Below are 72,089 nucleotides of genomic sequence, written 5' to 3' on the forward strand. Positions count from 1 at the left end.
TGTTCCTATTCCCTTTCTTGAACAGGGGCACAACATTTGCCACCCTCCAATCACCTGGTACCACCCCCGTCAGCAGAGAAGATGAAAAGATCATTGCCAGCGGCTCTGCAATTTCATCCCTTGCTTCCCATAACATCCTTGGATATACCCCGTCAGGCCCGGGAGACTTGTCTATCTTCAAGTTATTCAAAAACCCCAACACATCTTCCCTCCTAACGAGCACTTCCTCGAGCTTACCAGTCTGCTTCCCACCGTCCTCTTCAGTAATACACCCCTTCTCATTCGTAAATACCGAAGAGAAGTACTCATTCAAAACCTCACTTATCTCTTCCGGCTCAACACACAGTCTCCCGCTATTGTCCTTGACCGGACCTATGGTCCCCCTAGTCATCCTCATATTTCTGACATACGCGTAAAAGGCCTTGGGGTTTTCTTTTATCCTACCCGCCAAGCATTTTTCATGCCCTCTCTTAGCTCTCCTAATCCCTTTCTTCAGATCCTTCCTGGCCAACTTGTATCCCTCCAGAGCTATGCCTGTGCCCTTTTTCCTCAACTTTATATACGCATCCTTCTTCTTCCTAACAAGACTCTCAACCTCTCTTGTCAACCACGGTTCCCTCACATGACCATCCAAGGAATGGAATACCAGGCCAGTAATAGCATGGATATGTAGAGTATAGCCCCTTCTACTTTGCCTGTAATAATGCCTCTACACCGACCTCAAGTACCCACTACTGTTTCGTTGTGACATGTTTTCTAGTCTTCACAGCAGCCATCTGTGTTCTTTGAGTAAGATTACCAACTTAGTGCAAATTAATCTTCAAATTAGAAGTGGTTTTGTACTGTGGCCATGCCCATTGAAAAGTTATGTGAGATCTGTCTATGAAATGTTTTATATATATAATTAAAATTTAAATGCTAATAGTTAAGTGTCTATTTTAATTTTGAATAACAACTAAATTGATGTAGAGATTGTGAACTGGTTCAGATGATCAGTAAGAAATATTTTTTTCTTCAAACTGCTATTTACCAGTGTGTAGCATCATTATGAATATGAAAATCTATTTTAAGAAAATAGTGCCATTATGTATAACGTTTAACTGATTTGCCCTAATAATCACTTTGGAATAATTTCATTACTCAGGTTTGATGCATTGCTCAAAGACTTATAATCACTTACTTAAAAACATACAGCTTGCTTTATGCCTTTGAGCTACAGTTCTGAGCAGTAAATTAACAGAACTACATCTTAAATAATCAATAAGTAATGTTTCTTAGGATCATAAATCTTTGTGACAGGATGTGCCCCAAACTTGTTCTGGTATAATAAATAGAACATTTGTATTGTTTTCACAGGTACAGTTAGTGGAATAATAAAAATAAGTTCAGAATTTAATTTAAGTATTGGAGGATGATCATGGCAACTTCTTTTACATGTTTCTGAGTTCGGAGATGCCTTTCATAGATAATTTCTGCACTGTACAACAATACAAATGCATTTCTCTTAACCTGTAAATTTATAAATGCAGTTGAAGTATCTTATTAAGATAGTATCTACTTGGGATTGTCATCCGTACTATTGACATGCAGTTCTACAGTACAGTTCTCCAGTGCACAGGTTACGATCAAATGATCACACTATCTTAAAGGTAAGAGAGTCAACTGCATGTTTAAGCTTTTAGAAGACAGTTATTTTCTATCTTTTTAAAGGACATGTCATAGGAAGCACATTGAGTCATCTGCCGCAAAATACGATGTAATACCTGTATTTGGTGCTACTAGTGGCCTTGGAGTTCCAAAATGGCATCTGCAGCTTATGCACACACTTCTGGTGTGAGTCACACTAAATGCCATATGAGTGAGGGTGTGAGCGCATGCACACTGAGCGTCCACAGGAAGTATGCAGAGTAGGGAGATCATAATGCTTTGTGATGCTGATTTGACACCAGAGCTGCCGTTTTGGAGCTCAACGCTCCTGCTAATACCATCTCTTACTTGCCTACAGATGAACAGGAAGGGCCCTAGCGAAGGGATCATCAGCTACTTTCAGCTTAGTTGCTGATTGATTTCTACTGCTGTTGCTATGCTTGTCTAAATGCCTGGTGCTTTTTAAAGTTCTGTAAAGTTGCTAAAGTCTACAGGGACTGGTGTAGCAGCTGCTGAAGGACTTGGTCCTGACTTCATGGCTTCTGCACACTGTAGTTGCTCCCAGACATTGGTGTAGCAGTAAGCATTCCCCTTGGAATATAGCATGACTGGGAGAATGAGCACAGGCGACACAGAGCAGGGCAAACTGCTGAAGGTGGAAGAGGAGGAGAAGGGTTCTTAGCAGGAGGCCATATCCTCCGAGGACGTTAAGGGAGCAATTTTCCTACTTGAACCTGAGGGAGGAATGGTGTGGCAGATGTCTACGCTTCAGTAAGGACATTTGCAGTGAAGTCTGCCATCTGTTGCAGCCACAGCAGCAATTTCTGATCAGAACAGGGTGAAGATCGCATTGCTAGTAGATGTGTTAAAGTTGACTGTGGTCATGAAATTTTATACATCGGCTTCTTCCAGGCTGGGGCTGGAGATATTAGCAACATCCTGCAGTTTGCCATCTACTGTTGCATAAGGGAGATCACTGATGCTCTCAATTCAAAGAGAGCTGACTACATTTTACGATATCTTGCCAGAGAGCAGCAGGCAGAGTAAGAAAGCTTCATGAGAATTACGGGCTTCCCATGGTGCTTGGTTCCATTGACTGCATGCACAGTGTCGCACACCGCATGTCAACTCTGAGATGTAGAGCAACTAAAAGGGATTCCATTCCCTCAACATCGAGCTACTATGCGAATCATGCCGGTCAACATTTGGTATCTGGACAAGGACATGATGTCTTCATTCTGCGGCTGTTGCCTGCTGTACCTTTTGAATTTGAGCCAGCATGACAAACCAAAGGGTGTCTACTGGGCGGTAGTTGTAAGCCCCCTTGGTCAACATCAATCAATAAATTCCAACAGCAAATACCTTCACTCAACAACTTCATCCAGCAACATATCAACAATACAAAAAAACCTCAGAACTAATCAGCCTTTTGCGTCCCCTTAGTGTCTGTTTTGTTGGTGCCCTTGCCTGCCTGTTCTCCTATGCAGTACCATCCCAGTGGCTACAGTATGGTTGGTGGAAGTGTTCTGGCACGACCGCTCAAGACAAAGCCCACAATCAAAATATATGGTTCTGACTGCAGTGGGAGCAACGCACTGTCAATTCAGTCCCGCAGCTCCACAGGTCGCATCATTACATAACTGTAAGCTTTCCAAATCAAAAAAAGCAGCAGCCGAATTGAAACAATCTCATAACCTGCTGAATGAGGCAAACCAAACCAACTGGTTACTAAAAAAAACTAAAAAATCTTAAACACTACTAAGATAAACCAATATCTAAAGACCTTATAACGTATTTAAAAATTTAACTCCCACATACGCTTACACATACTCAAACTAATGGTATTTTTTGTTGTTTAATTAGCTGCCTGAAAAAATAGTAATAACAATAAAGTCTTTGCAGATTTATGTTCCTGACGAAATGGAATCTTCAATGTAGAAACAGTCCAAGGTTGCTTGAAGTCTTTGCAGTTGTCCGTGGGAAAAAAAAAGCTCTTCAACAATAGGAAATTCAGCAGTCCACTTCAGCAGTTGAAGTGTTACTCTTCTTTTTCCAGCGATGAATACAGCAGATCAACAATTTGCTATTATTTTTAAAGGAATTAATCTGGCTTGACTTTTCAGAATTTTGAGAGATAAATAAATAAACTAACTTCTCTTCCTTCAGTTTAAATTTGTCTGAGAGCCCTCCTTTCTCCCTTCTGGTGCTAACACACAGCTGTGTCTCTCTCTGTCTCTGAAAAAAGCAGTTTTTTGCCAGCCAGTTTCAAAGTCAAACAGCAACATTGTATGTCCTGTTCTCCCTTTCTGTATGGTTGTATCCAGGCAACCAAGATGTAGTTTTACTCGGTAACTTCTGAAGCTGACTGCCTTAAAGAAGTACTGATCTTTTGCTGCCTTAAAGTCGCACTGCAATATTTCCTGAGGGAAAAAAAAGGATCATGACAGAAGGCTACTAACTTTCACTGGGGGAGATTGCAAATGGTTCTGCAGGATGCCCTAGACTATTTCTGCACTCTGAGGGGCTGGTTTCAGACATCGCCACCTTGGCATGAGCAACAGCAATCTGGGCTGGCTGGCTGAGAGGCAACAGCAAGGGCACTGGTGAAGTGGCAGTGGTGGGAGGATGAATACTATCATCCTGAGATTGGACAGCAGGTTCATGATCGACCCTGCCACTGCCCTTGCCTGGGATGGCACGTCAACAATCTTAATCCTTTGGAGACAAATTGCTGGGCCACTGTGCCACCCTGCAAGCCGATGCACCAAACATTTAATTGTGCATACCTATCTGCCTTCTTCTGTAGTGTTTCCTACTGAAGTCCTCATTTGAGTCCTCTGCAGCGCACAATGGCGCAGTGGTTAGCACCGCAGCCTCACAGCTCCAGCGACCCAGGTTGAGTTCTGGGTACTGCCTGTGCGGAGTTTGCAAGTTCTCCCTGTGACTGTGTGGGTTTCTGCCGCGTACTTCGGTTTCTTCCCACAGCCAAAGACTTGCAGGTTGATAGGTAAATTGGCCATTGTAAATTGCTCCTAGTGTAGGTAGGTGGTAGGAGAATTGAGGGAAGGTGGGGATCTGGCAGGGAATATGGGATTAAAATGTAGGATTAGTATAAATGGGTGGTTGTTGGTCGACACAGACTCGGTGGGCCGAAAGGCCTGTTTCAGTGCTGTATCTCTCTCTATGACTGTAACTCATGTGTGATCTCATCCTCCAGGGAGCTGGTACCTGTGCTTCCCTTTCCCCCTGCCCTGACTGCAGGCTATTTATGCCTGGTGTCTCACCATGTGCATATCCTGCCACTCAGCTATCCTTTAAAGTATGTGCAGTGTCCATATTTGAGCTGGTGGTTGCGAATGTGATAGTGAAAGTGTTTCTTCACAATCACTGTCTTCATTCTCTTCCATTTCTGCCTAGCCAGGTTGCAGTTCTTGGGTATCTGAAGGGAGAAAAGCACATGGTCGGGTTGTGATGTGGAGGGTGGAAAATAAGAGGTGCATGCTTACACCATCTGCAGCTTCTAAATTAGAAGAGATTGTGGGATATGAGAAGAATTAGGTATGAGGATATCATAATCTTCTATAGTTTCAGCCCTGCTGCTCACCACAGCCTCAGCAATGGGCACTCCAATGATGGTGAGCCCCACCTGCTCTGTAGGGGTAAGGACATGCACTCACCAATTAGCATCTGCTGCTTCCAGCTGTGCGCCACCTTGCTCTACGAGAGAGAGAGAGCGAGGTGTGTTAGTGAGTGTGGTCCAATCTTTTTTGGGTGAAGTGGCAGTCATGGTTGAACAGCTGGCAGTGTGTGCAAGCTGAGAGATGTGGGTGTGAGGCTTGAAGCGATTCTAAGTATTGAGGGTGATGTGAAGCTATTAGTGTTAGGTATGAGTCCTGATTGATAAAGATTGTTGAGGGTTGAGTGATGGGGGTGTGGTGCATTGAGCAGTGTCTGAAGTTGATGGTGTAGTTGGTTGGCTACAGCATTTAGAGATGCATTCATTGACCTTGACCACTCGTGAGGTCATTGAGATTTTTGCAGCACTGCATCAAGACCCTCGTAGTTTTTAGCCTTTACTGCCGTTGACAATCTGCTCCCACTACCTTCAGAGAGTTTGTCTGGAAGGCCTTCAGGCCCCCTGTGGCTAAAGCACATCTCTCTGCCTCTGTACCTCCCCAACCAATGCCTCAAATGCAGCACTGTAAAATCTTGGACCCTGCTGTCTGCTATGTTGTGCCATTCTTGTGTCTTTCTAAAGTCAGTATCAGTTGAAGAATTATTCCCAAAACCTGCTCCAGCCAGAATGCATCTCCCCGATTAGCAATGCAGGCTGGCTTTAACTTAAGCCTCTCATGATTTTGCCTCTGTATTGGAGAGGGTGCAGAAAAGATTTACAAGAATTGTTCTGGGGATGAGAGACTTTCAGTTTTGAGGATAGATTGGTGAAGCTGGGGCTGTTTTCTTTAGCGAAGAGAAGGCTGAGAGGACCTTTGATAGAGGTATTCAAAATTATGAGGGATCTGAACAGACTAGATAGGGAGAAATTGTTCTCATTGGCGGAAGGGTCAAGAAACAGAGGACACCGATTTAAGATGATTGACAAATGAACCACAGGTGACATGAGGAAAAACATTTTTATGCAGAGTGGTTAGGATCTGGACTGCACTGCCTGAGAGTGTGGTGGAGGCCAATTTCAATTGTAACTTAGAAAAGTGAATTGGATAATTATCTTATGCTAGGCCCCCACCTGCCAAGAATTTATTTAGAGATATAGCACTGAAACAGGCCCTTCGAATCTGTGCCGACCAAGAACCACCCATTTATACTAACCCTATAGTAAGCCTATATTCCCTACCACCTACCTACACTACAGGCAATTTACAATGGCCAATCTACCTATCACCTGCAAGTCTTTGGCGGTGGGAGGAAACCGGAGCACTTGGCGAAAACCCACACGGTCACTCTGCACAGGCAGTACCCAGAATTGAACCCAGGTCCCTGGAGCTGTGAGGCTGTGATACTAACCACTGCGCCACTGTGCCGCCCGACTGCGACACATTAATTTGAAACTATTAGTGGAGTGAAGAAAGGAACGAAGAACGAAGAACAGTACAGCACAGGCCCAGGCCATTCGGCCCTCCAAGCCTGCGCCGATCTTGATGCCTGCCTAAACTAAAACCTTCTGCACTTCCGGGGACCGTATCCCTCTATTCCTATCCTATTCATGTATTTGTCAAGATGCCTCTTAAACGTCGCTTTCGTACCTGCTTCCACCACCTCCCCCGGCAGCAAGTTCCAGGCACTCACCACCCTCTGTGTAAAGAACTTGCCTCACACATCCCCTCTAAACTTTGCCCCTCTCACCTTAAACCTATGTCCCCTAGTAACTGACTCTTCCACCCTGGGAAAAAGCTTCTGACTATCCACTCTGTCCATGCCACTCATAACTTTGTAAACCTCTATCATGTCGCCCCTCCACCTCCGTCGTTCCAGTGAAAATAATCCGAGTTTATCCAATCTCTCCTCATAGCTAATGCCCTCCAGACCAGGCAATATCCTGGTAAACCTCTTCTGTACCCTCTCCATAGCCTCCACGTCCTTCTGGTAGTGTGGCGACCAGAATTGCACGCAATATTCTAAGTGTGGCCTAACTAAAGTTCTGTACAGCTGCAGCATGGCTTGCCAATTTTTATACTCTATGCCCCGACCGATGAAGGCAAGCATGCCGTATGCCTTCTTGACTACCTTATCCACCTGCGTTGCCACTTTCAGTAACCTGTGGACCTGGACACCCAGATCTCTCTGCCTGTCAATACTCCTAAGAGTTCTGCCATTTACTGTATACTTCCCACCTGCATTAGACCTCCCAAAATGCATTACCTCACATTTGTTGAACAGATCAGCAGTGGCTGGAAAAGACATTTGCATATTAACGGACAGTGTTTGGAAGGACAAAGCAGCCATTCCCTGACACATTCAACCCACGATGCATGTTTGATCACCAGAATCAACCGAATTAGAGTTTAAGTTTAAGCTTGATAAATTTCAACTTTTATTCTTTAAACCTAAGAAAGCCTGTTTGTGTTGGTTTCTTTGCCTTCTAATTGGATAGCGGTGAGCAAGGATTCACCAAGGGGGAGCTAAAAAACACGGTGTGTTTAAAATTAAACCTTGTTACAATAAGACCAGGTGAAGGCTGAAAGGGAACCCTAGAGCTCTTTCTCACCTGGTCATAACAATCTAAGGAGGAAAAATTTGCAGGGTTAGGGTGAAACGTCAGGAGGTTGGAACTAGCTGAGTAGCTCTTACAGCGAACCAACATGGGCATATTGGGCCGAATGGCTTATTTCTGTGCTGTAACCATTCTATGCTTTGTTTCTAAACTGAGCATGCAACCACTCAACATGCAATCAGTGCTGGCTGCATGTTGCAATCATGTAAATTTGCAGGCTACAGAAAGTTGGTGTGCTGCCTCCATCAGAAGCAACAGGCATGGGTTAATCCCACATTGCAGTCCCTGCGCCAGTTTTTTGGGGACTTTTCATTGAATAATACAGCACAGAAGAAGGCCATTCATCCTATTGAATCTGTGCCATCTCTTCTGAAGAGATGTTTGTCCCACTCCTCTGCTCATTCCCCAAATCCCCACAATATTTTTCGCTTTCACATATTTATCCAATTCCCTTTTGAAGCCTACTATTGAATCGGTTTCCACATTATCAGGCTGTGCATTTCAAACCTTAACCACTTGTCCATGAGAACATTTTTCTCATGTTGTCTCTGATTCTTTGAATTTAGCCCTCATTAATGCTGTGCATAACCTAACTCCTTACAGTTTATATAAACTTCTGTTTATAAGGGTCTACCGCTTTGATTTTTTTTGAAAAAGACATTCTACTTCTGAAACATTTTAACATTTTTCCAAAATCCTGAAGCTTACAATTTCATAGACACGTTTATCTAAAAACTGAAGTTTCGGCTTTATGAACTCATAGCAACACATTAGCCTTATTTCTACACCCCAGTGACTCCTGAAATTCATTCAACCTTGTGTTGGGTTGGATGATTTTTCAGGTGTTTCTGTGACCTTCTCCACATGCCCAGCACACTGTCACTTCAACAACTTACAACCTCTTCTGCTCTCCCTGCAAACTGTCACCTGTGCAGCTGGGCAGCTGCACGTATATGTTTGAAAGTGGCTGGACAAGTTGCTAAAAACCTTTAAAAAAAGCATACAGGATCATTGGCTTTACTAATAGACCACTGGCTAGACTCCAGCTCGAGTATTGTGTCCAATTGTGTCCAATTCTACACTTTAGGAAGTGTCATGGAGAGTCCATAGTTTTTGCTAAAACTTGAGAATTCATATTTTTTAAAATAACTGAAAAGGATTTCAGTGGACATTGAAATATCTGGAGATATCTGAACTTTATGGATGCTTTCAAAAAAAGGCTGTGTTTGCGAACAATGCAACCACTAGGTGGCGCAGTACTTGCACATGCTTAAATTCAGCCTCATGCACTAAAACATCACTGTCTGCGACATTTTTGGCAACTGCCAGTTGTAAAGATGGCGCTGCTCAATTTATCACAAATACAAATGAAACTCAATTCCCCAGTGGCAACAAACGCCGCCTCCATCCCACCCCCAACAGTATCCCGCTCCCGCGCTTCCCTTTGCCGCTGGCTCCCACGCCCATTTTCTCGCCGCTTGCTCCCCCTTCGCTATTTCTCCCCTACTCGCCTCGCTGCTTCCTCCCCTCTGCTCTGCTCCCCACTCCCTCCCACATCTGCTCCCCTCTCCCTGCTCGCAGTCTCCCTCCCCTCCCCTGCCTATTTTATCACTCTCTCTCTCCTCCGCTTCCTCCGTGCAGGGAAGAGAGATGGCGATCGCTGGAGGAAGCGGCGAGCAGAGGCAGAGCAGAGAGAGGAGAAGTGGTGAAGCGGGGAGCGAGTGGCCGACAGGTCGGGGAGGAGGGGTTTGAAGTGGGGAGTGAGTGGCCGAGGGAGGAGAGGTGGCGTGGTGATAAGCGATCAGCAAGCAGACATTGCAGTACGCGAATGACATTTTCGCGCACATGCGCGATTAACTCCTGGCAAGCCAGGTGCTGATGTAGGCTGCGCATTCACAGCGCCATATTGTCAGCAAGCTTCTGTTCTGCAATGTTATGCAGGGTGGCGGCGAGAAACGGACTGCCCTCCCCATGCCAATCAAGGCCCTTAAGTGGCCAATTAACTGCCACTTAAGGGCCTCCTCCCACCATAAAACCTAGCGGCCTTCTTGCGGGCTGGGGTATGCACTCATGATCAAGCACCCTGTGCCCCACGGAGGTACCCCCACAGTCCAACTGCCCCCACTGCACAACACTACCCCCACCCCCCACCCCACCCAAGCACCCAACTCCCCTTGTCTCGCTGGGACCTGGCCAATTGTCCCCGGCAAGGTCCCAAAAACGTACCTTGGTTTGAGGGCTGTTGTCCCTCTTCTGTTAGCTGGGTGCAGTCCCAGTAGTGGCCATCACTCCCAGTTGCGCTGCTGGAACTAAGAGTTGCTGGCCCGCTGATTGGCTGGCAGCTCCAATAGGTGGGACTTCCTGCCTCAGAGAGGTGGAAGTCCCGCCCAAGGCCAATTAAGGATGTGGCCCTAAGGCCTGGCAGTTGTGGGCTCGGCCCTGACTTTTCAGCTGGTGGGCGGGGCCTCCTGCCCAACATAAAATTTCAGCTATGATTTCCCTTTCACAAAATCATGTTGACTCTGACTGATTGCATTAAGATTTTCTAAGTGCCCTGCTATAACTTCCTTAATAATAGATTCTAGCATTTTCCCTCTGACAGAAGTTAGGCTAACTGGCCTGTGGTTGCCAGCTTTCTGTCTCCCTCCTTTCTTGAATACAGGAGTTACATTTGCTATTTTCCAATCCATTGGGACCTTTCCAGAATCTAGGGAATTTTGGAAAATTGTAACCAATGCATCTACTATCTCCGCAGCACTTCTTTTAAGACCTTATGATGAAGTCCATAAGGTCCTGGGGACTTGCCAGCCTTTAGTTCTAATAGTTTTCTCAATACGCTTTCCCTGGTTGTAATTGTTTAAAATTCCTCCCTCCCTTTCACCTCTTGATTTGTAAGTATTGCTGGGATGTTATTTGTGTCTTCTACAGTGAAGACAGACACAAAATATCTGTCCAATACTTCCGCCATTTCCTTATTTCTCATTATTAATTCCCCAGACTCGCCCTCTAGTAGAACCGTGCTTACTTTCATTACTCTTTTCCTTTTTAAATACTTGTAGAAACATGCTATCACTATTTAGATTTCTAGCTAGTGAGAACAGTGAGGCCTGCTTCATCCAAAGCCACCTCATGCCATTTGTGCAATTTATTGCGCCTTCCTCAAGATGCTCCATTTCATCTGCCAGTCCTTGCTACTAGTTGTGTATCTGATGTTCCAGCCAGTCCACTTTGCTGTAAACTCACTGGTGAACTGCGTGCTAAGATTTCTTGTAGCTGATGTACAATGTCTGTAGCTATATGGTACTTCTTATGCCGGTCAAGGGACCTTGGCTGGGCCTTGGTAAGAACAATTTTGACAGCTATGTCTGCCTCTGGGGGTGAGAGAGATGCTCGCCAACAGTTGTTGGTGGCAAGTTTCTCCAGAGACAAGCCCAGATGCCTCTGCACAACAATAGAATGTTTGCAGGGCAACAGATTCTGAATCCAGAAGCTGCATCAACAGATAGTTCGGCCATCATGTGTCTGCAGTGTGTACTCCTAGTAGCCAAAAGTCACTTTCACTGTGACTATGTCCTGCTGCTCATGTAAAGGAAGTGACGATGATTGTCATGCATCAGACTCACAGCAAAACTAGTAAACACTGCATGGAATGATTGTAGATCTGGTGCTGAGTCTGCAACAAGCTTGAAAGAGGCTCCTTGCAGGAATGTGGAATGGGAGCGCTCCCGAACCAGGATATTATTGTGGAAGACCAATGCTGAAATGCATTCCTTCATGGATGAGGAGGATTGGATCACATGTTTTATCTTGTCATTCTCTGACTCAGTTCAATTGTTGGTGTTATTCCTGAAAGATAGAAAGTTACTTTGGAAATATGCTGCCCACCTCTCCTTCGATGGAATCCAGTTAATAAGCAGGGGTCAGTGGAGGTGCCCAATCCTTTCCACGCATCTTGCTATTTGCTGCTTTGAGGGTGCATGAATCAGCTTCCTGCAGGCCTTAAATAATTGTTGCTTATGATCACTGTCCTGTGTGTAACTGCAGATCTTTCTCCTCATACTATGCATAACATGAAATTGGCATAGAAGCACCGTGACAGCTGGGAGATGCTTCTTGAATGTATTTATCTCATTGATGTCCTTATCCATAATTGCTGATCAATGCAGGATCGCATCATTCCAACGAACATACCCGCAATCTCATCCAGTATCTCAGCCATCTCATTCCTCACCATGGTGTACAACACAGCCCAATATCACAGAGTGTGGACATACTATCATTACCTTCTTTGAGCCATGTCTTTATATTTCTGATTTCACTCAGGGTTACAGTCTTATTGAATGTCCACTGAATATAATCCTTCAGCTACTTGGTCCTGGCCTGCACCTTCACCAACTCTAATACCTCTGTCTTTTATTCAGTTGCGTTATCATCTCCTGGCCGAGAAGGGTAAACATTCTGAGCTGAGGATGTGACTGGTATGTACAAGATGGTACGAAGTGACACACAGCCTGTTCTTGGTCACATTGAATTTCATGATGGCCTCACTGCCCATGGTGAGATACCTGGATAATAAAGTGGAAAATTCAATGAACAATCCAGAGATTAAAATCTGAGGTTCTGCGTTTGATTTTAGACCCAATATCCTCCAAACCTTAACAGACCTCATTCCTTGTACATATATCAATGGTTTCTATGCAGATAATGGCAAGGCTCCTCACCCGCACCCCCACCCCACTCCAAGTTCCTCCCCAGCCATGACAAGACATCCTTAACTTTTTCACTGGTCAGGAAACATAACTGCGGAACTCCAGATTGCAGCTGCAGAGAGCAGTACCTAACCCCTGTGACTGTACTGTCCCATGCTACCACCACATTCCTTTTCACACCTCCACTGGAATTGTTTCCTGTACCATGGTACCATGGTCAGTTCGCTCATCCAACCTGCAGACTTTGCCTTCATCCACACAGGTAGTAAGAATGTCATACCAGTGGATAAGGGCAAAGGTTGAGGTTGCTCCAGCACTGCACTGAGTCTCTCCCATTACTTGCTCGACTAGCAGCCACATGATTACTAAGCAAATCTGCAGCACTACCTAACCCAAGAGGTGTGACAGCTTCCTGAATCAATTTGTTCAGCTGACTCTACCTCTCCCTGATGTCCTGCAGTGTCTGCAGCTCAACAGAATTACTCTGTTGTATCAACTGGATTAGCCATAGTAGACATCAGAAGCTCAGGGGGGCTGCAAATGGATCACAAGGGAAGCATCCAATGAAGCGAAACAGAAGACGCTTCATATATAGTGTGAAGGGGATGAGACAACGAACTGCAGGCAAAATACGCACCTGGGCATTCATCATTTCTAGCTTTACATTTATCTCATAAAGCATTTGAGAAAGTGCCACTTAATGGACGCAGGACGTGTGCAGAATCGGATACAGGGAATAAAAATGGTGCAGAGCTTGGTGGTTAATATAAGCTCCAGAAGCAGAAGAGAAATGGACTATAGCACAGGAAAATCAATTCCTGACCATACTGTAGGAAGATAAAGCCAGTAAACCGGTAGCACATAATCAATGGATGGACAGAGGTGGAGACCTTGTTTAGTCATGGTTGGCGGAATTAGCAGTAAAATACTAAACTTAGACAGTAGCAGAGAGGAGAGAGAAGAGCTAAAGCATAGCAATGGACGGACATAGATTTGGATTCACATTCACAGCAAAGGAACATGCCTGCTCCAGAGCCATGGAACCTCTCAGAGCACGGCACTAAAAGTTCTGATTTTTAATTGAGCACAATAAACAACAGGTAAATAAATAGCAGATGAATGCTCAAATACTCACATCTGAATCTTCAATGATTCTATGATGGAGCCTCCAGCTGCAAGTTTCAAAAATTCCATCAAATGACTATCCAGTGACTTCACCACGCAACTGACAGAGCGTGATGCTGTCAACTATGCACACCTGCCTGCAACTTGATCTGCTGTACAGTGCTGCACACTGTTACTGACATTGGTAGATGCCTTCTGATGACATTATCGATTGGGGGAACTGCGCACATACGGACAGCGCAATACAGGGTTTGTTTTAACATAATTATGGAAAAGGATAAGGATGGAACCGGAGTTAGAGTTCTCAATTGTGCCAAGGCCAGTTTTACTAAGCTGAGCAATGATTTAGCGAAAGTGGACTGGAAACAGCCAATTGAAGGTAAATCAGTGTCAGAGCAGTGGGATGCATTCAAAGGGGAGAATCTAGAGCTCTCTGGATGTCAAGGACTTACAGGGTAAAATAAGGAGGAAAAGGAAAGCTTATGTCCGACACCAAGAACTCAATACTACAGAAAGCCGAGAGGGGAATAGAAGGTGGAGGGGTTGTCATGGTCCTGTCGATTTTTTTGGGGGGAATATGCGGACTGCCTTTGAGGCTTGCAAGGGATCAGTATTGATTTAAGAACCAGCAAGCCTCTGGAGGTATGGGAAAGTGCATTTTTGTTGCCTTAGAATCAGCCATTTGGAGACTGCAATTCAAAGGGTGCATTCTCATGACTATAGAAACAACCACTGGGACTGAGAAGCAAGCGATATATTTGTTACAATTCAATTACAATTGAACTGGCTTTGAGTTGAAGACAGTTTGTCCTAACAGAACATACAGACATAGGACACAGCTGTGATGACAGCACCTGAAAAAAGAGCTCTCAACCATTTAAACTGAAGGAAGAGGATTTTAGTCTGTTTATTATTATCTCACAAAATTCTAAAAAAAAAGTCAAGCCAAAACGGAGATCCCTGGTAATTTCAATTGAAGAAAGGGAAGTTAGACTGTGACAATCTTTTATCCCTCAAAAACTCTAAAGTCAGATTGATTCTGTTGAAAGTGTTTGCAAGTCCTTAATTGTTGAAATTCGCTCAAGAAGGAAAGCAACATCCTGTGAGGACTTCGAGCAACATCCTGTGAGGACTTCGAGGAACATCCTATGAGGACTTCAAGCAACATTGGATTGTAAATTTGCAAGGACTCTAATTTAAATTTAGTAGTTCTAATTAAAGAGTTAATTTATTGATTTAAAGACACCTGCTTTGATTAGCCTCATTAGGGGGTTAATAGATGGTACAATTTGGTTGGGTTTTTCTTTAATTTGGAAAGTTTTAAATGATATGTTAGCTGATCAGTGGAGCGGCGGAATTGAATTAACAGCGTGTTGGTCCCACCACAATCAGGATCGTATATTTTGGTTGGGGGCTTTGACAAGAGCGGTCGATTGTAACAAGGTGAAATCAAAAAGGAAATTAGGAGACCAAAGAGAGGGCATGTAAGAATATTGGCTAGCAAAATCAAGGTGAACCCAATGATGTTTTATCAATACATTAAGAGTAAGAGGATAACTAAGAGAAGAGTAGGGCCCATAAAAGACCAAAAAGGTAACCTATGTGTATGGGCAGAAGATGTTGGTATGGTCCGAAATGAATACTTTGCATCCGTCTTCACAAAAGAGGAGGACGATGCAGACATTGTAGTTAAGGAGGAGGAGTGTGAAGTATTAGATGTGATAAACATAGGGAGAGAGAAAGTATTAAGGGGATTAGCATTCTTGAAAGTGATTAATTCAAATGTACCCCAGGCTGTTAAAAGAAGCTGGGAGAAAATAGCCGTAAGTCTGACGTCATTTTCCAGTCCTCGCTGGATATAGGTGTGGTGCTGGAGGATTGGAGAACTGCTAATGTTGCACCTGTGTTTAAAAAAAGGAGTGAAGGATAGACCGAACAATTACAGGCCAGTCAGTCTGACCTCGGTAGTGGGCAAATTATTGGAATCAATTCTGAGACAGGATAAACTGTCACTTAGAAAGGCATGGATTAATCAAGGATAGTCAGCATGGATTTGTTAAGGCAAGATCATGTTTGACTAATTTTATTGAATTTTTGGAAGTAACAAGGAGGATTGATGAGGGTAGTGCACTTGCTGTGGTCTACATGGATTTTAGCAAAGCTTTTGACAAGGTCTCAAATGGCAAACTGGTAAAAAAAAAATAAAAGCGCATGGGATCCAGGGGAAGGTAGCAAGCTGGGTCCAAAATTGGCTCAGTGGCAGGAAACAAAGGGTAATTGTTGATGGGTGTTTTTGCAACTGGAAGGCTGTTTGCAGTGGCGTTCCGCAGGGCTTAGTACTAGGTCCCATGCTTTTTGTGGTATATATTAATGATTTGAACGTAAATGTAGGGGGCATGATCAAGACATTTGCAGATGACATGAAAATTGACCGTGTGGCTGATAGCAAGGAGGATAGCTGTAGGCTGCAGGAAGATATCAATGGACTGCTCAGTGGGCAGGAGTGGCAAATGGAATTCAACTCGGAGAAGTGTGAGGTGGTGCATTTGGGGAAATCAAACAAGGCAAAGGAATGCACGATTAATAGGAAAATACTGAGAGGTGTAGAGGAAGTGAGGGACCTTGGAGTGAATGTCCACAGATCCCTGAAGGTAGCAGGACAGGTCGATAAGGTGGTTAAGAAGGTATATGGAATCCTTTCCTTCATTAGCCAAGGTATAGAATATAAGAGCTGGAACTGTATAAATCATTAGTTCAGTCACAACTTGAGTACTGTGTGCAGTTGTGGTCACCTCATTACAGAAAGGATGCAATTGCACTAGAGCTGATACAGAGGATATTTACGAGGATGTTGCCAGAACTGGAAAAATGCAGCTATGAGGAAAGATTGGATAGGCTGGGGTTGTTCTTCTTGGAATAGGAGGCTGAGGGGAGATTTGATTGCGATGTACAACATTTTGAGGGACTTGGATAGAGTGGATAGGAAGGGCCTATTTACCTCAGCAGAGATTTAGCAGTGGTTAGGGGGCATAGATTTAAAAGGTAGAAAGATTAGAAGGGAGATGCGGAAAGGATTTTTCACCCAGAGCATGGTAAGGGTAACAGGTAATAGAGGCAGAAACCCTGAACTCATTTAAAAGGTGTCTGGATATGCACCTCCAGAGCTGTAACCTGCAGGGCTACGGACCAAATGCTGGAAAATGGGATTAGGCTGGGTGGCTCGTTTTTTGGCTTGCACAGGCACGATGGGCCAAGTGGCCTCTTTATGACCCATAAACTTTCTATGATTCTATGACTTCCACAGCTAACTTGATTACACCTCCTCATACCCCACTTCTTGTAAGGACTCTATTCTGTTCTCCCAGTTTCTCCATCTCCATCTAACGATACAACATTCCATAACTACCCATAAGGGTAGGCGGTGGCGTAGTGGTATTATCACTGGACTAGTAACCCAGAGACCCAGGGTATTCCTCTGGGGACATGGGTTCGAATCCCACCACAGCAGAAGGTGGAATTTGAATTTAATTAATAAATCTGGAATTAAAAGCTAGTCTAATGATGGCCATGAAACCATTGTTGATTCTTGTAAAAACCCATCTGGTTCACTAATGTCCTTTAGGGAAGGAAATCTGCTGTCCTTACCTGGTCTGGCCTGCATGTGACTCCAGACCCATAGAAATGTGGTTAGCTCTTACATGCCCTCTGAAATGGCCCAGCAAGCCACTCAGTTGTACCTAACCGCTACAAAGTCAATAAAAAGGAAGAAAACCGGACGGACCACCCGGCATCGACCCAGGCACCGGAAACTACAACAGCAAACCCAGCCCTGTCGACCCTGCAAAGTCCTCCTTACTAACATCTGGGGGCTTGTGCCAAAGTTGTAAGAGCTGTCCCACAGACTAGTCAAGCAACAGTCTGACATAGTCATACTCATGGAATCATACCTTACAGACAATGTCCCAGACACTGCCATCACCATCCCCGGGAATGTCCAGTCCCACCGGCAGGACAGACCCACCAGAGGTGGTGGAACAGTGGTATACAGTAGGGAGGGAGTGGCTCTGGGAGTCCTCAACATCGACTCCGGACCCCATGAAGTCTCATGGCATCAGGTCAAACATGGGCAAGGTAACCTCCTACTGATTACCACCTACCGCCCTCCCTCAGCTGATGACTCAGTACTCCTCCATGTTGAACACCACTTGGAGGAAGCACTGAGGGTGGCAAGGGCACAAAATGTACTCTGGGTGGGGGACTTCAATGTCCATCACCAAGAGTGACTCGGTAGCACCACTACTGACCGAGCTGGCCGAGTCCTAAAGGACATAGCAGCTAGTCTGGGTCTGCGGCAGTTGGTGGGGGAACTAACACGATGGAAGAACATACTTGACCTCGTCCTCACCAATCTGCCTGCCGCAGATGCATCTGTCCATGACAGTATTGGTAGGAGTAACCACTGCACAGTCCTTGTGGAGACGACGTCCCGCCTTCACATTGAGGATACCATGCACCATGTTGTGTGGCACTATCACCGTGCTAAAGCAAGTGCCGCCTGATGGCACTGTTGATGACGCCTTCCATCACTTTACTGATGATTGAGAGTAGGCTGATGGAGCAGTAGTTGGCTGGGTTGGACTTGTCCTGCCTTTTGTGCACAGGACATACCTGGGCAGATTTAGCAATGCAAAACTGGGCATCCATGAGGCGCTGTGGGCCATCATCAGCAACAGAATTGTACTCAACCACAATCTGTAACCTCATGACCCGGCATTTCCCCAACTCTACCATTACCATCAAGCCAGGAGACCAACCCTGGTTCAATGAAGAGTGCAGGAGGGCATGCCAGGAGCAGCACCAGGCATACCTCAGAATGAGGTGCCAACCTGGTGAAGCTACAACCCAGGACTACTTGCATGCCAAACTGCGTAAGCAGCATGCGATAGACAGAGCTAAGCGATCCCATAACCAACGGATCAGATCTAAGCTCTGCAGTCCTGCCACATCCAGCCGTGAATGGTGGTGGACAGTTAAACAACTAACAGGAGGCGGTGGCTCCACAAATAACCCCATCTTCAATGATGGGGGAGCCCAGCACATCAGTGCGAAAGATAAGGCTGAAGCATTTGCAACAATCTTCAGCCAGAAGTGCTGAGTTGATGATCCATCTTGGCCTCCTCCTGAAGTCCCCAGCATCACAGATGCCAGACTTCAGCCAATTCGATTCACTCCACGTGATATCAAGAAACGACTGAAGGCACTGGATACTGCAAAAGCTATGGGCCCTGACAATATTCCGGCAATAGTACTGAAGACCTGTGCTCCAGAACTTGCCGCGCCCCTAGCCAAGCTGTTCCAGTACAGCTACAACACTGGCATCTACTCTGCAATGTGGAAAATTGCCCAGGTATGTCCTGTACACAAAAAACAGGACAAGTCCAACCCAGCCAACTACTGCCCCATCAGCCTACTCTCAATCATCAGTAAAGTGATGGAAGGTGTCATCAACAGTGCCATCAGGCGGCACTTGCTTAGCAATAACCTGCTCAGTGACGCTCAGTTTGGGTTCCGCCAGGGCCACTCAGCTCCTGACCTCATTACAGCCTTGGTTCAAACATGGACAAAAGAGCTGAACTCAAGAGGTGAGGTGAGAGTGACTGCCCTTGACATCAAGGGAGCATTTGACCGAGTATGGCATCAAGGAGCCCTAGCAAAACTGATGTCAATGGGAATCAGGAGGAAAACCCTCCGCTGGCTGGAGTCATACCTAGCACAAAGGAAGATGGTTGTGGTTGTTGGAGGTCAATCATCTCAGCTCCAGGACATCACTGCAGGAGTTCCTCAGGGTAGTGTCCTGGGCCCAACCATCTTCAGCTGCTTCATCAATGACCTTCCTTCAATCATAAGGTCAGAAGTGGGGATGTTCGCTGATGATTGCACAATGTTCAGCACCATTCGTGACTCCTCAGATACTGAAGCAGTCTGTGTAGAAATGCAGCAAGACCTGGACAATATCCAGGCTTGGGCTGATAAGTGGCAAGTAACATTCGCGCCACACAAGTGCCAGGCAATGACCATCTCCAACAAGAGAGAATCTAACCATCTCCCCTTGACATTCAACGGCATTACCATCGCTGAATCCCCCACTATCAACATCCTAGGGACTACCATTGACCAGAAACTGAACTGGAGTAGCCATATAAATACCGTGGCTACAAGAGCAGGTCAGAGGCTAGGAATCCTGAGGCAAGTAACTCACCCCCTGACTCCCCAAAGCCTGTCCACCATCTACAAGGCATAAGTCAGGAGTGTGATGGAATACTCTCCACTTGCCTGGATGGGTGCAGCTCCAACAACACTCAAGAAGCTCGACACCATCCAGGACAAAGCAGCCCGCTTGATTGGCACCCAATCTACAAACATTCACTCCCTCCACCACCGACGCACAGTGGCAGCAGTGTGTACCATCTACAAGATGCACTGCAGCAATGCACCAAGGCTCTTTAGACAGCACCTTCCAAACCCGCGACCTCTACCAACTAGAAGGACAAGGGCAGCACATACATGGGAACACCACCACCTGCAAGTTTCCCTCCAAGTCACACACCATCCTGACTTGGAACTATATCGCCGTTCCTTCACTGTCGCTGGGTCAAAATCCTGGAACTCCCTTCCTAACAGCAGTGTGGGTGTACCTACCCGACATGGACTGCAGCGGTTCAAGAAGGCATCTCACCACCACCTTCTCAAGGGCAATTAGGGATGGGCAATAAATGCTGGCCTGGCCAGCGACGCCCACATCGCATGGATGAATAAAAAATAAACTCCACCATGGTGGACAGGGCTCTTGACCGTGTCCATTCCATTTCCCACAGTTCTGCTCCCATTCCTTCCCTCTCCCCCAGAACCATGAAAGAGCTCCCCTTGTCCTCATCTTCTACTGCACCAGCCTCTACATTCAACGGATCATCTTCCGCTATTTCTGTCACTTCCAGCGTGCTGCCTACATCAAATACATCTTTCCCTCCCCTTTCAGCCTTCCGAAGGGACCATTCCCTCCACGACATCCGAATCCACTCTTTAATCATCCTCAAAACTCCTGCCCCATTTCGGTGCAGGAGATGCAACACTTGCTCTTTTACCTCCTCCCTTTTCATTATCCAAGGTCCCAAGCACTCCTTCCAGGTGAAACAGAAATGTACTTGTACTTCTTTCAATTTAGTATACTGTATTCCATGCTGATATTGCAGTGTCCTCTACATTGACAGAAGGGATAATAGTAAAAGGCAAAGAAAAGGTAATCGAGCAAATAAAGAAAGAAAGAAAAGATATGTCTCGAGGTGGTGTAAATGTAAAAAACAGTATCATCACCAACAGCTGCTGTCCAAAAACAAGAAAAAAAACACAAAAAAATGGTGGTAGAGGATTTGATCTGAAATTGTTGAACTTCATGTTGAGTTTGGAAAGCTATAAAGTGCCTAGTCTAAAGATAATATGCTGTTTCTCGAGCTTATGTTGAGTTTCATTGGAACATGTTAGTAGGCTGAGGATCAAAAGGTCAGGGTGGGAGTGGGGCAGAGAATTGAAATGACAGATGACTGGAAGGTCAGGGTGACACTTGCGGACTGAATTGAGCTGTTCCTCAAAGCAGTCACCCAATTTTTTGCCTTTCACTATCATTCTTTATATCAATAAATTTCCCCTACCTGCCACCCTATCACAGACCTTCCCTTTTATATTTCCTTCCTTTCCCTGCCTTGCTTAAAAACTGTCACATCTTGAAATACGACCAAGTCTGAAAATGGGGTTGTCAACCTGAAACAATTGCTGGAATTTTACAAGCCCTCTGGAGATGGGCTGGGAGCGGAGAGGGGTCACATAATGTCTGTGCAAGGTGTTGGGAGGGAAGCCCAATGTGTTCCCACTGCCATTGGGCACCAGCTGTAAGCCCAATGTGTTCCCACTGCCATGGGTTACCAGCGGTGGGAACTGCAGCGGCTCAGCCACCCATCGACTGGAGGCAGATTGCCACTTAAGGTTTCCCAGGCCACTGGGATTTTACGAGCATTGGAACAGCCCCCCTCTGTGTGGTGAGTCTGCCAGTGTCATGCTCGGCCCCCATCTGCCAAGAATAAGGCATATTAATTTTGTCATGAACAGTGATTTTAAACTGTTACTGGAGGGAAGAAAGGACTTGTTAAACAGATCGGCCATGGCTGGAAAAGACATTTGCATATTAACAGATAGTGCTTGGAGGACAAAGGACCATTCCCTGACACATTCAACCCACATTGGGCCTTGATCACCAAGTATTGTGTGTAAGAGGAGCATTCCAGAGACTGCTAAGGTGATACAATCATAGACGTTAGTCACATGACTAACCTGCTTGGCAACCTGGGTTTTACTGAATTCTACAAACAGTTTGAATGGAGAGTGTCTGTTTGCTCCTGGACTGAGAAGATCTCTCCTGTCTGTTCCCATCTCTTTATCACAAGCCTCTGAATCCATGAAGGCACATGAACCCCAAGAGAGAAAAGTCTCCTACAGAAAACAAGGTTTAAGAAGTATACTGGGCCCCAACGAAAAGCAAGAACTACCTACAATCAAGGACTCTACAGTGATCCCGAAGAACTGCAACAAAATCACTTAAGATATTGCCTCAAACTTTTCCACTTTATTTTTCTTCTGCTCTTTTCTGTCTCTATTTGCATGTGTCCATCACGTATGCATGCTTGTGTGGGCGCATCATGTATCCATAGGTGTCAACCGAATTAGAGTTTAAATTGAAGTTTAATAAATGTCAACTTTTCTTCTTAAACTTAAGAAAGCCTGTTTGTGCTTGTTTCTTTGCCTTATAATTGGAAAGCGGTGAGCAAGGATTCACCAAAGGGGAGCTAAAAACAGTGTGTTTAAAATTAAACCGTTATGGTAAGACCAGGTGAAGGCTGAGAGGGACCCCTAGACATCTTTCTCACCTGGTCGTAACAGAAATTTGGGTGCTAGCGTCTGGAAACGACCCACAGACAAACATTGGAAGTGGGAAGCCAAATTGCTCCCAATCCAAAAGAGCAAGATTTCAATACAGGTTTTCTTGAGGTTGTGCATGCTTGAATGCTAATATGTCTGCAACTGAAGCTAGTAGCTGTCCAAGCCAGGGTGAAGTAACCTGGGATAAATTAAAAGCATTGTCTATAGAGGAGTTGAGGAAAATGGCTGAGCAGTGTGGGATCACTGTACGTGGCAAGGCGAGGAAGTCTGAACTCCAAAGGCTAGTGCCCAACCATTTTTCTGTTGATTCCAAAGAAGCAGAAATAGGGTTAGAAGTAGGCACAGACAGGGTGTTGCTAGCAAGGATACAATTGGAACAAAGGAATCTCGAATTAGAAGACAGAGAAAGAGAGAGACAGGAGAGGGAGAGAGAGAGGCAGGAGAGGGAGAAAGAAAGAGCCTTCCAGAAGGAACATGAAGAAAAATAAAGACAAGAGAAGGAAAGAGAGAGATAGGAGAGAGAGAGAGAGAGAAACAATATTCCGGAAAGAATGCAAAGAGAAAGAGTTGAAGCGGCTTGAGTTAACTATGGGGCAACAGAGTAACCCCAGCGGAAACATGGCCAATATGGAGCTGCATAATTCAGAGCTGGGTACAGAATTGTCAAAACTAGCTCAACTAATTCCAAAATTCAGTGTGGAAGATGTAGAAGAATGTTTTTCTGTCCTTTGAGAAACTTGCAAGGCAGCTAAAATGGCCCACTGAGATCTGGCCTCTTTTATTACAAAGCAAGCTAACAGGAAAAGTCCATGCCGTTTATTCCCTGTTGCCAGATGAGAGTTCATCAAATTATAAACTGACCAAAAATGCTATCCTTGGGGCATATGAATTAGTACGCGAAGCCTATCGCCAAAAGTTTAGAATCCTCTGCTGCATTTGCTCAGCTTTGCAACAAGCCTCAAAAAATGGGGTGTTTTTAATGAAGATCAAGTGGTTGATTATAACTCTGTGGAGAGAGAAGCAGAGTAAGCGTTTCCGGTCTGTGACCTTTCATCAGAACCTTTCACTGATGAAAGTACACAGACCTGAAAAGTTAACTCTGTTTCTCTCTCCACAGATGCTGCCTGACCTGCTGAGTATTTCCAGCACTTTCTGTTTTTATTTCAGATTTCCAGCATCTGCAATATTTTGCTTTTATTTCATTATAACTCTACCCGTCCAGTGGGAACTTGTAGGATGGGCAGTTAAAAAAGTGCAGGCTCCTGCTCCCTCAGATCCTGACCATTTCCAGCCTGCTGGGTTTTGGAGGAAACTAGAACAGGTCCCATAAGTTTATGGAAAATAGAGTTATATTATGTCAACAAGACCCCAATGCAGTTTTAACTGGAACCTGAACAAGGAAGGTGTTGCAGCTTTCCCACTAGGCAGAAGTAGGTCAGCAGCTGATTTGAAGACAGAAAAGGCCCTTCTTTTTAGTCTGAAACTTTCCTTTGTAGGACCAGAAGGAATAGGAGTGCTGCTGGAGGCCTCCAAAATAAAGTCATGGCCTCCCCTGTCCAGACAATCCCACCTTTCCTCCCACAAAACCTTCCCCACTACTTACCTGGAAATCGGCACAGTCGAGAGCATCTCAGTGTTTGCCTGCCAGTACGTGTCCTGTGGTAACGTACCTCCATCTGCATTGGCAACTAAAATCTGGTGCAATAATTAATCTATCTACAAAATGACTATGATTAATGTAGAATAGATGAAAAGACACAGAATTCACCAGGAAATTAAACAAGTTTCATATCACTCTGGATTCTTCCTCTTCTTATAGAAGCTGTGTTATTTCTTTCAGGGTAATTAGACTAAAATTGATCAATTTACAGTACAAAAAATGTGCTGAGAAATCCTATGGTCAAGAGCAAACTGCTTAGATTTACTTAGTCGGTCTTGGTGAAACTCCAGTTCAGCAAAAGTTCAAGTCAAAATTAATTTAGTGATGAGCCATCATTAAATTAGCCCTCCTGTTTTAATTTGAAATAAGAACTGGTCATTGCTTCCACATTAAACCCCTACATTTGTACTAATTAAACTATTCATTGATTGCACAAACAGATAACTCACAACAGAATGAAACATTCATTACACGAGACAAGGACAGAAAAGATCAATTGCTGTGTTGTCAACACAGAAAAAATTACCTGATTCAAGCTCAGCATTTAATATAAACCCCTCATCCAAACATAAAATGGTTCCCAATTATCTTTTTTTAATGATCTGCTAACTAACTAAACACAATGCAATGCCAACTTTCACTCACTGAAAGGAATACATTTGAGAAATGTAATCACTTCTAAAGAATAAAAAAGTACATTATATATTTAACTTTTTATTACAGCAGGAGCCTATTCTATGACCTTTGTTATTCTGCAGATAAGTTACTCCATCCCTGATCACAGGAGGAATAAGATAAAAATTACAATTACTACCAAATAATTACAGGCTTCCCAGTGACGAAATTGCTAAATGTACCATGTGGCATAACACTGAACTGCTATAGACTAAGAAGATCCCAAATCCTTCCTTAATCTGTGCTGAATTACTGGCTCTCACATGGGCCAACTCCTTAAGAAGCTTGAATTAGAATTAGAATTAGAACATTACAGCGCAGTACAGGCCCTTCGGCCCTCGATGTTGCGCCGACCTGTGAAACCATCTGACCTACACTATTCCATTTTCATCCATATGTCTATCCAATGACCACTTAAATGCCCTTAAAGTTGGCGAGTCTACTACTGTTGCAGGCAGGGCGTTCCACGCCCCTACTACTCTCTGAGTAAAGAAACTACCTCTGACATCTGTCCTATATCTATCACCCCTCAACTTAAAGCTATGTCCCCTCGTGTTTGCCATCACCATCCGAGGAAAAAGACTCTCACTATCCACCCTATCTAACCCTCTGATTATCTTATATGTCTCTATTAAGTCACCTCTCCTCCTCCTTCTCTCCAACGAAAACAACCTCAAGTCCCTCAGCCTTTCCTCGTAAGACCTTCCCTCCATACCAGGCAACATCCTAGTAAATCTCCTCTGCACCCTTTCCATAGCTTCCACATCCTTCCTATAATGCGGTGACCAGAACTGCACGCAGTACTCCAGGTGCGGTCTCACCAGAGTTTTGTACAGCTGCAGCATGACCTCGTGGCTCCGAAACTCGATCCCCCTACTAATAAAAGCTAACACACCATATGCCTTCTTAACAGCCCTATTAACCTGGGTAGCAACCTTCAGGAATTTATGCACCTGGACACCAAGATCTCTCTGTTCATCTACACTACCAAGAATCTTCCCATTAGCCCAGTACTCTGCATTCCTGTTACTCCTTCCAAAGTGAATCACCTCGCACTTTTCCGCATTAAACTCCATTTGCCATCTCTCAGCCCAGCTCTGCAGCCTATCTATGTCCCTCTGTACCCGACAACATCCTTCGGCACTATCCACAACTCCACCGACCTTAGTGTCATCTGCAAATTTACTAACCCACCCTTCTACACCCTCTTCCAGGTCATTTATAAAAATGAAAAACAGCAGTGGCCCCAAAACAGATCCTTGCGGTACACCACTAGTAACTAAACTCCAGGATGAACATTTGCCATCAACCACCACCCTCTGTCTTCTTTCAGCTAGCCAATTTCTGATCCAAAGCTCTAAATCACCTTCAACCCCATACTTCCGTATTTTCTGCAATAGCCTGCCGTGGGGAACCTTATCAAACGCCTTACTGAAATCCATATAGACCACATCCACGGCTTTACCCTCATCCACCTGTTTGGTCACCTTGTCAAAAAACTCAATAAGGTTTGTGAGGCACGACCTACCCGTCACAAAACCGTGCTGACTATCGCTAATGAACTTATTCTTTTCAAGATGATTATAAATCCTGTCTCTTATAACCTTTCCCAACATTTTACCCACAACCGAAGTAAGGCTCACAGGTCTATAATTACCAGGGCTGTCTCTACTCCCCTTCTTGAACAAGGGGACAACATTTGCTATCCTCCAGTCTTCCGGCACTATCCCTGTCGACAATAACGACATAAAGATCAAGGACAAAGGCTCTGCAATCTCCTCCCTAGCTTCCCAGAGAATCCTAGGATAAATCCCATCTGGCCCAGGGGACTTATCTATTTTCACACTATAAATGGGGCAAATCAATGACAGTGCAAATATTAGGTGACTTGTTGAAGAAATGAATTCAGTGGACCAAATGTGCATTTCCCAATCCATACTTATGTTTTCTGATTCTTCTTTCTTGATCTTTGAGGCTGGTGGGCAAAAGTTACATTTTCAGGTAAAAATAATAAAATTACAAAAGTCTTATTGAAACAGCATTTGTTCACTGAATGTCTTCTGTGCTAGTTGTGCCACGTTTGCCATGGACGTTCTAAATATAAAGCTAGAAATTGCATAATCTACACTTTAGAATAAACTTTTGTTGCATATTTAATGGTTAGTTACATCATATTAGTGTGGAACTATTTGGACAAAAGTTCCTTTCATTAATTTTAATTTTAACATATTGCAGATAGATACCTTATTTTTCTCATTTTATCATGATGTAATATTTCTATTCCATTCATGGAGATTAATCTATACAATGAAAAGGAATTGTTGTATACATGAGTTCAATGTAAACCCAACTGGAGTTTCATCGGGTGATTGTGCAATGGTAAATTCAGCGATCTGGATCCAGTGAGGAGACACAAACAACATTATGCCATATCAAATCATAATACATGTTTGTATCATACTAGACTTCTTAAATGTTATAACATCAATCTTAACATTTAGTCTTATATTTACAAAGCTGGTTTAACCCATTTAATACATTCCAGCACCACATAAATAGTACACCATTTTAAACCAAAAACTGAGTGGCTTTCTGCACTCGCAAAATAGTACTACATTATTTCAGGTAAAAATAACTGATTTAAAAACAGGCCTGTTAATGAGAAAACACATCTTGTTAATGTAATATTAACAACAGCAATCTTACAGAAATAATAATGACAATATACATTATAAAATATTGAAGCATGCTATTCAGGAAAGAGTGATTACTACAAGAGATTTTTAGCTCTCAAGTTATACCTAAGTACATAAGATATAGGAGGAGTAGACCATTCAGCCCTTTGAACCTTCTCTGCCATTCAACAAGATCATGGCTGATCTTCTACTTCGTCTCTACCTTCCCACATTATCCCCATATCCCTTCATTCCCTTAGTATCCAAAAGTCTATTGATCTCTTTCTTGAATATACGCCACGACTGAACGTCCAACTCTCTTTGGTAGAGAATTCCTTATCCCAGGAATCAGTCCAGTGAACCTTTGTTGCAGTTCCTCCGAAAGGCAAGTATATTCTTCCTTAGTAACGAGACCAAAATTGTAGACAGTACTCCAGATATGGTCTCACCAAGGCCTTATATAATTACAGTAAGACTTCTTTACTCATATACATGAATCCTTTTGTGATTATGTCAAATGTAGCATTTGCTTTCCTAATTGCTTGGTGTACCTGCATGTTAACTTGCTGTGATTCATGTACCCAAGTCCCTCTGAATATCAACATTTCCCAGTCACACACCATTTAGAAAAATGATCTACTTTTCTATTTTTCCTGCCAAAGTCCTCATTAATAACTGTATGTAACTGCTCAAGGGAGTTAGTTTAACAGAATATAGTTGTCAACTGATAACGGAACATTAAGTTACAGTAAGGATATGTTCGAAAGAGGTGTAAGGAAAACAATGATTTGTCTCATAGTTTGCAGGTGTTTGAATTCTGCAGACTTTCTAGTTAATTAACTTTTATTGTTTTTCCTATAACAAGACTTTTGTATTGATTAGCTATTTATTCACTGTTAGAATCCTGCCCTTTTACCTGTTGGCATAGAATCCCATCCAGAAAGACATGATAAAAGTCTTATCTCTCTGATAGCAATTAAGTGGCCTAAGCGAAATAAATTAGGGCACTCTCAATTCACTGTCAAATGGATGCAGAACTGAACCACAAAAGAGCTTTCAAGTTCAACATAATTGAGAAAAATTCAACAGGCTAGGAAAGGCACCAAGGAGATTTAAGTTGGAAAATGAAAGCTAGCTGGTAAATAAAGGATGTTGTAACAGAAGCCACTCCTGCCAAATGGAAACATATTAATTTCGTCATATGGGACACTACTGAAACTTTTTTATTTACTGGACATTGTACATAACTTGTTTTAAAAAGACCACAGAGTTGAACAGCTGAAAATATGGTTGCATATTTGCATTCTGAGAGACAGTTGAATAGAGAGACAATGGGAGTGCTCAGTGACTCAATTAACAAGATTGGTCTAGGCAATCATGATAATCAACAATCTTTGTCAGTGTAAGAGCCAAATCTCCACACCCCACCAAGTGTGACAGGAGAGCATTGAGAATCAACAACCCTCCCAGAAGATGCTGTCTCAAACAAAGAGCTGGTCACTTGACTTACCTGCTGGCCAGACTGGGGAAAGTTTGAATTGTGCCTCACAAAAAGGTTTTGGGAGACTGCAACTGACCTCAAAGGAGAAAGCACCTCTCTCTCTTCTCTCTCCAGCAAATTCCCAGGAAAGCCATGATGGCAGCATAAGCCTCAAGACCAGCACCTCTTAGCCTTCTGGCACCAGAAAAGCAAGTCGGAAATTTTGCACTGGGCCCCAGCGAGAACTCCAAGACCTTCATTTCAACCAAGGACTTTACAGCAAAAACAAAAGACAGTAACTGAATTCCATTTATTGCCAACCCTACTTTAACCCCACCCCCAATTATTTCTCCCCCTCTATATCTACTTGCATGTGTTTATCTCGTATGCATGCTTGCGTGGTTGTGTCGCATATTTTAGCAACTTTAACTCAGTTAGAGTGATAAAGCTAATAAACTTACACCTTGTTTAAACTTAAGAAAACCTGTCTGATTGGTTCATTTGCAATTACAGATCGAGAGCAGTGAGCAAGGACTCACTGAGGTGGTAAGCTAAAAACATTGTGTTTTAAAAGATAAACTGTGTTATGGCCAAACCAGGAATGGGTCAAGAGGGGGGAGCCTAAGACCCCTTCCTCACCCGGTCATAACAATGTTCTTCAGAGCTTGGGGTTTCATTACACTGCAATTAATGGAAAATGCATTAAGAGTGCAAAGTGGGATTACATTGCATATTCCAGTAGCCTACTCAATGTATTGAATATTGACACTAAACCAAAGTTAAGGTGCTAACTTTTTTTGTATACAATATTTAATGTGCACTGTCCATCACATCATCCAACCTTGTTATGAAAATAGCTGCATTGACCATTGTAATTATTAATATAGCTAGCCAAATAAGCTTTCCTTGACATAATATATATATAAACACATATGACAGACTAATTCTGCAGTAGTTGCAAAAAGTATGAGGTCAGTTCTGGAGTATAGCAGACATTATGGGCAGGACATCTAGGTCCTGCCGGGGTGGGAACGGAGGCAGGCGGGAGATGAAAAGGCTGGCACTGGCCGGTGAGCCTGTTTCCCATCACCATTCCCATCACTGGCATGTTTTACCTGGGCTAGGGGGGGAGGGCCTGACCATCTGGCAATAATAGTAATTAAATTTGTTAAAGAGCTCATTAAGAGCTGAGGGCCATGTTGAGATTTTGCCGGGGGCGCAGTGGTTGCAAGGTGGGTCTGGGCCAGGTCGGGTGCAGGGCGGCAGATACACAGCAGGGAGCCAGTCATGGCTGGTCTAGTGAATTAGGTGGATCCCATGAAAGGCAGAGTGGCATTGGGGGACTCAGCCATTGGCATTCAGGTGCCACTGAGTCAGCCCGGGTTGCGGGGAGAGTGGTCACTAAGCAGTCGGACAGTGCAGTGGGTTGTCACCCTCCTGGCATCAAGGCTGTCAGACACAATTGGGTTATTACATTAAAGGTTACTACACAAAATAAGAGCTCATGGTGTAGGGGTAACATGTTAGCATGGATAGAGAATTGGTTAGCTAACAGGAAGCAGAAAGTTGGAATAAATGGGTCATTTTTGGGTTGACAAGCTGTAATTAGTGGAGTGGCCTCAACTATTTACAATCTATATCAATGATTTGGATGAAGGGACTGAATGAATAGTAGCTAAATTTGCTGATGACACAAAGATAGGTAGGAGAGTAAGTTGTGAGGAGGATATAAGGAGCCTGCAAAGGTATGTAGTTAGGTTAAGTGAATGGGCAAAAAATTGGCAGATGGAGTATAATGTGGGAAAATGTGAACTTGACCACTTTGCCAGGAAGATTGGAAAAACAGTATATTTGAATGGAGAGAGATTGTAAAATTCTATGGTGCAGAGGGATGTGGGTGTCCTGGCACATGATTCACAAAACGTTGCTGTGCAGGTACAGCAAGTGATTAGGAAGGTAAATGGAATGTTGTAATTTATAGCAAGGGGAATACAATATAAAAGTTTGGAAGTGTTGCTACAGGTGTAAAGGACCTTAGATAGACCGTATCTTGAGTACTGTGTACAGTTTTGGACTCCTTACTTAAGAAATGATATAGTTGCATGAGAAGCAGTTCAGAGAAGGTTCACTTGACTGATTCCTGGGATGAAGGGGTTATTTTGTGAGGAAAGGTTGGACAGGTTGGGTCTGTATTCAATGGAGTTTTGAAGGATGAGAGGTGATCTTATTGAAACATATAAGATTCTGAGAGGACTTGACAGGGTGGATGTTGAAAGGATGTTTCCCCTTGTGGGAAAGACTAAAACTAGGGGTCACAGTTTAAAACTAATGGGTCTCCCATTTAAGACAGAGAAAAGGATTTTTTTTTTAATTTCAGAGGGTCACGAGTCTGTGGAACTCTCTTCCCCGGAGAGCGGTGGAGGCAGGGCCATTGAATGTTTCTAAGGCAGAGGTAGACAGATTCTTGATAAACAAGGGAGTCAAAGGTATATCGGAGGTAGGCAGGAAAGTGGAGTTGAGTCCACAAACAGATCAGTCATGATTTTTAGAATAGTGAAGCAGGCTCTAGGGGCCGAATAGCCTACTCCTGCTCCTATTTCATATGTTCATATTTATGTTCGTAATATCAATTAGATATAGATCATGTATAACAAGCTAAATAAAGAGAGGGAAAGACAGATGGGATCATGAGAGAGACAAATGAGACATAAAGAAAAGAAAGTTACTTCATTTTTTAAAATTTCCAACACTAACTAAATTTTGAAGGCATGAGACTCTACACTTGTAAAATTACTTTTTCAGTGCCAAAGAGGTTGTTTGACAGTAATTATGACTTGTCACGCTGCTAAAAATTCACTTACACCTGAGTACACACATCCTAACTTTTTCTGCCATAACAGCGACTTCACACCCTTGCAAGCATTCCAATGCTGAGTCGATTGACGAGGTATTGTTATAGCACAACCTATGGCGAAGCAGGGTAACTCAGAAAGCAAATTCCTGATTTCCAAGAGCAAAGTACTGCAGATATGTAAATCTGAAATATAAACAGAAAATGCTGAAAATATTCAGCTGGTCTGGCAGCATATACGGAGGGAGAAAGAGTTAACAGGTCAATGACCTTTCATCAGAATACTGACTTGAACCTTTATATTTGTTTCTCTCTTCACAGATTTTGTCAGACCTGCTAAATATTTACAGCAATTTCTGTTTTTATTCTTGATTTCCATGATTCACTGTACATGTGCTGACTCCAGATGTTGCTGTCTGATTTACTCCATAACAACAGTGAGTGCTAATGGCCTCACCATTATTCTCAACACAAAATGTGGACAAAGGAAGGAAACTGCAATGAAATCTGATATCTATAAAAGGTGTCTCACAGCATTCCCAGTGAAATGATTAGGGAGCAGCGAAGAAGAAATTCCTCACTTTCAATTCTTGCATGTATATATTTCTGAAGTGATTCTGGTAAAGAACCTTGTAGAAAGTCCAGCATCACTCCCTCTGACTCTTATTTGCCTTTCATTCTTCTAAACGCCAGACAATATAGGCCCAATTTACTCAGCCTCTCATCATAGGACAACCCCCTCATCCCAGGGACCAATTTAATAAATCTTCACTGCACCACCTCCGGTGCAAATATATTCTTTCTTAAATGTGGAGACCAAAACTGCACACAGTATTCCAGGTGCGGTCTCACCAAAACCCTGTACAATCTTAGTAAGACTTCTTTATTTCTGTACTCCAATCCCCTTGCAATAAAGGCCAACATGCCATTTGCCTTCCTAATAGCCTGCTCCACCTGCATGTTAACTTTGTACGTTTCTTGTACAAGTCTCTCTGAACAGCAACACTTAGCAGTTTCACACCTTTTAAAAAATATTCTGCTTTTCTATTTTTATGACCAAAGTGAACAACTTCACACTTTCCTCCATTATACTCCATTTTCTACCTTGTTGACCACTCACTTAACCTGTCTATATCTCTTTGCAGACTCCCTACGTCCTCCACGCAGCTTACCTTTCCACCGAGCTTTGTATCATCAGCAAACTTAGATACATTTCTCTCTGTCTCTTCTTCCAAGTCACTAATATAGAGTGTAAATAGCTGAGGCCCCAGCACTGATCCTTGCGGCACCTCACTATTCACTGCCTGCCAACTTGAAAGTGCCTCATTTATGCCCACTCTCTGTTAACCAATCCTCTATTGACACTAATAAATTACCCCCAACACCATGAGCCTTTATCTTGCCTATTATTCTTTTATGTGGCACCTTATCGAATGCCTTTTGGAAATCCAGGTATACTACATCTACTGGTTCCCCTTCATCTTGCCTACCAGTTACATCCTCAAATAACTCTATTAAATTTGCCAAACAGGGTCTCCCTTTAGTAAAGCCATGGTGACTTGTTTTAATCATACTATGCTTTTCCAAGTTCAATGCTAAGACTTCTTTAATATTAGTTTCCAGCATCTTCCCAATGACTAATGTTAGGTTAACTGGCCTGTAGTTCCCTGTTTTCTCTCTACTTCCTTTCTTGAAAAGCAGTGTAACATTTGCCAACTTCCAATCTGATGAGACCATTCCTGACTGGAAGGAATTCTGGAAAATCATAGCCAGTGCATACACTATCTCTGTAGCTATCTCTTTTACAACCCTAGGGTGTAGGCTATCTGGTCCCAGGGACTTGTTAGATTTTAGTTCCTCAAGTTTCTCCTATACTTTTTCTCAGCTGATATCAATTTCCTTCATTTTCTCATTCTTTTTAGCCCATAGGTTACTGCCTATTTCTGGTATGGAATTTATGTCTTCTACTATGAAGACAGACACAAAATATTTGTTCAATGCCTCTGCCATTTCCTCCTTCCCCATGATGATTTCTCCTGTCTCTGCCTCTAAGGGACCAATGTGTACTTTAGCTATTCTCTTCCTTTTTACGTACTTATAAAAGCTCATACAATCTGTTTTTATATTGCTGGCTAGTTTACTCTCATTCTATTTTCTCCCTTTTTATCAACTTTATCAAGGAAGTGGAGCTGCAGAGTTTGGTAGTGTAGTTTGAGCTGTGTGTGACTGATCCGTTATCTCTTGTACCTGTATCTGCAATCATGGCCACTGAGAAATAGTTGATGCTGTATTATCATTAATCCAATGCAGCATGATATGAAGTATCTCAGTATACGCTCAGTATACTTACTGTAGCAGGATTTGTTATCATTTTCTTTGTCTGTCTTATTTGTGTTTGCTCCTTCCTTGTGACACTCTTCTGCAATGGTTGGAAAGGATAAAAGCAAGAGTCAGTGACACAAAGAATAAAACAGATGAAAGACAATTGCATGATCAAGGCATAAAACAAGAAATGAATCAAGTTATTGGGTAACAAATGAGAAAATCCAAAATGAAAACAGAAATAAAAATGAACATCTGTGAATATTTTTAATCAGGATAGCAAATGCTTGTTTACTTGGGAGCATTGAGGCAAACAGGGCATGTTGGTCATATTGTCAAGTACATTAGTTAATGATGTTAAGTTTAGGCAGATGGAATTTTCGTTTTAAGTCTTGTTTTAGGAACAATGGCAATTAGAGGAGCGTTTACTCCTAGTCGTGATATGTAGTAGTGCTTTAAACTCACAAGTGACAGTATTAGCATTTGAAGGAAATGACAGATTTAAGTAAATTAAGTTTTTCTTCATTTAAGTATGTGCCAGATACTTTCTAAACTAAATCATATTGACAGCTGTTTAAGTTGTGAACATTAGTGCAATAACTGATGTTGAGAGTTGTACCAAAAGACTATTACAAAAGAGTAATGACAATTCTCACTGTGTAGAGTGGTTATCATCAATTAACAGCAACTTTTAATGAAGAAAATTGTAAATAATTGTTGCCAGCTCACCCAGTTTAAAAAAAATGTATGTTATTGGACTATATCTGATCAATCAGAACTTATTCTATAGCAGACTGCAGGCATCACTTCAGTAACACACGTTTTTGTTTATATGTAAGTGGTAAAGTTAATCAGGCTTTTAATTCTTTTCCAAAGGGGTATTTTATACCCAGACATCACAAAGTTTTTGAAACATATAACAGTGCATTTGTGAAAAAAAAATATTTTATGGTCTAGTATTTGGTTCTAAAATTTTTAAAATTTGTGCCTACAATTTGGCTAATCACTTAATTTATGTTCAACTTACTTTTTCTGTGTTGTCTATCCTGTTATGGGGTTCCCAGATGAACACAAAATTCCTCAGCTAAAAGTATATATGCAACTGGCCCTCTGGCAAATGACTGCCGTGCAGTGTTGAAAATGGCAAAGGCTAACTCAGTCTTCAGTTGATCCCTGTGGTAATGGACGTTACATTGCAGGTCCTTCTGTATCTTCCAGACGACCTTGCCAAGAAGGGATCTCTCCGATGTGAGGCTTCCTTCTGTTACGACCAGGCGAGAAGGGGTCTAGGGTTCCCTCTCAGCCTTCACCTGGTCTTAGCGTAACAGGGTTTAATTTTAAACACACTGTGTTTTTAACTCCCCCTTGGTGAATCCTTGTTAACTGATTTCCAATTATAAGGCAAAGAAACCAACCAAAAAGATTTTCTTAGGTTTAAAGAAGAAAGGTTGAAATTTATTAAACTGCAACTCTAATTCGATTAACGTCTACGGATACGCGACATGCCCACGCTAGCATGCATACGCAAGAAACACACATGCAGATAGAGACAGAAAAGAGCAGAAGAAATAAAATGGTAAAGTTTGAGGCAATATATGAAAATGGTTTTTGGTTACTGTTCTTCGAGTTCGCTGTAGAGTCCTTGATTGTAGGTAAGTCTTGCATTTCATTGGGGCCCGGTGTTCTTAAACCTTGTTTGATGTAGGAGACTTTTCTCTCTTGAGGTGCATGTGTCTTCAGTGGATTTACAGTTCTGTGAGAAAGAGATGGAAGCAGACAGGAGAGGTCTTCTCAGTCCAGGATCAAACAATCTTTCCGAGTTTAAACTCTCTGTAGCTAGTTCAAAAAAACCTGGACCAACCAGTTAGTCATGTGACCAGCTGGTTTACCCAGTCCTGGCTTTTATGGATTGTAACACCTTAGCAGTCTCTGGAATGCTCTTCCTCACCTTCAATGTCTGGTGATCAAAATCCATTTGCGTTAATTGGAGCAGGGAATAGTCTTCTGTCTCCACAATCAGCGTCTTTTAGTATGCAATTGTCCTTCCAGCCAAGTTTCTGGTGATTTTTTAACAAGTCATTTCTTCACTCCAGCAACACTTTAAAAATCAATGTTCATATGACTAAAATTAATATGCCTCATTCTTGGCAGGTGGGGGGTCTGCATGACACCTCCACACCCAGCGGAATGAAATGCGATTTTAAAAATTAATTAGCCTGCAGTTGGAACTTTTTGCTCAGGAAAGTCCGTTGTGGGCAGGTCTATCCTGAACTTTCAGTGCTTTACAGAGTCATGCAAAGGCCTTTGACTTCAGGGGATGGGTTAGGGTTAGGGTTAGGGTTAGGTTTCTGACTGTGGGGGAGGATTCTTTGCTAATCTCCCCTTTGTCTTCTGGGACACTCCTGCCTGCAGGTATTTGTGCAGACTCTACTGCACTCCCCATGGCACTTTGACCAGGTGACACACCACACGCACGGTTTTTCTGCCTCCTAGAGATCTTTCTTTGTCTCTACAGGTTCCTGTAAATGCTGTTAGCAACTCTAGTGGAGTGCTTCTAGTGTCTACATTTTCAGAGGAGGATGTGGGGTCTAACTTTTCACGTTTTTTGGGGTTGGCTGACCGTACAGTAGGGGTTTTCATCCAGGATTCCTGCCAGACTTCCTTTAACCTTGGTCACTTTTTTCCTTGCCCTTTCTAACCTTTTGCCAGTTTTATGCCTGCCTGTCACCTTTTGTTCTCAGCCGGAGTCCCGTACAGTTCACCAGGCCTCTGCTGGAGGGTCCTCCTAACATCAGTACAGATCTTAGGGGTGCAGGTTTCACTGTAGGTTGGGGTTTTCCCTCAACCTGGCACATGTGGCAACTCTTGCAGTACTCCAGCACATCTCTGTGGAGTTTTGGTCAGTCAAACTGCTGTCTTATGTGGGCTTTGGTCTTTCATATACCGGCATGTACAGCCACTGTAATCTCGTGGGCTCTTCTTAATATTTCTCTCCGGTACCTCTTGAGCACCACTAACTGGTGAACTACTGTCCACTCCTTACTCTCAGGTCTGTGAGGTGAACTCCACATCCTCATCAGTACCTCATTCTTTAAATAGTAACAATCAGGGACTCCCTTTGCTTCACTTTTAGACTGGGCAGCCTGTGCTATCTCTTGCAATACTGGGTCAGCTCGCTGAGCCGCAGCTAGGGAAAATCCATTTAATTCATTCCCTGGGTCTTCTAACTTCCCAAAGAAAGTCTTGGACAGACAGACTTCATGCTCAACTGCCTGCGGTGCCAATGCAGTCTCCTCTCTGGGAGCTGGTTTGTTCATTGCCTGATTCATTACACATTCAGGGAAACTGCAGGGGTTCATCCCTCTGACCTCCTGCGGTTTTTCTTTCACTACTCGGGGGGCTACCACCTTCATCCCCGCCAGATCATTACCTAGGTGCAGGTCAACCCCGTGCACAGGCAAACTAGGGACAATCCCTACGGTCACCGGGCCCGAAACTAGGTCGTACTCCTGGTGCACCCAGTGTACAGGTACAGGCATACACTGCCGTCCAATACCATTCACCACCTTTCTGGTGTTCATTGCACTCTCTGGGGGAAAGGTCAGTTGTTTAAAAGGGATCTAGTGACCCCTGTGTCCCTAAGAATCACTATGAGCTTGCTTGCCCCACTCGAGGGATATGGGGTTACTTTCCCTTCAGCCACAAACCCTGATAACCTTCAGGAATCTTATAAAATCTTCCTGTACTTGTAGTAGACAGATTCCTGGGTCTCACTGTCACTGCAGTTAAAGCCGCAACTTGTTCCACCAGGGTTTCTTCTTCACTGAGCGGGTGTGCCCTGATTAACCCTACAGGTTTTCCCTTTAGTTTCCAGCAGTCTGCTTTTAGATGCCCTGCATTATTACAATGGAAGCACACAGGTCTCTGGATCTCACTCCCGCTCACAGCAACTTCCTTTTTGACTGGAGGAGGGCCCCTGTGTCTCCTGCTTTTCTTTCTCTCCCACGACTGCTTGGGCTCCTATCACCTTCCCACCCTTTGTCCTTTTCGGATTTGCGGGGGTGATTAGGAATGGTTTTCTCCTGAGAAACCAACTTACAAATTGAAGCAAACTCATCAGCCAGAATGGCTGCTTTCCGGGCTCTCTGAACCCGCAGTTCCTCTGCATGGGTCTTTATGGAGAATGGGAGAGAGGTTTTAAATTCTAACAGAATTACTTCTCTGAGAGTCTCATAGCTGAGCTGTACTTTAAGAGCCCTCAGCCACTGGTCAAAAGCCAGCTGCTTACTTCTTTCAAACTCCAGATAAGTTTGATCAGTGTGCTTCTTGAGGGTTCTAAACCTTTGGCGATAGGCTTTGGGTACTAATTCATATGCCCCGAGGATAGCATTTTTGGTCAGTTCATAATTGGATGAACTCTCATCTGGCAACAGGGAATAATTCTTATGGGCTTTTGCTTTGTAATAAGAGAGATCAAGTTACAGCTGGCCATTTTAGCTGCCTCGTCAGTTTCTCAAAAGATGCAAAAAATGCTTCTACTCATTAAATTTTGGGATTAGTTGACATAGTTTTAACAATTCTGTACCTAGTCCTGAATTATGCTCCTCCATATTGGCCACGCTTTCATTGGGGTTACTCTGTCACCCCTAGTTAATTCAAGATGCCTCAGCTCTCTCTCTCCACATTCCTTCCAGAATGTTTTTCCTTTCTCTTTCTTCTGTCTCTCTTTTTTTCTCCTCTCTCTCTCTTTCACTTCTCTCTCTCTTTCTCTTTCCTCAAATTCAAGTTTCCACTGTTCCAATTGTATCTTTGCTAGTAATACCCTGTCAGAGTCTACTTCTAACCCTGTTTCTGCTTCTTCAGATTCAAGGGAAAAATGGTTGGCCACTAACCTTAGGAGTTCAGACTTCCTAGCCTTGCCATGTACAGTGATCCCCCACTGTTCAGCCATTTCCTCAACTCCTCCATAGACAGTGCTTTTAACTTATCCCAAGTTACTTCTCCCTGGCTTGGGGAGCTACTAACTTCAGTTGCAGGCATATTAGTATTCAAGAACACAGCACCACAAGAAAACCTGTATAGAAATCTTGCTCTTTTTTGATTGGAAACAATTTGGCTTCCCACTTCCAATTTCTCTTGTTCCTCTGTGGGTAAAATCCAGACGCTAGCCCCCAAACTTCTGTTACGACCAGGTGAGAAGGGGTCGGGTTCCCTTTCAGCCTTCACCTAGTCTTACTGTAACAGGGTTTAATTTTAAACACACCATGTTTTTAGCTCCCCCTTGGTGAATTCTTGTTCACCCCTTTCCAATTATAAGGCAAAGAAACCAGCGAAACAGGTTTTCTTTGGTTTAATGAAGAAAGGTTGAAATTTATTAAACTTCAACTCTAATTCGATTAACACCTACAGATACACAACGCATCCATGCATACGCGATAAACACACATACAGATAGAGACAGAAAAGAGCAGAGGCACTATCTGAAGATAGTTTTGTTTACTGTTCTTATAGCTTGCTGTAGAGTCCGTGATCGTAGGTAGGTCTTGCATTTCATTGGGGCCTGGTATTCTTCTTAAACCTTGTTTGATGTAGAAGACTTTTCTTTCTTGGGGTTCACGTGTCTTCAGTGGATTTACAGTTCTGTGAGAAAGAGATGGGAGCAGACAGGAGAGGTCTTCTCAGTCTAGGAGCAAACAGGCTTTCCGAGTTCAAACTCTCTGTAGCGAGTTCAAAAAAACTTGGACCAGCCAGTTAGTCAATGTGACCAGCTGGTTTAACCAGTCCTGGCTTTTATGGATTGTATCACCTTAACAGTCTCTGGAATGCTCTTTCTCACCTTCAATGTCCGGTGATCAAAATCCATTTGGGTTAATTGGAGCAGGGAATAGTCTTCTGTCTCCACAAGCAGCATCTTTTAGTATGCAAATAGCCTTCCAGCCACGTGTCTAGTGATTTTTTAACAAGTAATTTCTTTGCTCCAGCACCAGTTTGAAAATCAATGATCATATGACCAAAATTAATATGCCTGATTCTTGGCAGGTGGGGAGTCTGCATGACACTTCCCATTTATAAAATTCTGCTCAGGTTCATAGTACTGAATATAAACTGTTTAAAATAAAGTTACTGTTGCGTTATTGATTTCTAACACAAACATACCGAACATTGTGAAGATGATGGGTAGGTTGAATGAAGGGTTCGTTATTACAGGAGAAAAGAATTACAGTAAAACTCTTCAATACACATGCTGCCAGTTGACTCGTCGGCTCCAACTACTGCATCACATGTTAGCTTGCATCACATCCTATGATGATGTATACAAACCTATTTACATATTCACTAGTACATTAACTAGTATTCGAGCATTTAAAGCAATATCGCAATAGTTACATACCTTGTTTACAATACTGTTACTGCTATGTATATCTATATCAATGACGTAGAAGAGACAGAGAGTAATGTATCTAAGTTTGCTGATGATACAAAGGTAGGTGGAAAGGTAAGCTGTGGGGAGGACAAAGAGAGGTCGCAAAGAGATATAAATAGGTTGAGCTGCATTTTGCAGATCCCCCAACTCAGGAGTCGTGCCGCGAGGGTCTGGAAAATGCCTCGGGGAGAGGCCCGCCATGGACCTCGACATCGGGAAGACCTGGCCCTATATTGCCAATGGTGGCAAAGCCTCATGGCGGCCCCCCCGCCACTCAGCGATGGGAGCCCAATTTAAACATGTAAATTAATTTAAATAAAATAAATTAATTACCTTTACACTCCTACCACTTGTCCCGTTGCGATACTCGTGCCGGTGGCTGGCACTCCCATGCAATCAAATCACCATTCGGGGAAGCGAGGCGGAACACTGGTGGGGAGGGGGGAGCAGGTAAGTTTCTCTGTGCGGGAGGGGAAGGAGCGGGGTTACGGTCATCTCATTGGTGTAGGGGGATGTTGGGAAGGGGTAAACTGTAAAGTTGATGCAATTTTTGGGAGAAGGTCAGGTGCACAAGGTAAGTGTTTTTGTTGGGGGGAGTGCAGGTAATTATATCTATGGTTATGGGGGGGGGGAGAGGGGCAAGATCAATTTATATAATTTAAAAAAAATCAATCTCTCTAAATATTTAATTTGAAATGTAGGGCTTGAAGCCCTTTAAAAATGGCATCACATCTGCGCAAAGACAGCTGACACCATTGCCGGGGACGGACAGTCTGCCCCCTCCACGTTATCGGGGTGGGCTGTCCACCCCGGCTATTTAAATAAGCTGCCGCACTTAATATCGCGGCGGCTCCGATACGTGCGGCCCGCATGGGCAAGCCAGCCGCCATTGTTTACAGCGGACATATAAATTTCAGCTCGTTAAGTGAGTGGGCAACAAAATGATAGATGGAGTATAATGTAGGGAAGTGTGAAGTTATGGAGTTTGGTTGTAAAAATAGAAAAGCAGAATATTTTTTAAAAGGTATGCAACTTGTAAGTGTCAATGTTCAAAGAGACTTGGGTGTGCTTGTACAAGGAATGCAGAAAGTTAACATACAGGTACAACAAGCAATTAAGAAGGCAAATGGCATGTTGGCCTTTATTGCAAGGGGATTAGAGTACAGGAATAAAGACGCCTTGCTACAATTGTACAGGGTTTTGGTGAGACCACATCTGGAATACTGTGCGCAGTTTTGGTCTCCACATTTAAGAAAGGATACACTTGCATTGGAGGCTGTGCAGCGAAGGTTCACTAGATTGGTCCCTTAAAAGAGGGGGTTGTTCTGTGATGAGAAGGGTCTGTATTCTCTGGAGTTTAGAAGAATGTGAAGTGATCTCATTGAAACATATAAGATTCTAAAGGGGCTGGATATGATAGGCACTGAGAGATTATTCCACTGGTCGGGAGTCTAAAACATGGGGGCACAGTCTCAGATTAAAGGGCCGAACAGTTAGGACTGAGATGAGGAGAAATTACTTCACTCAAAGGGTTGTGTATCTTTGGAATTCTCTCCCCCAGAGGGTAGTGGATGCTTCATCGTTGAATATATTTAAGACTGGGATAGACAGATTTTTGGTCTTGCAGGGAATCAAGGGGTATGGCGAGCAGGTGGGAAAGTGGAGTTGAATCCTAAGATCAGCCGTGATCGTTTTGAATGGTGGAGCAGGCTCGATGGGCCATACGGTCTACTCCTGCTCCTATTTCTTGTGTTCTTGTGTACTACTTGTGCTTATATAGCACCTCAACTCAAAGAGCTTTACATATGAATCACATATATAATTATGTCGGCAAATGCAGCAGTCATTCTTTGGCAATTATATTCTCACAGCCAGCAATAAGGTGGAAGACTAGTTAATCTGCTTTTGGCATTGGTTGATGGAGGAATGTTGGCCAGGACAGTTGGAGAACCTGCTGCTCTTCTTCAAGTAGTGTTATGAGATCTTTAACACCTGCCTGAACAAGAACTTGATTTAACATTTCATCCACAGGATATAAATTCCAACAAGGCATCACTCCCTTTGTGCCGCCCTCCCTTGGTATGTAAGCATAGATTATGCACTTCGGTGTGAGGCTCAAACCCACAACCTTCTGATAGTGCTACCGACTTAATCAAGCTGACATACCAGTTTTGATGAAAGATCATCGACCTGAAACACTGAGGGGACGGAGGTTTAACCTGGAGGAACCTGTGGGTTTATGTGCAGGCGGGGGTTAAAGCCAGCAAAAATGTTAGCATGTCGGCAAACTATCTCCAATCCGCCAATTTCTGTGGTTTAACTGGAGTGCGTTAGGTTACTTGCATGCAGTCCCCTTGGGAATTGCTTAATTATAGGGATATTTCATCACATTTTTAATTTAATGATGCAGCCATAGGTTTCCCAGGCTTTTTGAAACTCATCAGTAAAAGCAAGGTAAGAACATATCAGCAATTCAAGGGGCTGATTAAAACTTGTGGAAATACTGCACTAAATACTCAGCACTCACAACTGCTTTCTTAACTGCTAGTGGGAAAGGGTTTGTTTGTCGTACTTTTCTGAGAGGTTTCTTTACACACTTGGGAAGTTTTCTGATTCACATCAGGATGGGTAGTATTTTGGCTGCCTTAGATTGGACCTCAGACAAGGACCATCATGACCAGCACCAGCACTTGTGGCAGCAGCCTGCTCTTAAGAGACCTTTAGCAGGTCAGCAGAGAGACAGGTTGCAGAGTATTGCAGCTCACAGGAGGTAATACCTGCGACACAGGGCATACAGGCTGAGACTGAGGGCTGAATGTTCGGATCCTGCCAGGGGCAGGAACAGAAGCGGACGGGGGCCGAAAATAACTGACGCCAGCCAATGTGCCGGTTTTCCGATGCCATTTCCACTGCCAACCATGTTCACCAGGGTAAAGGTAGATTCCTGATTAAAGCCAGTTAAGCTGGTTGAAGAATTCATTAAGAGGGCAGAGGAAAGGAATGAGGGACAGGAAGGACACGGAGGCCATACCATCAGCATAAGATCTAATGGCAAAGTCGGAGCTATCAAAGATGACCAAGAACCAGTGCCGCAGGAGACGACGACTCTCCAGGCAGATGGTCACAGCCATCTGTGCCCTCGTCGTTGAAGACCTCACACCTTGCAGCATTGCTTTCCATGCCCTGCCAGTAGCTGTCAAAGTCACTGTGGCCTTGAGCATCTTCATTTCTGGCTCCTTCCAAGGATCAGCTACAGACCTTGGTGGCATCTTCCAAATGGCAGCACACCACTGCATCTCACAGATCACTGATGCCCTTTTTGTAAAAGATGGACAGTACATACAATTCCAGACAATTCCTCAGAGGCATATAGGCCACTGGGTTTCGCCTCCATCGCTGGATTCCCCAAGGTGCAGAGCATCATCGATTATGGAAGACCCTGCCACCTCTGAGGAAGAGGATGGAGACTTAGAGGGTCTATCGTCACTTAATACACCTGCACCCTCCACCAGCACAGATACTGTCACGTTGGTGGGTATGCATTCGCGGTTAGATTTTAGATGCATAACCTGGCGGACTCAGCACAGATGCGCCCGAGCAGCTGACAGAGGTTGTGACAGCCCAGGCCTCTGACAGTCAAAGGACTGTGGGAGGCCAGGCCCATGCTGAGCCCCAGGGTCATGAGGTGCCTCTGATGTTGCCAGCTGCAGCGAGAGGTCAGGCAACATCTGGCAGAGGTGCCAGAAGTTATGCATTTCGAAACGCAGATGATGGAGGAGTCCATCCAGGCTTTGAGTGCAGCGCCGTCTCTGATTGGTGCACGAGTGGCATCCTTCATTCAGAGATTGGAGGCTGTCCTGGAGAGCCACATCCAGCAATGCACTCAGTGTCTGCAGGAAATTCGTGCAGACCTGCATACCCTTGTATTGTCCATGAGCTCACAGCAGCAATGACAAGCCAAATGGGGGACAAAAGGCACCTGGCTTCATCCCTAGGTCCTCTACCCTCTTCGGTCAACAGGGAGGCACAAGTATGCCTTGCAAGGGAGGAGAAGCACCTGCCTCTCGTAGCTTGGGGCTCCTCTCAGGGTGCTCCTGGGGCAGGCAGCAGTTACTCGGCCCCTCTGCCAGTGTTGCCACATCTTCGCTCATCCCTGGTGACAGAGGATGGTACTTGTTCTGAACAGGAGGCCCTCAGTATGCCAGGGGCCTGCCAAGCCTAAGGCATCTAGAGGATGACCGCCAAGGTCATCCCTAGCCAAGGGGCAGCAAGATTAGCAGCCTGCCTCCACTTCAGTTGACCACACAGGGGGAAGAGCACATGCAAAAGAATAAAGAACACCTAGATGCATGCAGGAGTCAAGGGTGAAAGTGTCGTATGAATGGAAAGGGAAGCATTCGTTATGACAGTGAATAAGGATAAGCTTTCATCTCACAAAATACCTTTTCTCTTATTTATGGCCGTTGGTGCTCCATTTCAATCTGCCTCTGTCAAGGGGCTCGAGGCGAGGGATCATGCTGCAAGGGGGCAAGTCTGGAGCCTTGCCAACTGAGCACTGTGCACCTGGGTGCTGGGCAATGGCTTGCTAAAGGAAGGAAGGTGCCAACAGGATTGCATGAAGGTAGGTATTTATTGGCCAACCTACAACTGGTAGTTATGATCCAAGGAAATGTGAATATATAAGGGTATTGCGAGCCTCCCCTACACGTATCTCATGGCATGTTTCCTGTTGTCCCTGGGATTCTTCATCTGGCAATGCTTGGCCAGCTTCCTCCTCTGGACCCTCATTATCCGAGGATGATTCCCATCTGAAGTGTATTAAACTATGAAAATAGATATTGTGACTTGGGTTTAGGTTTGCAAGAGAGGTGATGACTAAGAGGGGATCTGATTCAGGTACATAAAATTACTAAGGGCATTGATAACATACAAGTAGATAGATTGTTTGAGCTGATGAGCCACGATAGAACCAGGGGCTAACTATTTATATTGAGAAAACAGGGTTGTTGAGGTTGGATATGTGAAGATTTTATTTTTCACAGAGGGAGATTGGCCCATGAACCAGCATGTCACAGGTAGTCACAAGAACTGACTCCTTGCAGTCCTTCAAGAAAGCATAAGGCACAATTCTGAAAATCTGCATAAATCACTGCAGATGTTAGGTGAAATTCTAACTGTTAACTAATTGGTTTGGGATCTTCCATGATTGCCATGAGAGGTTGAAGAGGAATTTTTGACAGAAATTTCCCAAATTGATGACAGGTGTCTATGTTTCTTTGCTTCTTCAAGAAGGTATTGGGGGAAACAGTAGGAAACAGCAGCAGCGAGAACAGGAGCAGGGTGAGACCAGTGGCGATGCAAAGAGAGGTGATCCAAGGCCCAAGAGTAGCAGTAGCAGTGAGAGCAGGAGCACAGTGAGACTGGCAGAGGTATAAAAAGTGGCAACAGGAAGAGCAAGCCTGGGAGAGAACAATGCTGGAGGCCCACAGTTAAAAGTGGCAGCAGGGAGTCAGTGGGAGACAGAGAATGGGTACAAAAAAAGAGAAAAAAATTAAAGTGTGACATCACAGGAAAGCTGGGAAGTGATTGTGGTAAGTATTTCTTTTTTTCTCCCTCTAATCTAGGGCATTGGTTTAAACTAGGTGCCGGGAGATTAAAAATTTCAATTGAGGTAAGTACAACAGTAAGTGAATTAGTAAGAATATTATCACAGAGCAGGTCTATAAGCATTAATAAAATTACTAGCTTAAACAAGGTATGAACTGTATTCTAAAATGGAATAGAGTTTTTTTAGATCATAGATTGGCAGCTGATTCTGTCCTTGCCTCCTCTGAGGACATCCTCTCTCCAACGCTACAGTGTCTTTCCTAACCAGTACAGCCACCCCACCTACCTTTTCTCCTTCCCCATCTTTTCTGAATACTTTAGGTGGAATTTTATGCTCTCCCCCATGGCGGGTTTGGAGGCGAGGAGAGCATAAAATCGGGTGGGATGGTGGTGGGGGGAAGCCCTGCCACTATCCCACCTCCGCCGAAATTTAGTGCAGGGCAGGAAGGCGTGTGAACGGCCTTCCCACCTGCCATCAACTGAGGGCCTTAATTGGGTAATTAATCCCCAATTAACGGCCTTTTCCCACCACAACCGCAATTACCCCTGAGGCGGGTGGCCCTGACAATGATACCAAACTTGGAGGCGTGGCAGTGAGGAGGGTACAAATTTATTGCAACAGGACATAGATAAGCTAGAAGAATGGGCATACAAAGTGGTATATGGAACTTAATACAGAAAAATGTGAGGTGCTGCATTATGGCAGAAAGGATAGGGAGAGGCAATAAAGACTTAATGGCACAGTTCTAAAGAGTGTGCAGGGACAAAGGGACCTTGGAGTCCATGTGCACAGACCCTTGAAGATGGCCGGACATATTGACAGAGTAGTTAGCAAAGCATATGGGATCTTGAAATTCATAAATAGAAGCTTTGAGTCCAAAAGCAGGGAAATTATGCTGAACCTTAATAAAGCTCTAGTTAGAGCACAACAAGAGTATTGTATCCAGTTCTAGTCACTCCACTTTAGGAAGGATGTGAGGGTCCTTGAGAGGGCGCAAAGGAGATTTACCAGAATGGTTCTGGGGATGATGGATTTTAACTACAAGGTAGGGTTGGAAAAGCTGGGGTTGTTCTTCTTGTAGCAAAGGAGATTTGAGGGGAGATTTGATACAGGTGTATAAGATTATGACAGGTTTAGATAAGGCAGACAAGGAAAAGCTGTTCCCATTAGCTGATGGTACAAGGACTAGGGGACACAGATTGAAGGCTTTGGGCAAGAGATGCAGGAGGGATGTGAAGAAGCACTTCTTAATGCAGCGAGTGCTAAGGACGTGGAACTTGCTGCCTATGAGGGTGGTGGAAGCGGAGACAATCAATGATTTCAAAAAGCTATTGGATGGGCATTTGAGAGAAATAAACTTGCAGGGCTACAGGGATAGATCATGGGAATGGGACTGACTGGATTACCGTACAGAGAGCCGACATGGACTTGATGGGCCGAAAGGCCTCCTTCTGTGCCAAAATAATGACTCTATGGACCAGGGGAGAGCAATTGCCCATGAGCAACCATTGTCAGAAGATACTGAGACTGAACCAGAAGGTAGACTTATGGAACTACAGTTGCAGTCTAGATGTGTGTGATTCTCCTCTGCAAACCTGCCCAAAATGGGACATGATAGCAGTGAACAATGAGGAAACTCTTGGTAATATCTCCTGTCTGACCTGGATTTGCTCCCTCCTGCCTCTGCTGGGAATGCTACTTCTCAGTCCTCGGATGGCAATGGTGGCGGGGAATGTGCATATTAGGGCCAAAGTCTCTGGTGGATTTTTCTGGAATACACATCAGTTGCTTATAGTATATCTACACACATGGACTGCAGCGGTTCAAATGGTAGCTCACGAGGACCTTCTCAAGGGCAATTAGGGGTGGGAAACAAATGCTGGCCTTGCCAGCGTGCTCACATCCCATGAAGGAATTATAAAAAGAGAATGGGAAGAGTGTCATTGAATGTGTTTCAATGTGTTAGGGTAATCTGCGCCTCATAGCTGAATAGCTGGAAGTATATGGAAGCTGCGAGATGTGGTGTGAGGCTTATGTGAGTGTGAGGTGGAGCATATGAATGTTAGGCATGAGTCATGATTGTTAGAGATTGTTGATGGTTGAGTGATAGGGGTGTGGTACATTGAGCAGTGTGTCAGTTTGGTGGTGCGTAGGATATGGCATGTGTAAGGTCATTGAACTTTTTGTGGCACTGCAACCAGGTTCTCAGGGCCAGGTTCCTTGCATTGCCCTCTGTGGCTCTCTGCTCTCATTCCTTTCTAAGTGTATGTCTGCAAAGCCTCCTGTGCCCCTGGGAAAGATGATTTGTCTCCTCCTTTCCTACGCCTGCATTCAGGCATTCAGTGCTGCATTGGAGAATCTGGGAGCCCTTTCTCTGGTGTGCTGCTCCATTGCTTCTCTTTCTTCCTGTAATGAGTTCTTTATATTGTCTTATACAACATAAATGTGATGTGTGGAGTCCAGTTTGCTGAAGATCCCTAACAGGCTTATTAACAGCTAAACTATTATATACAGTACAGAGCAAACTATTTACAGAACCTTCATCTGGGTGTTACAGTTGCAGAGTGACTCTGGCTTGTTGTCACATGACTACATCCTGGTACTTAGCTAATTAGCACACTGAGATCTTAAAAGGACATCACTCTCAAGGTGATCAGATGACATCCTTTTCTTTCCAAAGATAAGTCTCATATGCTAAAAGTAAAAACACATAAAATTATATAACATCAAAATTAGCTATACGGGATATGGATTATAAAGTTTACAAGTACAGAGGCTTAAAAATCCCCATACCATTTTGGTGGTTTGATAACTCTTGCTCGGGGAATTTGCATCTCATCTGTTGCTGTTCTTTCTGAAGTTTCTCTTTCTCTCTGCATTCAGTTTCTGTTGCTCTGCCTTCAGCCTGCTAACATACTCCGTTGCTTTTCTCAAGATGACAACTTTTGAGGCCTTGGCATTCTCAGAAAGTTCTGGCACCTCATCTTGAAGAGCCAATAGACAATGCTTCAACTCATTCCTCCTTTGCCTCTTCAAGACATTGCATGTCCTTTGTCTCTCCTCATCCTCTGCATCTGAAGGCCTGGGGCTCAAGGTCGAGGACTTGTTGGGGGAGAAGTACTTGGCCGCATGGAGGTACCTGTCCGTTCTGGCTCGTTTTGGTGCTGGTGGTTCTCTAGAGAGCAGAAGTGAAGGTGCAGCATAGTTGTGCTGTTGCTGCATTTCCAGACTGCACTGTTTGATGCTGGCCAGAGTCTGTGAGCGGGTTCCAGTCCTTGGAGAGTTCCCTTGTCCATGCTCCCCACTGCCAGCCTTTGCTTCTCAGTGGCTACAGTGTCAATCTCTTCTTCTGAGTCACTTGAGCGAAAAGAAACACTGCCCGTTGACGAAGAACTTTCACCATCTGAGTTTGGATCATCATTCTCTTGGTGTAGCGTCTCTAAAAAGAGGCTGATCCTTTGCAAACCAGAACCCCTGCGATCCTAGAGGAACTGTGACTTGGTCTTTTCTGCTGTAATTGGTACCTTTGTGGCCTTGTGGATAGTTATGATGCTGAGATCATTACATGCTGGTAGTCCTGCCACTGCTGGTCTGCTCGTGTCTACCATGTAAAATGTTTGTGTTTTCCATGTTGACTTGCCATAGCATGGTTAGTGTGCCACTGCAAGGGATGGGTGTCCCATTGAATACCTTTGCATTTGTCAGTTGTATCACTAATTTCCAATGACTCAGGTACATATTGTCATGAAGACCCCCACCTGCCAAGAATGAGGCATATTAATTTTGTCATATGAACAATAATTTTAAACTGTTGCTGGAGTGAAGAAATAACTTGTTTAAAGAGATCTCCAGACATTTGGCTGGAGGACATTTGCATACTAAGAGACAGTGCTTGTGGAAATAAAGCAACTACTCCCTGGTTCAATTAATCCAATGGATTTTGATCACCAGACATTGAAGGTGTAAGAAAGCTCATATTCCAGTGTCTGCTAAGATGGAGAATCCACAAACACAGGAGTGGTTAAACCAGCTGGTCATATGACTTAACTGCTGGCCCAGGCTTTTTGACCTACACACAGGACAGTTTGAAGACAGACTGCAGATTGCAACTGAACCTGGAACAAGATAGCCTCTCTCCTGGCTGGTCCACTCTCGATCTGACAAGCCACTGGACCCACTGAAGTCACTTAAACCTCAAGAGAGAAAAGACTCCTACATTGAAACAAGTTAAAGCATACACTGGGCCGCAACAAACAGCAAGACTTACTGGCAACCAAAGACTCCACATTGACCTCAAAGGACTGTAAATGCACCCAGCTGGAGCCTCAAAATTTCCCCCTTTATTCTTTCTACTTTTTCTGTCTCTATCTGTGTGTGTGTTTATTGCATATGCATGCTAGGGTGGTCGTGTCGCGTATTCGTAGTCATTAACCGGATTAGAGTTTAAGGTTAATAAACTTCCACCTTTCTTGTTTAAATCTAAGAAAATCTGTCTGATTGATATCTTTGCCTTAAAATTGGAAAGCAGTGAACACGGATTCACTGAGGGGGGAGCTAAAACACAGTGTTTTTTAAAATTAAACCCTGTTACGGTTAAACCAGGCAAAGGCTGAGAGGAGACCCCCTAGACTCCTTTCTCACCTGGTCGTGACAATATCTTTCAGGATTCAGACTAGTAGGATATTTGTTCTAACTCTGGTGTGAATCATAACCCTGACTGTGTGTTTGCCAACTTTCTTTGGGCACATGATGTTAATGGTAGGAAATGCTTCCAGTTACTTGACTTCATCAGCGCAATGTGTCAGGTTCACAACGTGAAATGCTTGTTCATCTTCTGGCTGAGAAGTGCTCCGCTCTGAGTCTTGTCTCAGGTTTGTTTCACTGTGGACTTCGTGTATCGGTGTGCGTTTACACAGGTCTCTGGAGCTCTCTTTGCTGCTGTTGCCCTGTTGCTGCACCTGTCGTCTATTTGCTTCTCTCCTACTGTGACTTCTGGCTGCATCTTGGAGCCAGATTTTTTGCATAGGTGGGCCCAGTGTCCTTTTGCACCGCATACTTTGCCCAGGTCATGAAATGCAGGAGAACCTCAAAGAGAGTGGGACCACCACACTTACCGTACAGTTTGCTTGCTCTTTTCAAACTGGTTATCGCGTCGATATTGTTGGCTGCACCAAGTGCTTGCAGATGCCGTTGTCCATCTACAATGGCTTCATATTTCCTGCCATCGTCTAGCAGCACGTCAGTGCTGTAACCTTTCTTTTTCCCCAAGAGGTCTTTTGGAAATGCTTCAACGGGTGTTGAGACAATCACCAGCTCCATTATTTGGTCTGAGCGCTCAGTTTCTGATAAATCGCATTTTGTTGTGCTTACTACGTCATCTACCGATGATCTACTGATCTATTGATTCCTGTGGCTGTTGCCTGTAGGACATCAGTTCCAGGTGGTGAATTCTATAATTCACTCTTAATCAGAGCTGGCCTTCTAGCACTTTCCATATCTTTGCAGGATCTTTCAGATCCTCTTCAGATAAGCCAGAGGTATTGATTCTGTGTAACCCCTCATTTCCCACTGCTATCAGTATTTCTACAGCCTGCTTCACGGGTTCTACAATCATTTGGTCTGTGAAGCATAACTGCATTCTTAATTTAAAAAGTTTGAACTGGGAAAGGATATCAGTAGCCTTCCAGTTCATGCTAGGAAATTTGGTATCCATCTTTCTGCTGTTGTTTTGCTTAAAACTTGCTTTGAGACTTGTTCTATGACTCTGCACTGTTTCCCCTTTCAGAGATTCTTTGTTATTTAGACTAGCTGCTTAGATGGAGAGAAGCAGGTGTTTGACAGTGTTCTGTGTTTATCTTGCTTGCAGCACTTAAACTTGTCCATTTACACAGCTGTTCAATAGGTAGTTCGGTTGCTTTATTTGCTAGAGTTTGTTTATGTTCTTTACACTTCAGTGGCTTAATGTTTTATTTTTAGCCGTGGCTGCATGAATGGAAACTCTTCCTCACGCTCAAGTGATTTAATGATTTTTTTTTACCTTGGCTGCATGAACGAAGACTGCAGTGTTCGGACGTTTCCTGTGCTTTTTGTTATCGGACACCCCCTTTACAGGAACTTTTGAAAAAAAAAATCAACTTTTTAAGCATTTCAAAGCTCTTTTTTTTAAAAAAGGTGTTACGAGTTTTTCTTTGTTAAATGTTGAAAATTTGTGTTATAAAACTAAAAAGGAGTCCATGGATTTTTTTTACAAGGATCACTGAGAGGTCTGGATTATAAACAGTTACTGGAAGGTACCAGTCTTTACATAATTACCCAGTAGGGGTTGTTTTTGATTTGAGGAAAGATGTCTGCAGAGAAGTGTCAGGTCAAGATTTATAGGTCAGGAGGCTTGTCTCTTGTGACATTGTTTATGGTTTTGGCTTTGGACAGTGAGTTGGGATATGGACAATGGTTTGAAAAGACAGTTGGAGAAAACTTGCCAAGAAAGCAAAACCCCAGCTCGGTCTGTTCCAGCTCTTTGAAAAAGCATGCTAGTTATCAATCTCTTGAGAATCTGAGAAGCAAGTGTAAGAAATTGCCTGAAATCCCTGATACTGCATTTTCCCTAGAAAGCCTGCCCAAACTGATCTTCAACGTCGTCTGACAAGAACTGTTCTAGGAAGATCCCAATGACAGCCGTCTATACATATTTCGGATGCCAAACAAAAAGGGACCTCTGATATCTTTTCATATCTTCTTTTTTTTGTTCAAGAATTAGCAAGTATTTTGGCCAACATTTTTTTGTACCAGAGATCAAAAGAGTAAATCTCTTTTTTTCCAGTTAACTGTTGGAAGTGTGTGTGTGAGAGAGAGAGAGAGAGAGGGGCTAAGGGAACTTTTATATTTCAATCTGTGTTTTTATCCTTTGCTATGTTACTGGTTACGACTTGGTTTATAATAAACTGATAATTTTGTTGTTTATTAAAGAAACCTCGTTGCTGTGTTTTATTCTGGGCTAAAAATAGAGGCTAAGATTGACTGTATCAGTAAGTGGGAAAACATTTAAATATATGTTGTGGCCTGTGGAGAAGTGGAACGAGAATAAACAGTGCACTCCTCCCGCCTCGATCGTAACAACGGGGATTCCTGACCATCAGCACAATGTCTCACTCGATCACAGGAATTTACTTGCAGCCTGTTGTTCTGAGCTCTGTCTTCTACAACTGGAGGTAAGTTCTTTTTTCTTTCCACTGTTTGGGCCAGTATTTCTTTGGAATTTGCTCTCTTGCAGCTGTAGGCAGGGTTGTTTTCACAGCTGATTTACCCATGGTCTCCAAACTTAAACTTTGTCTTCTCCCCACAGTTGCCACCATTTAGTGAGTTTTTTATGTTGTCTTATGCAACATAAATGAGATGTGTGGAGTCCAGTTTTCTGAAGATCTTGAACAAGTTTATTAACAGCTAAACTATTATATATGGTGCAGAGCAAACTACTTACAGAATCTTCATTTGGGTGTTGTTGTGCCTAATCTGCACTTACTCTTAAAGAATCCACAGAAGCTGATTGGTGAAAGGTATATCAATATTTTATTCACACACTAAATCATCAACTACAAGCTCTCACTAACTTGCACAGTATCAAGAATCATCAAAGTACAAGGTCTCACTACTTGTACAGTATACTACCTGTCAAGGCACAGGGTGATCAGTCTTGGAATTGCGGCTGCTCTTCTGTTCTGAGCCCTTGGCTCAGGGTGTCTTCGAGTGTTCTTCCCCAGGGTTCTCGTGCCTTCCCCAGTTTTAGTTAGGGGTTAAATCTTGTTTCCAAGACCCTCTCCTCTTACTTACTCATAGGGGTCTGGTATAATGACATAATGATAGAAACATAGAAAATAGGAACAGGAGTAGGCCATTCGGCCCTTCAAGCCTGCTCCGCCATTCATCGTGATCATCCAACTCAGTAACCTGTTCCTGCTTTTGCCCCATATCCTTTGATCCCTTAAAACCCAAGAGCTATATCTAATTCCTTCTTGAAAACATACAATGTTTTGGCCTCAACTGCTTTCTGTGGTAGCTAATTCCACAGGTTCACCAACCTCTGGGTGAAGAAATTTCTCCTTATCTCTGTCCTGAATGGTTTACCCTGTATCCTTAGACTATGACCCCTGGTTCTGGACTCACCCACCATCGGGAACATCCTTCCTGCATCTACCCTGTCAAGTCCTGTTAGAATTTTATAGGTTTCTATGAGATCCCCCCTCACTCTAATGAACTTCAGCGAATATAATCCTAACTGACTCAATCTCTCCTCATACGTCAGTCCCACCATCCCAGGAATCAGTCTGATAAACCTTCGCTGCACTCCCTCTATAGCAAGAACATCCTTCCTCAGATAAGGAGACCAAAACTGCACATAATATTCCAAGTGTGGCCTCACCAAGGCACTGTATAATTGCAGGAAGACATCCCTGTTCCTGTACTCGAATCCTCTCGCTATGAAGGCCAACATATCATTTGCCTTTTTCACTGCCTGTTGGACCTGCATGCTTACCTTCAGTGACTGGTGTACGAGAACACTCAGGTCTGGTTGCATATTCCCCTCTCTCAGTTTATAGCCGTTCAGATAATAATCTGCCTTCCTGTTTTTGCTACCAAAGTAGATAACCTCACATTTATCCACATTATACTGCATATGCCATTCATTTGCCCACTCACTCAACTTGTCCAAATCACCCTGAAGCCTCTCTGCATCCTCCTCATAACTCACCCTCCCACCCAGTTTTTTGTCATCTGCAAATTTGGAGGTACTACATTTAGTTCTCTCATCTAAATCATTAATATATATTGTGAATAGCCAGGGTCCTAGCACTGATCCCTGCGGTATACCACTAGTCACTGCCTGTCATTCGGAAAAAGACCCATTTATCCCTACTCTTTGTTTCCTGTCTGCCGACCAATTTTCTATCCATCAAATATACACTACCCCCAATCCCATGCGCTTTAATTTTACATGCTAATCTCTTATGTGGGACTTTGTCGAAAGCCTTCTGAAAGTCCAAATAAACCACATCCACTGCCCCCCACCCCATCAACTCTACTAGTTACATCCTCGAAGAATTCTAGTAGATTTGTCAAGCATGATTTCCCTTTCGTAAATCCATGCTGACTCTGTCCGATTCTACCATTGTTCCCCAAGTGCTCTTGCTATAAAATCTTTGATAATGGACTCTAGAATTTTCCCCACTACCGACATCAGGCTGACTGGTCTATAATTCCCTGCTTTCTCTTTACCTCCCTTTTTAAATAGTGGGATTACATTAGCTACCCCCAATCTGTAGGAACTGTTCCAGAGTCTATAGAATCTTGGAAGATGACCACCAATGCATCCATTATTTCTCGGGCCACTTTCTTAAGTACTCTGGGATGCAGACCATCAGGCCCTGGGGATTTATCGGCCATCAATCCCATCAATTTCCCCTGCACCATTTCTCTACTAATACTGATTTCCTTTAGTTCTTCTCTCTCACTAAACCCTGTGTTTACCAACATTTCTGGTATGATATTTGTTTCCTCTTTTGTGAAGACAGAACCAAAGTATGCATTTAGTTGGACAGCCATTTCTTTGTTCCCCATAATAAATTCCCCTGTTTCTGACTGTAAGGGACCTACATTTGTCATCACTAATCTTTTTCTCTTCACATACCTATAGAAACTTTTACAGTCATTTATTATGTTCCCCGCAAGTTTGCTTTCATACTCTATTTTCCCCTTCTTAATCAATCCCTTGGTCCTCCTTTGCTGAATTGTAAACTGCTCCCAATCCTCAGGTCTTGTTTTTTCTGGCGAATTTCTATGCCTCTTCCTTGGATCTAATGATATCTCTAATTTCCCTTGTAAGCCATAGTTTGGCTACCTTTCCTGTTTTACTTTTGCGCCAGACAGGAATAAACAATTGTCGCAGTTCATCCATGCGCTCTTTGAATGTTTGCCACTGCCTTTCCACCGCCGTCCCTGTAAGTTATGTTTCCCAATCCATCATAGCCAACTTGCGCCTCATACCTTCGTAGTTTCCTTTCCTAAGATTCAGGACCCTAGTCTCAGAATCAACTATGTCACTCTCCATCTTGATGAAGAATTTTATCATATTATGGTTGCTCATCCCCAAGGGGTCTCGCACAACTAGATTGTCAATTATTCCTCTCTCAGTTTGGGGGTTTATAAACTAATGTTTTTTGCCCCTTAGTCTTTCTCAGCTCTACCCATACAGATTCCACATCGTCAGAGCTAATATCTTTCCTCACTATTGCGTTAATTTCCTCTTTAACCAGCAATGCAACTCTACCGCCTTTTGCTTTTTGTCTGTCCTTCCTAAATACTGAATACCCCTGGATGTTCATTTCCCATGCCTGGTCACCTTGCAACATGTAATACCGACTATATCATACCCGTTTATATCTATTTGTGCAATAATTCCTTATTTGGCTCAGTGAGAAGCTGGTTCATTTCTTTACAGTTTCTCATTGTCTTCTGTGGGTCTAATCGTATCTTGTGTCCATGGTGACTCCTTTATTTGGTACGTACAATGACAGTGTCTAGAAACATCTCCTGTTTTTCTATACTGTCTACAATTTCTTGGCCATCAGTATGCTGTGGTCCCTTTCTACCCAGCCCCTCTATGTTTTGACACACTGTATAATTATGTGTAACTAGCCCCTTTGTTTCAAATTACTTTCTTATTTGTTTTTACTGTATGTGTTTTTACTGGGTCTACAGTGTTACAGTTGCAGAGTAACTCTGGCTTGAAGTCACATGACTACATCCTGGTATTTAGTTCAGAAGCATATGGAGATCATAAAAGGACATCACTCTTAAGGCAATCATACAACATTTCCTTCTCAGAAACACTTTAACAGCCAGTTCCAAATCCTGCTACAGCCAGAATGCACCTCCCCTTTAAGCGATGCAATCTGGCTTTAAGAAATGCAGGCGAGTTTACTTGGTGCTAGACTCGCACAAAGCTGAACCCCCTATTGAGAGTGCAGCCACTCAGCAGCACGTTTAACATTGGGTTACACACCACAATCATGGAGATGAACAGGCAGCACAAAGTCTGCGTACTGCCTGTTTCACTCCATTCGGGTTATTGCGCATCACAATCCCCCTGCCTGCAAATGGGCCTTATCAAATGTTCTCCCTCGGTGCTGTACATAAATGCAAACTGTTAGCATTTTGTTCTGACATCAGTATGTTTGGGAGAAGTTAAGTATATCAGCATTTACTGACAAAAATCCGTGCACCAAGATCTCCTTCAGCACTGCCCAGCTCCCTCTGAGTTTAGTGACATATGTACCAGACAAGCCCCATTTTTCCACACAGCAAGCTGCCAGCAGCAAAGGTCAGTATTCATACAAGCATTAAAGTTCCAGTCTACAGCATGCACAGGCAGAAAACAGGACGATTAACACTCAGATCACGCTGAGAGAAATAGCAGGACCTATCCGGTACATAAATCGCCAGACTCAGAAAGGAGTGAAGGGAAGGGAAAGAGCAACATGGTTGGTAAAGGATGAAGGGAGAATGTATTGCAAGGGAGAATGGAAGGAGAGGGGAGGCGAAGAATATATAGCAGTGAGAGGGGAATTGATAGCAGTGAAGAAACATAGGAGAAACAGCCTTAAAAGGCATAGTTTGAGAGTTGTTCTTACAGAGGTATTTAACATAATGAACAGTATGGAAATGATAAGTCTGGAAAATTACTTCAAACTAAATTGTGAGAGTAGGATAAAGGGATACATTCAATTGGCAAAAGACAAATTTAGAACTAATATTAGCAACTACCTTTGCACAAGGACTGAGCAATACGTTTTAGTCCTGCTCGCGCTGTGACAGGATGAGTTAATCAACATTGTCAATTCACTTTGTTTAATAATGCTCCACCGTGATTTGACATGTTAAGTGCCAGTTTGAGTGCTTTTGGGTAATTATGATGGGCTTAAAATTTCTCAGAGATTCCATCAGGTTACCAGTGATATAACCAAGGCGGGAGGAGTGCACTGTTCATTCTAGTCCCACTTCTCCACAGGTCACAACATATATAAATTTTCGCAATTACCGATATAGTCAATCATATACTCAATTTTTCCCAGACTAAAACAAACTAACCAGATTTCTTTAATAAACAACACAATTATCAGTTTATTATAGAACAAGTCTTAACCAGTAATGAAGTAAAGCATAAACACACAGATTTGAATATTAAAGTTCCCTTTTTGCCTTAGTCCCTCACATACACATCCACCAGTTAACTGGAAAAATAAAGGGATTTTTGTTTTTAAGAGCTGTATTGCAGACAGAAAAAACCCTCTTGGGCTGAATACTTGCTCATTCTTGAAGAAACAACAGATGAGATATGTTGTGTTCCAAAACTGGCACAGAATCTGGCCTCCGAGTACACGTAGATGGGTCACTGGGATCTTTTAGAACTGTTCTTTTCAGACAGCATTGAGAATTAATATAGCAGGCTTTTCTTTAAAGACAGAAGACGAGATGAGTTGACACAGTGGACTTCTCAGGGTCTTTTAGGGAGGTGCTGGAGAGCTGAGCTGGGTTGTGGTCTTCTCTCCATTCTTGGGAATTCTCTTCTCTCCTTGAAAGTTCCGTCTCTCCTTGGAAGTTCACTCCTTTTTTATACAGTTCAACCCCAACTCAAAACAATTCAAAAGCAAAACTGACAACAGGAGGTCAACCTTTTGACCTCCATCAATCTTGACCTGTCACTTCTTCGTAAACAACTTCTCCAGGAGTCCAAAGTTCACTGCTGTTTATTGAGCTGGATGTCAGGTGGTTTCCCAGAAAGGCTTGTTTTCCTCACAAGACCTCTCAGTGCCCCTTTTAAAAAACATTTCCACGGACTGTTTTTCAAAGTCAAGTGGCCTTTACATGACCCTCTTTGAAAACCCCAAAGTTTAACATTTCTTCAATCTTTCAAAAATGAATCCTCAAAAAATATATTTAACAGAACACAGAGGCACTTTTGGAACACCAGTGCAATGAGGCCTCTACTGTTTCTGGGAATTTCTTGGTTGCCTTGCTTGCAACAGACAGACCCTTCCTCGGGTTTCAGTGAGATTTGGTTTGGCAGTGATGTCTGATATACCAAGTGAGTAGAAGAGTAAGGCCCTCTACAAGGACAGATGTATGCACCACTTGTAGGATTCAGGTCAGGCAAACAGCCTTTATCTCCCGAAGATCAGAAAATTTTCTTTGACAGTTTGATCTTCTTTGCTCTGAGGACAATGGCTAGGGTCGAGGAAGTGGTGTCAGCAACTCCATGGGTAGGCAGGAACCCACGTTTCTGACTGATATGGGCAAGCCAGCCCAAGGGATATATCCACAGTCTCTAGCCCATGTAAATGAGTTGCTCCCTACTGACCCCACAAACTGCAGCGGAGTCAACACTGGAGGTGTCATCCTGGCATAAATGCTGAGATTGCAAACTGAAGAGTTGCAGGCCAATGGATTTAACTTGAATATAAATACATTTAAGTTGCAAGAAAAGCTTCCTGCAAAACCAGGTGTTAATAATTAAGCAGCACCTTCCTTTATGACTGACATTGGCATCACCTCAGTTCTGGCAGAGTGCAGCAGAAATCAACTGACATTAGTTTGGAAAATTTCCAGTGGATTTTCACTGCATTCTATTGGGACTGAAGCACTGCCAGTGTCAGTAAAAATGGGAGCTTCTACTTAAAGCTCCATTTTGTACTTATCATTTCACGTAGTGAATGGAGCTGGTGGCCATTATTCCCTCACATTCCTCCCAGACGAGCCTCATGTCCAGGCTTTGAAAACCAGTAATATATTTTACATTACTCAGTTAGTGTTATAGTAGATTTTAAATAGTATTTGATTTTATAAACAAATACACATAATGGCTTGGATATTAACAGGGACAGGTTCTGTGAGGGGGAAGGGAAATGGGGCGGGTCCAGGTTTCCCCACATGCTGGGGAGTTTGAACTCAATAGCAGGTAATTTTTGTCCTTGACAGGTTCTCCACATGGAAGTTAGTCTAACTGACAGGCATGGCATCCAGTCGGGTGGGGGGAACATTTTTGGGTGGGGAACAATCCAGAACCCTGGAGGGGCTCGATTTTGGGGCAGGGCCATTCCCCAACCCCAGGGGGTTAGTGTAATGTAGTGCAGTGATGACTTCACCTTTAAGAAATCGTACCTTTAAGAGATCAGGCCACTGATAAAACTGAGGCACACTCAGCACATGGCTTTGCAGACGGCAGACACACACCAGCAAGGAAAAGACCTACACCTGAAATCATGCAATCTAGATAAGTAAGACAATAAATAGTGGGGGGGGGGGAATTTTATGCTCTCCGCTGCAGCAAGTTTGCAGGTGGGGAGAGCATAAAATCAGGTGTGATGGTGGTGGCCCACTGAGAGCCACCCCCCTGCCCTTGCTAATGCCCCCCTACACCCCTCTTCCCGCAATCCCCATCCCGCACGACCTCTCCCACCCTGACCTTCCTGTGACCTGGGTCCAGTGACATTCCTGGGCCTTGGGTAGGTACTCTGCAAGCAGCAGGCACTGCCTCCATAGTGGCGCTGCTCAGTGGAAGAGCTGCCGGCCTCTGATTGGTCAGCAGCTCTCCGAAGGTGGGACTTCTGTCACTGAGTTCCTTGATCCCATGGAAGGCCTGCTGCTGTCCACTAATCAGAACGAGAATTCGCAGGCCCTCCACAGAAGAGGCGACGCAGGGTTCTCGATGTCACTTTTTTCAGATGTTGAGACCCCTGTTGTCAGTATAAAATCCTGGCAGTGTGTGTTGAATCCAAATATAAAGCCTGTGGTTGTCATTTAATGAAGACTTAAGAATACAGCACAACACTACAATTTCTGGTGACGAGGAGAAAAAAAGAGAATTAAAAAAAAAGATGAAGCACAGAAGGTTCCAAGAACAGAAAGCAAACACAGACAAAAAAAAGTTGAGAGAAAACCAGGACTGGAACAGAGAGAAAACCTGGGCTGGAACAGGAAAAAAATAGGTTTTGCAGGTACAGAGAAATAAGGAAAATAAATGTGATAGAGCCATAAATTTATTATTAAAAGGGGTGCAAACCTGAGCACACTAGCCATTTTAAGAAAAAAAAGGGCTTATGAGAAGACAAACCACATAGACAACACATGAACACAGAAAAGACTTGTATTGATGATTCCAGATTTAATAAAAAAACAATCACCATGCGTGCACGACAAATGCCAAGCGGAAGATTTCACCAGAGAAACACACCAAACACTAGGGCACAGAGGAAACCCAGAGAAAGGTCCAAGACACATCAAAGAAGACCAAGACAGAGATCACAATCATCTTATGGTGTCATCATATGTTCAATCATCTCCTGTTCAAACATGCAATCATTGCAAATCCTCACTACAAAACCTACCTGCAGGAGGAAAGAAGTGTAAAGCCTGTGGAAAAATGGGACATTTCACAAGAGTATGCCAATCGAAGCCTGCACAAGACATTAATAGCATTGAATGCTAGAAGGAAGGTTACATCTTGGGAGCTCAAGAGAAGATTTTTGTTGCTTATAACTGCAAGTACTGATGCCTACACATGTATGATGAGTTCATAAGGAGGGGAGGGAATATTCAGGGGTCTAACTGCATTCTTAAAGGGAGGAGGGAGTGTCAGAGGAGATTGCGCATATAGAGAAGGTGGTGACACGTCTCTATGCCCTGCTCAAGGATGACCTGCAGCCCATGGGCTCCGGTGGACATCCCATGCCTTTGTTCCTCATAGTGGCAGCGGTTCTCAAGCCTGATGCCTCTGCAGCCTTTTAGGGGCCCAACAGAGACCTTTGTCGGGTCACACAGTCAGCAGTGCACCGCTTCAGGATGGACTCTCACAGCCAGGCCCAGAGGGCCATTGGTTCTGGCACCATTGCCGGAGAAGCAAAGGTTGTAATGTTCATAGACTGCACTCATGTGGCCATCAGGCCTACTGCCAGGCTACCACTTGCAGACATCGCCATTAAAGGAGCCCTTTCAATCTTGGTGAAGCTGGTATGTGAACACCGCAGATGCTTGCAGCGAATGTGTGACCGCTTCTCAGGCGACTGCCATGACACCTGGGTCTTGCACCAGTCCTGACTGCCACCAATGTTCACTGATCTGGCTCAGATGGAGGGGTGGCTTTTTGGAGGTCCTTTGCAGACATGGCTCCCGACACCGGTGAGAGACTCAACCACTGCTGCAGCGGAGAGATACAACGCCAGCCACTAAGCTACATGAGCCACCATTGAACAGGAGATCAGCATGCTGAAAGAGTGCCTCCAATGCCTGAATGGACAGGGTGATGCTCTGTACTATGGGACAAAAAGGCCAGCTCCTTTCTTTGCTGTTCTACACAACGACGCACCCAATAGGGGCCAGACCTGGCATGATGTGGAGAGACGTCAACAGGATTCCTCCTCGGACTATGAGGACCCTGAGGACCTACAATATGAAAGATGCATGGGAGGGCAGATGGCACTCAGGCTCTGCACACGTGGCTAGTAGTGAGCTCGGGACGTATGGAAGCGGCTTATCAGACAAAGGCTGTCTGCTCCATAGGAACCAACATGAGCTCTGCAAGCCACACATCACCCTCGCTCACCTGCTGTGTACCAGTCCACATCTGCAGCATCGCTGTGTAAACTATTAGAGGCAGCAGCTGACTGAGCCAATGTCCATGTCACTGAGTCCGTGGAGACGCTCATGAGTAATGGTGGTATGGCAATGATGTTATTCCATACGCTGGCACTTCTGAAAGGCCAACGGTGCAAAGGGATGTTGCATTGGCACTACATGCTGGCACAAATCATTCACACAGAGAAAAGGACACACATGGTGGTGAGGAACATTTAGTGAAAGACATATTTACATTGCTGTGACACCTGTGCATTCCCATTTCAGGCACACTCCCCACACACAAGGTGCCTAGTGTGCCGTTGCCCCCTCACAAACACAGAGCGTACACTGCCTTTGAAGGATGGTACACATTAACCTCCCTTCATGCCAGCACCTCTCCCTCTAGTAATCCCAGACTCCCTCCCTTTCAGAATGCAGAGTGAGACCCCTGCATATCCCCCCCCACTCCTCCCTTTAAGAATGCAGTTAGACCCCTGAATATTCCCTCCCCTCCTTTAAAAATGCAGAGTTAGATCCCTGACTATTCCCTCCCCCCTCCTCCCTTCGTAATGCAGAGTGAGGACCCGCCGGCTTTTCAGATAGTGAATGAGACGGCACGTGACGGCTGCCCATTCAATGAAAAATCTGGCAGTGTCGGTTGGAGAGGTGGCGGGCTGCATGATCAGTAAAGGTAAGTAATCATTACCATATGTTCATTCTGGTGCCACTGCCGTGTGGCGGGGGCCGAACTGTGGTCCCGCACCACCGGTAATATGCGTTTGGCCCTTCCCGATGTCGCGGGTCAAGGCGGGCCTCCCCCCGCAGCATTTTACCGGCCCCCACGACGCACGGCGTCGAGGGCCAGTAAAATTCAGCTCCCATGTGTCCTCATGGCAGACAGAGTTCCATGTTTTGGACTCAAGCAAGGGAAATCTGCTAAGTTTCTAAACTGCCAGCGAATTGAAGCTGATCATGGACAACACTGTCACAGGATAGAACTCCCTGACGAAGGAAGACATCCTGAAGAAATATGCACAATTATTCAAAGGCATCGGCAAAGTGAAAAACAAAAAAAATCAAGCTCTACAGAGATGAGTCAGTCCAACCCAAGCAACAGAAACACAGGAGGATTCCATTCCATACCAAAAATGACGTAAAGAATTGGACACACTGGAGATGTTGGACATCATTGAAAAGACAAGAGGGCCAACACCATGGATCAGCCCAAACCCACAGGACAAGGACGAATTTGTATGGACATGTGACAGGCCAACAAAGCAATAAAATGAGAAAGGCTCCCAATTCCAATGCTAGGTGATATAATTGAAGACATGACTGGTCAATAATCTTCAGTACGCTAGACTTGACCGCCAGATATCACCAATTTGAGTTAGGCTAATCCAGTTGATACATAACTATCTTTGGTACCCACATTGGATTAAGAAGGTACAAGTGCTTAATGTTTGGAGTAAACGCAGCCTCTGAAATTTTTCAATCAGCAGTAGCAGAACCACTTACAAGCCTAAATGTAGTCAAGAATGTCTCAGTTGATGCTATTCTATATGGGAGAACACAAGGTGAACATGACAAGCACTTCGAAGCAGTGTTGAATTGACTCCAAGTGCACAATTTGTGATTAAATATAGACAAGTGCATTTTTTCAGGTATGGAAGTGAAGTTCTACAGGCACATACTTAATGAAAAAGGTTGATCTACAGATTATAAGAAAGTGAAGGTAATCTTGAACGCAGATCCTCCCATGAATGCAAAACAGGAGACAAAGTCCTGGTATTGAGGGTGATGTGCCTGAAACCTATTCGCTCCAAGGGCTGAATTTTACTGGCCCCTCGACGCCATGGGTCAACCATAGGCTTTATATTCAGATTCAACACAAACACTATTTATTCTCTGATTTATCTAGATTTCAGGTACAAGTCTTGTCCTTGCTGGTGTGCAAATGTCCTCCATAAAGCCATATCTGAGTGTGCTTCAAAATGGTGTCTCCTCCTTATATATATCTAATGATGTCATCAGTTGCATCACTGGCCTGATCTCTTAAAGGTACGGTTTGTTAAAGGTGAAGTCATCACTGCAGTACATTACAGTTGGGGGGAAGAGTATCCAATCCCAGAGGTCTGATCTCCGATCTTGATGGTGTTTTCCAATCCTTAGGTTGGTGGGGGTTGCGGGTGAGTTGGGGAAGGAGGGGTTGATCTCCAACTCCAGGGATCTTTGTTTGAGGGTGGGTGGTGGGTTTGATATTGGGGAGCTTTAGCACCTGGAGGAAGGACTCCTGCTCCTCCTGACCTGCAAGCTGCACTGTAAAAACAACAGACGGCCACAGTTAAAACTTTAAAATAGGTTAAATCAGAGGCTGCCAACTTCATTAAAATGTTTAAATTGCCAACTTGCCTGCTGGGTGCACTTGGCTGCCCACCTCTTGTCCCACCTCCCATAAATCCAGAAGTGAGGAAGTTGGAGGCGGGTTGGGGTTGAGTTTTAGATTTAAAAAAGTTTAACTTCTGACCCAATCCCAAACCACCCATTTTTGGGTGCTACAATATAGTCCAATGTTTTTGAATTTGCATTTGATTATATATATGTGCTTTGTTCCACCTTTACCTATCTGACCCTAGAAACAGCACCTCTATTGCTGCTCAGTGGCTAGCACCGCAGCCTCACAGTTCCAGCGACCTGGGTTCGGTTCTGGGTATTGCCTGTGCAGAGTTTGCAAGTTCTCCCTGTGACCGCGTAGGTTCCTCCAGGTGCTCCGGTTTCCTCCCACATGCCAAAGACTTGCGGGTTGATAGGTATATTGGCTATTGTAAAAGTTGCTCCTAGTGTAGGTAGGTGGTAGGAGAATTGAGGGAAGGTGGGGATATGAGAGGGAAAATGGGGATTAATGTAGGATTAGTATAAATGGGTGGTTGATGGTCGGCGCGGACTCGTTGGGCCGAAGAGCCTGTTTCAGTGCTGTATGACTCTATAGTAATGGCTTTTCTTCCCACCTCCGCACTGTCATCTTGGTAGTCCTCTAGGATCTGTCCACTTCCACACTCAACTATTCCAATTCTCTCCTGGCATTTCGGTGGCATTTCCAGTGAAGTTAAAGTGGTTGAGCAGTAAAACCTCAGAGGAAATTCACTCCATAGTCAATTTTCACACCCCTGAAAATAAAATTCTTACCCCCAAAATTAATTTCCATTCATCTCTATATAATATTCTTCATCCATACATAACATTTAAATTACTCCATGGACTGAAAAGCAGCAACCAATCACATCTCTTCCCTCAGGAACTCACACTTAAAAACCGTTTGCCTTAGCTCCTCCCTCTCAACTTTCAAAACCCTTCAAAAAATTAGTCTTTTTATCAGCTCTTTTGATCTTGTACCTTACACTGTGTCGATATTTTTATCCAATCTACAAAATGCTCTCAGATGGGATTCTACCATGAAGAATTCTAAATGAATGTAAGTTACTGTTGAACTGAGTTTAAAATATTACTGCACCCTGTTACCAATTTTTGATGGTCAGTGTGCTAAATGCAGGCAATCAATTTCTAGTAAAGGTCCTGAAAATTATAAAGGGTTTGATAGGGTAGTTGTGGAGAGGATGTTTCCACTTGTTGGGAAATCCAAAACTAGGGCTAATAAGTATAAATAGTCACTGATAAATGCAATAGGGAATTCAGGAGAACCTCCTTTACTCAGGAATGATTAGAATGTGGAACTTGCTACCACTACCACATGGAGGAGTTGAAGTGAATAGCATAGATGTATTTAATGGGAAGCTAGATAAGTACATGACAGAGAATGGATTAGAAGAATATGCTGACAGGGTTAGATGAAGTAGAGTGGGAGCAGGCTCATGTGGAGCATAAATGCCAACATAGACCAGTTGAGCTGAATGGCCTGTTTCTGTGCTGTAAATGCAATGTAATTCCATGTATTACATTTGACCCAGAGACAGCAGGATATTTCAGAAGTCACCATTGTCAAAAATTTTTGTTCTTTAGTCAGATTTGCTGCTATTGTGGATTAGATTGAAATGTCGAATGGAGGATTTAACAAGCTGAAGTACAAGGATTTACAAATAGAGTGAGTTTAGCTAGAGTTTTCTGAAATCTTGGTGCAAGCATGAATGCCTTGGAAAACCTGTAACATGCTTATCAGGATTCAACTGCAAAAGGCAATATTTACACAAAGTAGCTGGAATAGGCAACAAATGTTGCACTATGATCCATCACTGTCAGCTGGACCTTCAAGGCATTATTTGAATGCATTGGTTAAAATGACAGATTTATTATTAACTTGGAAGGCATAGGGTGAAACGGTACTAGCCTTCTGAAAATAATCCTTGCAGACATATTTGAGATAAGAGAAAGCAATTACAAATGCTAATGAGGTTTTTTCTCTTTGAGCTAATCCTATAGCAGACCATCAAAGTTAAGACATACCAGCTTTCACTGTTTTGGGCTTTTTTACAACCTCACAGAAAACGTACAAATTGTCATTATTTTTGTGGTACAACTTACTGTATTCTATTATCACTTTTTATTTTCTGCAATTGACTTAAAAAAAATATGAAAATCAATTGTTTCGCAGATGACCTGCTCCCCAAATAATTAAATTAACTTGGCATCTGAATATTTCAAAACAAAAAGATGGAGTGTGTTTCACACGGTTCATAATAAATACTGTTTATAATTTATAAATTATAATTAATAATTTATGTATTTTGGCTTCCTCAAAACCAAAATTCTTACATAAACTGAAGTTTAAAAAATGAATAAAAGTGCAATAATCACCATAGCAATTACATCAATAACACCCACCACAGAAAAGGATGTAACAACTGTTCAGTGGTAAGATTTTCTCAGCTGCATCTGAAATACCAGATACTTAATGCAGTTAAACTGTTGTCATTCAAGATTAGTTGTCATAAAGAAATACTAAAATATCTGATCAGCAACCAGATGATACAGATTTAAGGTTATTGCCAAAACAGGTGAGACAAGAAGAATTATTTTTACACAGCGAGTTTTTATAATTTGGTTGGTGTTGATTCACTGCCTGAAATGGAAGCAAATTCAATAGTAACATTCAGAAGGGAATTGGATAAATTCTTGAAGGAAGAAAATTGGAGACCAATGGGGAAAGGGCAGGCAGTTGGGCAAATTGCATAGCTGTTTTGAAGAAGTGGCATAGGCTCAATGGGCTGAATGGCCTCCTTCTGTCTTGTAAGATTCAGAATTGAAAAATAGTCAGGCTGTTCCAATGGCTAGCTACATTGCCCACTGTGGAATTAAGTCATACACGTCAGGAAGTTCCCAAATTTAACCCTTGATCTATACTGAGTTAACTAATCTCAACCAGCGGAGTATGAGTGGTATTAATGTTGGCCTTGATGTCCCTGAGCTAAGAAGGAGGAAAGAAAGTGAGCAAAGGATTCCTTTTCTTAGTGAATGTCAAGGGTTTTGCACAGTGCACTTGCCAGCCTGTGATTTTCCTGTCCAATAAAATGAATGGGGGTAAAATCACAGGCAGTCAATCAAACACAAACATGAAAAATGCCAGCCAGTAACATCAGCTGGAAATTGCAAAGATATGGATGTTATGTGTGAACAGGATTCAGATAGGTTAAAATGTTCTTCATAGTCAAATAGCCTCCCAATACTTAGAGTCATGCAGGCCCCCACCTGCCAAGAATGAGGCGCATTAATTTCGCCACATGGACATTAAATTTCCAATTGGTGCTGGGAAGAAAGGAAGGCCTTTGTCAAGGGGTTGCCAAGCCTCTGGCTGGAAAGACATTTTTGCATATTAACGGACAGTATTTGTAGACAAAGGACCATTCCCTGACACACAATCCACAAAGCCAGAAGTGGTTATACCAGTCGGTCACATGACTACCCTGCTGGCCAACTTGGGGAGTTTTAAATTGTAGAGACAGTGTTTGAATTGGCAGAAAGCTCTTTGCTCCTGGACTGAAGAAGACCTCATGTCTGTTTGCCTGCTCCCATCTCTTTCTCACGGAACTCCAAAAACCCACTGAAAACACATGAACCCCAAGAGAGAAAAGTCTCCGACAGCGAACAAGGTTTAAGAAGAATACTTGGTCCCAACAGATCTACCTACAAGCAAGGACTCTACGGTGAGCTCGAAGACCCATAACAAAATCTCTTCAGATATTGCCTCAAACTTTTTCACTTTATTTCTTCTGCTCTTTTCTGTCCCTATCTGCATGTGTGTACTGCGTATGGATGCTCGCATGGGCGTGTCATGTCCCATAGGCGTTAACCAAATTAGAGTTTAAGTTTAATAATTTCAATCTTTCTCCTTTAAACCTAAGAAAACCTGTGTATGTGTACCGGTTTCTTTGCTTTATAATTGGAAAGTGGTGAACAAGGATTCATTGAGGGGGAGCTAAAAACCGTGTGTGTTGAAAAATAAAACCATGTTACAGTAAGACCAGGTGAAGGCTGAAAGGGAACCCTAGACCTCTTTCTCACCTGGTCGTAACACATGGCATCACACTAAATGGTCACTCGATGAGGTACATGAGGGCTGCTAATACCATTGGAATGGTACTCCCGCAAGAGTTGGTACCTTCAGGAGAGATGAAGCAGAGAAAATTGTCAAAATATAAATAACATCAATATTTTGCATTATTATAGTAGCTTTAATGTTGGAATATGTTCCAAAGTGTTTAAATTATTTGATACATACATAAAATATGCCTTTAATGAGAAAATGAAAACTTGGCATTACTTTTTTGATCCTTGATTTAACCTACTGCTTCAGGTTTGTGCTCAGGTAGATATCGTTCTTGTGAGCATTGAATGCATTTTTCAGCTTTCAAACAAGTGCATGCTTTTTCATCATACAAGATCCCACAATTAAGTTGAAACGGTTATATGGTGATAGTTCATGGTGCAGCAACATGTTCTGGAATTGAATGGTTGAAATTGGCCATACATTCACATCTATAATTTAAGAAAATATTACGCAGCAGAGGAATCAACCCTGGCTACTTTTCCATACTTCTTAATGGTACACCCAAAGTAGCATAGTAAGTTTCATTATTGTACCTGTTTAGGATAATATCTGTAGCAATCACAATGCTAGCAGAACATAGTCCAAAGCTAAGAGGCACAAAAATATTAGCTGCAATGATAGAAGCAAGAAGTATAAATGAAATCAACATGAATGGAGAGGTAGCAAGTCGAGCCCAGTGAGTAAGTGCATATTGGCCTGCAGGAAACAAAATACTGTTATCCCTGTCCTTGCTAAATCATCCTGACCCAGTCTATAATGACTATCTAAGGCTAATTTACATATCTTGAGCAGGGGCCCACCTGAACGTGGAAGGGGGCATTAATTTCACTGCAACACTTTGCTGCAGCAACAAAACCCATGGGACTGAAGAATGGTTTACAAAAGATCATTAACAAAAATGTAGCTTTTCCCTTCTGCCAGTTTAGGCAATCTATTTAATCACTCAGTGATTGATTACATTGCACAAATTACCTAAAGCCCTACTAATGCTAAATGCAAAGGATTTACAGATGTTCCTAAAGGTGTAAATGAAGAACTTATATTTTATGACTTATTTTCTTGATTTCCATGCCATTGCAGTGCATCCGTCCATTATGTGCACAACCATCATTGCTAGTGTCAAGAATTCAGGGCACATGATATTTTTCATTTTCTGATTGACAGGAGATGTTGTGGGGAATCGTACATCATGTCGTAATCAGAGTTAGTTCATGAGCTATACTAATGTGGGGACAAAAGTGATAGATGCAAGGTTTGAATTGTAATCGGCATGATGTGCTTAAAGCAGCAAAATAATGTTGGAGACAGTCAGAATATCACTGCTGATTTGGGAGCAAAAAATTGAAAGCACAAACTTGGGATATCTGGTAATACTGCTGAATTATCCCTAATTATCCTGTTTTCCCACTAGCTATGAACAATAATCAGCAATGTGAACAAAGGCAAAATTAAATGGCTTAGCATTTACTATTACCACCTCAGTTCGAAAACATTCAAAATTTGATGCCAAGAGGACTTTACTATTTTAAAATAAAGCACTAAATATTAAAGTAGATATATGCACTTTTTTATTGTATAGCTTCTATTTTTAATGAACCAGTTCTGGTAAGGAAATATGACTATTTCTCAATCAAAAGCTGTGTCGGCTGTAGATCAGTTGTAACACTTGTTTCTGAGTCATAAAATTGTGGGTTCAAGTCCCATTAACCGAGGCTGACACATTAGTGCAGTATTAAGCGAGTGCTGTACTGTCAGAGGTGCCAACTTTTGGATGAGATGTTAAACCAAGGCCTCATCTGCTCTCTCCGATGTATGTAAAATATACCATTGTACTATTCAAATAACAGCATAGGCGTTCTCCTGATGTTCTGGCCAATATTTACTTCTTAACCAATATCTAAAACAGATTACCTGGCCAGTTATTTCACTGCTGTTTATGGGCCCTTGCTGTGTGCAAATTGGCTGCCATTTTTTTTACATTGGAACAGAGACATGTCAAAAAGGTACTTAATTGGCTGTACTGTGCCTTGGGACATCCTGAGGTTATGAAAGGTAGCTATATAAATGTAATTCTTTCTTTAAGTGTATTGTTTCATGGAAAAATGGCATGTCAAAATCGAAGAGCATATTTCTTAAGTTCTTAAAAATTAAAAAAGGTGTTATTGAAATTTTCTTCTGTGGCTCCTGGTTAATCAATGTGTAATGGGAGGATCGCGCAGTCTCCTCGTCAGCTGCTATTTAAAAAATCATTCATGGGATGTGGGCATCGCTGGCTAGGCCAGCATTTAATGCCCATCCCTAATTGCCCTTGAGAAGGTGGTGGTGATCTGCCTTCTTGAACTGCTGCAGTCCATATGAGGTTGGTACACCCACAGGGCTGTTAGGAAGGGAGTTCCAGGATTTTGACCCAGTGACAGTGAAGGAACGGCAGTATAGTTCCAAGTCAGGATGGTGTGTGACTTGGAGGGG

Source organism: Heterodontus francisci, chromosome 16, assembly GCF_036365525.1.
Source record: "Heterodontus francisci isolate sHetFra1 chromosome 16, sHetFra1.hap1, whole genome shotgun sequence".
Classification (NCBI taxonomy): domain Eukaryota; kingdom Metazoa; phylum Chordata; class Chondrichthyes; order Heterodontiformes; family Heterodontidae; genus Heterodontus; species Heterodontus francisci.